Source organism: Papaver somniferum, chromosome 6 (assembly GCF_003573695.1).
Source record: "Papaver somniferum cultivar HN1 chromosome 6, ASM357369v1, whole genome shotgun sequence".
NCBI lineage: Eukaryota > Viridiplantae > Streptophyta > Magnoliopsida > Ranunculales > Papaveraceae > Papaver > Papaver somniferum.
In genome coordinates this window covers 89,622,431-89,672,993 of record NC_039363.1, presented here as the reverse complement: position 1 = coordinate 89,672,993, position 50,563 = coordinate 89,622,431, and the positions used below count along the sequence as shown (strand labels likewise).

At 37.8% G+C, this 50,563-nt stretch overlaps 2 protein-coding genes across 2 annotated transcripts; one reads left to right on the top strand and one right to left on the bottom strand.

The window, feature by feature from the left end:
• Positions 1–20,411: 20,411 nt before the first annotated feature.
• Positions 20,412–21,457, top strand: LOC113285853. The gene is made up of 2 exons (XM_026534593.1): positions 20,412–20,610; positions 20,902–21,457. The coding sequence occupies exon 2, from the start codon at positions 20,903–20,905 to the stop codon at positions 21,284–21,286; it is 384 nt and encodes a 127-aa protein (XP_026390378.1). The 5' UTR covers positions 20,412–20,610; position 20,902; the 3' UTR covers positions 21,287–21,457.
• Positions 21,458–25,048: 3,591 nt separating this feature from the next.
• On the bottom strand, positions 25,049–32,561 carry LOC113288345 (disease resistance protein RPS5-like). Its single transcript, XM_026537361.1, has 3 exons — positions 31,149–32,561; positions 30,546–30,716; positions 25,049–26,943 (listed from the first exon to the last, which is right to left on the bottom strand). The coding sequence occupies exons 1-3, from the start codon at positions 32,083–32,085 to the stop codon at positions 25,406–25,408; spliced, it is 2,646 nt and encodes an 881-aa protein (XP_026393146.1). The 5' UTR covers positions 32,086–32,561; the 3' UTR covers positions 25,049–25,405.
• Positions 32,562–50,563: the final 18,002 nt, after the last annotated feature.

The window sequence follows — 50,563 nt, the reverse complement described above, 5'->3', positions numbered from 1 at the left end:
AAAGCTAGCAAACTCGGTCTTGTTAAAGAAAAATAAAGACTTTACAACCTTGGACCTCACATTCTTAGAGTTTCAAAAATCTCTGTGAAGAATATATTCTGAATTGATAGCTTTTATGTTCTTTACATGTGATATATATAGAGATTTATGTATACAGAATATCTAAAAGATATGTTTCCTAATCTAAACAAACTCTGTCTGGAATACAGGGAAGTTTTAACAACAGCATAAGACTCGGACTGTGAGTTGAAGACTTGTTCTGGTGGTTGTGATGCCACTGCCGTGGCACACAATGTGCACACGTCCAATACCCCCACAAGTTGGAGCTTGGAGGATCGTGAGGCCGAACGCCCAACTTGCTGACAAGATGTCTAAAATGATCCACACCAAGCGGTTTAGTAAAGAGATCGGCTAATTGGGCTGCAGAGATTTTTTCGCGAACAAAATAACAATCGATTTCAATATGTTTAGTCCATTCATGAAATACCGGATTTTCAGAGATGTGAATAGCAGCCTGATTGTCACAATAGACTGGAATTAGCTTCGGAATATTGATACGAAGATCAGTGAATAAATAATGTAACCATTGTAACTCAGAAGTTACCCTGGCTAGAGCTCTATATTCTGCCTCAGCAGAGAAAGGTAAATAGTGGGTTGTTTCTTGGATTTCCAAGAAAGAGGACTAGTACCCAACATGACGAAATAACCTTCCGTAGAGCGACGAGTAATTGGACAACCTACCAATCCGAATCAGTGTAACCAGCAAGAGAAAGTGAGCTAGTGGCAGAAAGAAAAATGCCGTGAGCAATCGTACCCTTTAGGTAACGAACAACGCGGTAAGCAGCATCCAGGTGACCAGAACAAGGATGTTGCAAGAATTGACTTAAATAATTCACAGAATAAGTAATATCAGGACAAGTTACCTGAAGATATAGAAGACGACCAATTAAGCAACGATAAATACTTAGATCAGAGATAGGATCACCTGAGTTTGGTAATAATTTTAGGTGTTGCTCCATAGGAGAGGCCGCAGGTTTAGCACCTAAAAAACCAGAATCCTGAATAATGTCTAGAATATATTTACGTTGTCCAAGAAAAATGCCATTTGGAGAACGAGAAACTTCAATGCCCAGAAAATATTGCAAACGCCCTAGATTTTTGAGTGAAAATTTGGCTTCGAGTTTATGTATGAGCTGCTGGATAGCCAAATGATTATTTCCTGTAATAATGATATCGTCGACATAAACCAAAAGATAAATAGAGATGGCGTCGGACATGACGAACTATATTCAAACAATAACAAGATGATACCAATAACAAGATGATAACATCACCTATATTCAAACAAGTGAAACTCATCAATTGGAAAAACTACCTTCATCTCATTAACAACATGACGAACTTCTTCAAAAACAATGACAAAACTCTGAATATAACCGAATCAAAGCACATATTTCAGTATTACACATACGTACTCATGGATCGAACCCAAAAACAATGACAAAACTCTGTATATAACCGAATCAAAGAAGATATTTCAGTATTACATATACGTACTCATGGATCGAACCCACTTTCCTGTATTAGAAATGATACCAATAACAAGATGATAACATCACCTATATTCAAACAAGTGAAACTCATCAATTGGAAAAACTACCTTCAGCTCATTAACAACATGACGAACTTCTTCAAAAACAATGACAAAACTCTGAATATAACCGAATCAAAGCACATATTTCAGTATTACACATACGTACTCATGGATCGAACCCAAAAACAATGACAAAACTCTGTATATAACCGAATCAAAGCAGATATTTCAGTATTACATATACGTACTCATGGATCGAACCCAAAAATCAATTAAAAAACACGGTGCAACACAAATGCACTCATGGATCGAATCCAAAAACAATGACAAAACTCTGAATATAACCGAATCAAAGCAGATATTTCAGTATTACACATACGTACTCATGGATCGAACCCAAAAAAAATGACAAAACTCTGAATATAACCGAATCAAAGAAGATATTTCAGTATTACATATATGTACTCATGGATCGAACCCAAAAATCAATTAAAAAACGCGGTGCAACACAAACACACTCAGAGATCATACCAAAATCGACGAAAGTAAACTCTTCCAGTTTACTATCAACATCAGATCTAATACCTAAACATTAGATTTTGCTATAAACATGAAAATTTCTCTAATCCGAGAAGAAAAAAACCTAAATTAACATAAGCTTTTGAAGAAGAAAGGAAAAATGAAAACCTAAACTATACCAACAGTAAGGAAGTGAACCTACCGATTAATCTTAGTTTGAGTTCACGAATTGATCAACACCTCAGAAGATCTTCATAGCCGGAGCTCTTCACCGAACCACATATGAGAAAATGAAGAATAGATCGAGAAAATGAAGAAGAAATGGATTTGGTTACTGCTTTTATATACTTGAGGGTGTTTTCGGTATTTAAAAATACGTCCCCATATGTTCCACATGTGTGCAGGACCAGGGCTTAAAAAGTTGGGTCTATTTTTCTGTTTTCTTTTTATTATGGACCTCCGATTAATGGGCTTTAGTGGGTGGACCTGCCACTAAGTAAGAACACTATAATAGGACCTATAGGTAATTCCTACATATCACATTCGTACCAACCCTCATCTGCATACATCACACGCTCAACAGGCTGTGCAGGGGTAAAATACTTGGCTACTATTGGGTATGGCCATAACCATTCATTTGAAGCACAATAACGAGGAACAATTATCTCTTCTTCCATGCGATCGAGGATTTGAAGACGAGCCTTTGATGCAGGTCCTAAGCACTCACATAAAATGTCTAGAGAAACTCCAGCAACATTTAGATCCAATTGAACTGCAGTAATTCCTTCCCACGAGCCTGCAACTTTCAAGTTCATGTCCCCTAAGTGCTCTTCCGAACTTGACAAATCAGTCAAAACCCGGTAAGCATGCACAGTACTTCCAGAGTGAACTTCCCTTACTAGACCCATTGAAACGCCTGCCACCTGTTTCCTTAGCGGGACACCAGCGTCCATTAATGCAATGCTCACTCCACAAACAGAGGCCGTAGAGGCAGAACCATCATGACGTACAACTTGTGAGTTGCAACGAACAACATAAGGGAAAGTATCTTCTTTAGGTAAATCTGCAACAAAAGCATTCTCCATAAAACTGCCATCCTCATCTTCATTACCGTTGTTTCCGCAATTTTTCCAGTCTCCATCAATCCTAAAGGGTCGAGTCTTGTATAAGTATCTGGGGTAACTAATAATCATGTCACAGGATCTTCTGTTAGAAAAGTGCCTATACTTAGCATCCACAAACTCAGCATGAGGTTCAGCTTCATCCGTTTCTGGTATTGTTTGTGTCACGGTGCACGAAACCTGAGTCGCCCCACACAAAAAAAATGACGAACCTTGTAGTCCTGACGAGACTCGACTGTATTTACAATCTACTCGTCTAACTTCGTCAAAGTGCCTCCCATCAAGTCTAATACCATTTTCAACATTCCATCTATGGAAAATCTTTTTCCGCAGTTTGTCCACCATATATGGATGTACCGGCTCTATTTTTTCTATATCATGGCTCTCCTCTACCTCTAGTACTTTATTTGCATCTCCAATAATTTTTTCCAAATATTATGCACCTTTAGTCTTTTCACATGCACCAGAATCAGGAAGGGTTAAGTTGTAAAATGCCCCAATTTGGACTACAAGGTTGTGAAAATGTCCCAGACGTTAGGCAAAAGATCAAAATGCCCCAAAACGGAATCAAAATGCCCCAATCTGTTATGTTTTCCGTCTGACATGGTTAAGTGGTCAAAACAGTAAGCGTGTGGACCCGCACGTGTAAATAAATATCATTTATACCCTTCTGTCAAAATGCCCCACAAGCACGTGACTAGTTAACCATGTGCCACATTTAGTTAGATTGCGACACGTGGCTAGACTAAAATTGGACGGCCATAGATGAAGTGGTTATATTTACTGAAATAGATGTTTCTTTTTCTAAAATGACCAGCATGTCCTGTTAATTAGGATTGCGACACGTGACTATTCTTTTAGTTGGACGGCTGGAGATTTGGTTGTTATATTTACAACAATGGGTTTTTTTTTAAGAGAATGACCACCGTGTCCTACAATCTAGGATTGCAACACGTGTCACATGAGTTCAAATCAACGGCTACAGATTTCGACCGTTTTAAATCCGACCGTTGTAGATTCCGACCGTTGTAATAACAGACACTTTCTTGTCTCGCCTGACTTATATAAATGGGAAATTTTCACAACCTTAAATCACTATATTGGTTTTTTTTCTTCAAAATGTCTGCTAGCTCAAGTGAGAAAATGAAAATGGTAAGAGCAATTTCAAGATTTTTTCAAAGAAGAACATAGCTAAGGGGTGAGTATCTTATCCATCTTACTTTAATTTTTACTTAATTTGCAGGAATGTGAGATGTGCAACGAAAATAATCATAAATCAATTGATTGTCCTTGGATCTACAGTAGGTGTAAATTAGTTCCTTGTAATGGTATTCGAAAACTTTTAAAGGTCAAAGAAGGTGCTAATTCAGGGAAGAAATTCTTCTCTTGCTCTAATCCTATGTGTCCATACTTCGAATGGTTTGATGATGCTATTAAAACCATTACACCTCAATACAAAGGAGGTTGTAAAGCTTGTGTTGGTGATCACAAATTTGCTGATTGTCCTTGGTCATATACTCCTGGTATCAACCCCAAATGCAATTCAACTAAGGTGAGGATGTTAAACATAGCTCAAACATCATGGAATTATGGTATTGGCTACCTAAAATGCAAAAAATGTGAAGATTTCCAATGGGTGTCTGATGCTATCTTTGTGGAAAAACAAAACCAATCTTATAATTCTGAAGATCAAATTTGTGCACAGTTTAAGACAAAGTGAAGGTAAAGTGCAGAATTAGAAGTTAATGTATGTAAACAAAAGCAATGTAACAAAATATTGTCATCATTCATAAAACAGAACTGAGTACTACTATCTCTGATATTATTGATATTTAGAGTTAGGCTTTCTAACCCTTTTTGATGGTGGCTCAGAAATGTTGATTGTTTGGCTAGAAATATTAACAGTACCATGATAAGTCTGGTTAAAACAGACAGATGAAGGTGTAGAAGAAGTAGATGGATGTGTTACCTTCCTTTTGGTTGCAGTGGAGGAGGATGTTGTTGATTTCTTTGATGCAGATGTTGATGCAGTTTTTCCTTTCGACAATGGTGGTACCTCAGCTGCTTTCTTTGATGCAGATGATGTTGCTTTCTTTGATGCAGATGTTGATGCAGTATTTGGTGCAGACAAGGCCTTCCTCATCTTCTTTGTTGGTGCAGCAGTAATACAAAACTCTTCCCCATTAACAGAACACTCCACTCTCACTCCTTTCTTCTTGGGGTTGGATCCAACTGGAGGACCTTGACAGGTTAGAATGTTATGATCAATACCTTTACATACACTGCACTTTGTTACTCTTTTGCGCGGCTTGTTCTTCTCATACCAAGACTTATTTCTTTTGACACAAGGTCTTCCCTTATCTCTCAATCTGTGTGGATGTATAATCTTGATACCAGTCTGCAAAAGAAAATAGGTTAGGGTTAGTATACTTTAAATGCACAGATCTAGAGAATAATGAAAAAAATAATAATACAATAAAGTAAAAGGACAAAAGTAGATAATATTATTAATTGAAAAGATTCTCAAAACAAGAATACTTGAAAACAGACAATGGAAAAAGCTAAAGCATTTGAAAGAAATTTATGGTTATCAAACCTTATTGGGATACTCATCAATGTCTCCCAATGGTGTTATTGACCATGAGTAGGTGGTCCTATAGTAGTCTACTGTGTAGTATTTACTGCAGTACCTGCACACATAATTGATCCAATCACTCATCATACATTTATTGCATAACCACATTCAACTATTTAGGTGTAGTAAATTTACTCACTTGGACCAATCAGGATTCAATTTAAACAATGCAACTACACCATGTATGCAGGGGAACTTCCTCAATTGCCATTGTCGACATGTACAAGATTGTTCTTCCACCCGAACAACAAACACTTTGGTAGTAGCTTTGTTAGTAACATCATACACTTTGCGCTCTATAGAAGGATCACATTCATGGTTACCTATAAGATCACACATCACCTTAATGAGATCTTTCCCAGCAGGAACAAGGTCACCAGCTTGCCAAGTTGCAGCAAGCTTTCTTCTATTTGAAAACATCGCCATCACCAAATGTGTGTACATATAGATCAATTGAGTGAGAGGCTTGTCTCTAAATTTCAGGGCCATGTTATTAAAACTTTCTGAAAAGTTAGAGTAGATGTGCTCACAAGCAACATCATGAGGAAACCATGACCTTGACCAAGACTTGGGCTCTGCATCAATCAGGTATTGATATGCAGCTGAACTTATCTCTGCAATTTCTTGCATGGCCTCCTAGAAAATAGGTGTCTAAGTTAATTCATTTAATGCAATAAGTCTTGACTGAAAGAACGAACGTTCATTATAACCAAACATTTCTTACCTCCCAGTGATGATACTTGTATGCCTTTGCAGCCTGCCAAAGAAGGTGTGTGAGTCTTGGATTTCTGAATCCCTTGGTCAAGAAATTCTTGTATAAATTCCTAGAATGAAAAAAAAAGGGCAAACATTAATCATTTCCAAAAGAAAGGGAAAACATTAATCAATTCCAAAACAAAATCTACCTTAGACAGTATCTATGATTTGCCAAAGGAAACAATCTTTTTACTGATTCAAGAATGCCCTTCATTCTGTCAGAAATAAAGGTTAGTCCAGGCATATCAGGTATCCTTTTTCTCAATTCTTTTAACATCATAAACCAATTTTCTTCAGTTTCACTCATACAAATCATCACACATATAGGAAATACCCCATTCTGGCCATCTATACCAACTGCTGAAAGCATCACACCACCTAGCTTACCATTCAGGTGAGCTCCATCTAAGCCAATAACCAATCTACAACCATGAATAAAACCTTTGATATGTGCATCATAGGCCACAATGACACTCTCAAACCTGTTATCTTGACCCTCTTTGGACCAACTGAAATGACTAATGCTATTTGGGTTCAATGAAGTAGCAGCTATGACCAATTGTGGTGCTTTTGTGTAAGAACTCTCAAATGTTCCATTCCTTTCTGCTAGCACCAATTTCTGTGTACACACAAAAAAAAATAGCATTTCCAACATACCACAAGGTTATCAAATAAACAAACACAAGGGAATCAAAAGAAGCATCAAAATCATACCCTTGCATTATTAGCAACCCATTTTGGTATGTCAGTTTGCAACCAAGGTCTAATGATCTGTTAGCTATATCAGCTGCCTTGTCCACTGGTGAAGCAACATCCATTATCTTCAACAAATACTTGGCTACAAATTTTGCATTGCATTTCCTGCTGCAGTCTTCATTCGGATTCTTACAGGTATGTTCTGTGTTGCATTATCTAAATGTGACTGTTGGATCGTCTTCATCTGGTAACTTTCTTGCATTCACCATCCAAGCACAATTTTGGGTATCCTTGTAAATACAATAAGAATAGTGTCTCTTCTTATCTGCCTTCTTCACCTTAAAATCCCTATGTTTCAACACTGCATATTCCCTTAAATGATCCTTGTAATCTTGCATGTTTCCAAAAGCCATTCCACTACTTATTTCACCAGGTACAACCTCAGGAACATCTTCATTTATCATTTCTAGACGCTGTGGTTCTTTTAAATGCTCACCAAAATCTTTTTGCCACTTAGCTTCTTCCTCTTGAGTGACATCATATCTAGGAACTTCTTCATCTGAAGTAGCATTTACTGGTGCACTCTGCTCTTCATAAAACCCACCTACATTGAGATCTTCATTACAATCATCAGTCTCATTATCAATATCTATACCTCTAGCACACATAGAAACCCAATCTTCATAATTGTACTTTTCTTGTGTTTCTTCATCTTCACTTTCCTCTTCACTTTCCTCTTCACTTTCATCTCCACTTACCTCTTCCTCATTATGTTCCTCAAACAAAAAATCAGGCCTATCATTAGGATGACAGTCATCTGATTGTAGATTAGGTAAATTCACCTGGTCATCATCTTCATTCCCCTGTACTTGGTTGTCTGCAACAGATGCTTGTGTAGCATTAACTTGGGCTTCATGCACTGGGTTTTCTGCAACAGATGCTTGTGTAGAAACAACTGGGTCTTCATGCACAAAATCAAGTCTTGTTGGTCTCATATCACTTAGCCCACTAACACTAGCAGTCTTATTAATTCTTGGACTCCTCCTAACCTCAACCCTTTTACTAACAGTTTTCTTCTTCACTGGACTCATAAAATTAGTCATACCACTTACCCCACTAACACTAGCAGTATCCCTAACAAAACCCCAATGTCTAATTGTAGGAATAATTATAGTGAACCACAGTCTTACCAAATTGTCTTTATCTAGTTTCCCTTTATTCCAAAATGAAATAAACATCTCATCTGATTCACACTTATCATATGGATTCCCATCATCATCATTAAATAAAAACAGTTCTAGTGTAGAATTCATACCCTGTTCATTCACCAACCTGCTCTTTAGCATAGCCATGAAAGCTTCTCCACTGGTACCAGCTTTACAACCAAAACAATAAAGGTCCTTAAACCTCTGTCCTATATCAGAAATCCAGAAACTCCTATCCTCACTACCCATTCTGAAATATTTAACAAAAATGAAACAATAATCAGTTATAACAGTACACACATACACTATCTAAACCAAGTAATACACATATACACTACAACACTTTCAAATAATGAAAAGAGGAAGAGGAAGCAATTTTGTATCCAACACTTTCAAGTTAATACATCTACAGAGAATTGAATAATCTGATATCTAAAACAAACCAAGTAAAGACTTACTGACAAAACCAATGCAAATTGTAAGTCTCTAATCTAGCTTACTTACTAGTATCAAATGCAGCTGAATTTCCAGATTTCATGACAGGTTTCAGATTTAATATGCTTATTGTATTTTATATCCAATTGGTCACACTTAACCAAAATTCACAACTGAAATTCTCACGCACAGAACATGACTAATATATTCCAGCAGATACATTATTGAAGAGAACATGACTGAAATTCTCATGCCATGCCATCACAGTAATCAACAGTTACCAAAAAATACAGAGATACACAGAATTCATAGACAAAAAGAAATTGAAATATCCCCTAAAAATGGAAAACCCCCTTAATAATCTGCTAAAAATTCAATAACCCAAAATTATAATCCCTAATTTCTTTTTATTCAAACCCTAATTAGATTTATTGAAACCCTAAATTTGATTCACTAAAACCCAATTTTGTTTCTCTGAAACCTAATCGCAGTTAACAGTTTCACTAGGTTTCGAAAATCCTAAATCGTAAAACAAAATTAGGTTAAAAGTTACCTATTCTTCACTGGGTTAAGAAACGCGATTCTTATCTTCTCCATCACATCTATCTTCCCGATCTGCAATTTCACTATTCTTCCCCGTCTTCAATGTCTCTCTCTGTCTCTCGATCTCTCTCTGTCTCTCGATCTCTCTCTCACTCTCTGTATCGATCTGGTATTTTGGTTGGGTTCGGTGGCTCAAACACGTCTTTTAGTTGAAGATAAGAATTCAAGAATTCGTACGAACCACACGTGTGGTACAGGTGTCTCAGCCCACGTATCAGCCAGAGTCCACGTGTCCATCACATTCCACGTGTCGCCATATTAGATTGCACGCGTGTGACACGTTTGCAGTGCACACGTGTTATGAATTTATTATCACACATGTGACATCATGTCGGGCGGTATTTCTGTACAAGGGCAAAAAAGACATTTCACAACATAGTTGACCAGTCAGAAGTTATCAAAATGCTCCATTTTGACTATTATAGGTAAAATTAACGGAATGGGGCATTTTGATCTTTTGCCTAACGTCTGGGGCATTTTCACAACCTTGTAGTCTAAATTGGGGCATTTTGCCACTTAACCCAATAATCAGGAAAGAAAACAGCTTCAAATGGTGCTTCTGCCAAGCTATCGAATTTCTGGACAGTGCTATCCTTAACCAGCATTGATAATTTGTAATCTTTCTTACATTTCCCAGCTTGTTTAGCCAATTTAATCTGAGGGTCAATATGTTTGGCAGCTTCTTGATGTGCTAGGTTTAGCGCCGCTGCAAGATCTTCTTCTGACACCTCCTGAGCTTGCACATCTACCATTAGCGCCTTATCTCGAGTACAAGCATAAATCAAGTCGATATCAGAACATGCAAGTTCAACAGATTCTCCTTGTATTCTTCCTACTCGCACAACTCCAATCGGGCCACCCCAAGGAATGTCTGACAACATAAGAGCTGCAGATGTTGCATTTGCAGCTAATACATCTATATCATGATGTTCGCTGCAACATAGTACTCTTGCATTTACTTGCACATTATGGTAGAATCCTGAAGGAAAGAGTGGTCCTATAGGTGTACGAATAATACGAGTACCGTAGCCGCCCCTTCGTGGACCATGAATATCCTGACAAGGATGCTGCTTTCCTTGGTAATCAACTGTTATGCGTGGAGAAGAGTCTAGAATATTACCACAAGGATTAAGAAGAGAAGCAGTAGACAAGATCTTTGATACTTGTTCTCATGCGTTCATTCTTAACGCAGATGGTTGCATATCTCGCATTGTCATTCTGTAACTGTTCTCCTGCAACTGTTAGCCTTTGTAACATCTGTGACTGTTACAATCTTCCAATAACACCTTTTTTTTCTTCTTTTTTTTAGCACCGGCTACCAAAACTCGTAGCACCTTTCCTAACCCTGCCATCGTCACACCACAACATCTCGAGTTCTTCTCCGTCTTAAACATTCACAGAACCGATCATACATAACTCAACTTTATCTTCGCTCCCTGGATTCATCATTACGTAACTCCACCATTGATCACAACGACTATTTTCTTTCCCAGCCATAAAATCAACTACTGGAGCCATTGATCCTTCCTGATCACCAACTACGGTCACCATCCTTGTTGACTTCCATCATGTTTCATCACCAGCTCCAACTCTTTCACTATAATCAACATCGTGATCAACCATGGTTTAATAACCGACGACCATAATATCAAACCACAACAATAACTCCCTGTTTTGCTACTCAAACTTCTGTTAGAAAAAACGCTTTAAAAATACCAATTTTTTACATGGACTATGTTTTGATCCCTAGACCTATTGCCCATTAATTGTTTTTTCATTTGAATAGATAAAACAATAGTCCCACATTGACCAAAATCTAAAGAGTTTTAGACTTAAATACCATAGAATTGGCTATAAGGGCATGGACCTTGGGTCATTAGACTTTTGTGCTTTGAGGGAAGGCCTAGACTAGGGAAAGGTTGCACAGAAGCACGCACGCCGCCGTCCGTCGGGTCGGGCTCAGGCGTGGGTGTGGGTGTGGGTTCATTAGATCCTATCTTTTTGCTGAAATTTTTTGGTACGTGTTTTCCACACAAGTAGAAGAATCTCTTCTTTGTCTGCACGTGTTTTGTCCTGACTTCTTTGTCTGAACGTGCTTGTCTTGGCTTCTTTGTCTGTACGTATTTGGCTTGGCAGCAACACACTGCTCCATGCACTATCTTTAACCCAACATTACCAGTATTTCTGTCATACGCATGGGTTTTCTTTGACTGTCATACGCATGGGTTTTCTTTCTTGTTTGTAACTACACAAACACTATATAAGAGAGTAGTTGAAAGCTCAGAAAATACACACCACAGAGAAACATCTCTTCTACTCTCCCTCTGTTTTTCTGTAAACATCTCTTCTACTGTTTTAAGTTCTGCCAAGCTCTAAGGGTACCCTCATTGTATGCTACATTGAGGGGTACTAACTGTAGTTGTATCCTGGAGGTGACTCGCCAACTGCTGTAGCATCTCAGAGGAGTGGCAGGCGATATTTCCTTTAGGACAGCGTAGTTTACGTGCCTCTACATTTTCTGTGCAGCAACATCAGCAACATTATTTTGAGCTAAGTATCTTCTTCTCAGTTACTTTGTTAGTAATTTACCCAACAATCTAAAGGCAATATCCTCTTTACTATATTTTGTAACAACATGAGAAAAAGTACTGTAGACAAACCCCCAAAGTTTAGTGGCAAAGACTTTAAACGATGGCAGTCCAAAATGTTATTCTTCTTAAAAGACCAAAGGCTAGATGAAGTTTCCTTAGAAAGACCCCCAAGAAGGCTTCATGACCGTGGTTACGAAGATAGACTGGATAGGTGGACTAGGAAGAATTACATGTGCAAAAACCATATTCTTAACTGTCTGGATGACTCCTTGTACGACTTTTATAATGCAAAAGAGAATTTTACTGCTTTTGATTTATGGGAAGCCTTAGAAGAAAAATATCTTGTTGAGGCAGCTGGAAGCAAGAAGTTCGTGGTGGCTAGGTTCCTGGAATATAAGATGACTGATGAAAAGCCTGTTGTAGAACAATTCGTCGAACTCCAGCTACTCATCAACGAAATTCTTGCTGAAGGCATGCATATTGATGAATCTCTACAAGTATCTGCAGTGATTGAAAAGCTACCACCCTCATGGAACGAGTACAAGAGGAGGCTGCGACACAAGAATCGTGAAATCACCATGGTGGAGCTGGGGAAAAAGATCCAGGTGGAGGAACTTCTGTGCTGCAAGGACAAGAGCCTGATGCTGAGCAAAGACATGTCAAACAAAGCTCATGTCCTGGACGATAACACTGCGTCAAAGAAAAAGCACGGAGAATCCAGCAAAAATGGTAAAGGTAACAAACAACGTAACTCCAAAGGTAACCATCTTAAGCCAAAGGGTGGTGTCTCCAAAAACACCATCAAAGGCGACTGCTATAACTGTGGGAAAACTGGTCATATGGCCAAGGACTGTAGGGCACCTAAAAAGACCAAAAATGATCCTAAACAGAAAAATAAGGCAAACGTAGTAGATGATTGTGGATATTTTACTGGCATGGTGTCTGAAGTCAACCTTGTCTCTAATGTGACCAATGTGAGAGACTGGTGGCTTGATTCTGGAGCCACTAGGCATGTCTGTAAGTTCAGAAATGCTTTCTCCTCCTATAACAAAGTAGGAGACGATGAGAAATTGTTTATGGGAAACTCTTCTACCTCTAAAGTGGTAGGAAAAGGCAAGGTTGAATTGAAGCTCACTTCAGAGAAAAACTCTCGCATTGAATGACGTGTATCACGTCCCGGACATATGCAAGAATCTTATCTCAGAAACCATCTTACTTGGGAAAGGTTTTAAATTTGTAGCTGAGTCTAACAAAGTTGTAATCTCTAAAGGTGGTGACTTCGTAGGAAAAGGATATGTCACTGATAACATGATTAAGCTTAGTGTACTTTCTTTGAACTTGAATGATAATGCATCTTCTTCTGCTTATGTTTGTGACTCCTCACATGTTTGGCATGATAGACTAGGACATGTTAATTTCAAATCTATTGAAAGACTTGCTAAATTAGGCTGCATTCCTAAAATGAACTTTGACAGAGGTCATAAATGTGAAATTTGTGTTGAATCTAAATTTGCAAGAAAACCCTTTAACAAAAAGGTTGAACGTAGTACAACTCCCTTAGAACTGATCCACTCAGATTTGGGAGATTTGAAATCAACACCAACTAGAGGTGGGAAAAAATGGTACATCACTTTTATAGATGATCACTCAAGATACTGTCAGGTTTATCTTCTTAGAAGTAAAGATGAAGCCTTAGACGCTTTCAAATTATATAAACTTGAAGTAGAAAACCAAAGAGGTGTTACTATTAAAACTCTTAGGTCGGACCGAGGCGGTGAGTATGTGATACCTATAGGAGAATTCTGCAAACTTAATGGCATCATTCATGAAACTACTGCACCTTCTTCACCTGAGTCGAATGGAGTAGCTGAAAGGAAAAACCGAACACTCATAGATATGGTGAACGCTATGTTAGCTAGTTCAGGGCTACCTTCGAACCTGTGGGGGGAAGCAATTCTCTCTGCTTGCTATATCTTGAACCGAGTTCCATTTAAGAAATCCGACAAAACTCCATATGAGTTATGGAAAGGAAGACAACCGTCCTATGCATACTTTAAAGTGTGGGGGTGTTTGGCCAAGGTGGCCACTCCTCGTTCCCAAGAAAACCAAAATAGGACCTAAAACTGTAGATTGTGTTTTCCTAGGATATCCTGAGCACACTAGTGCTTATAGGTTCATGGTAATTGGTGAGAACACCATAATGGAATCCAGAGATGCAGTGTTTTTCGAAACATTTTCCCTTAGGGTCTGGACCTCATAAAAGGGTCCGCGATGATCTCTCAGATGTTCCTTCGACTAGTCAACCCCCGTCTCTAGATGCTGAAACCGAACCTAGAAGAAGTAAGAGGGTCAGAACCGAGAAAGGTTTCGGTCCAGATTTTGTGACTCTTACGGTAGAGTCTGAACCCCAAACCTATAAGGAAGCTATGACTTCTCCGGAAGCTCCCTTCTGGGAAGAAGCTTCAAATAATGAGTGGGATTCCATTCAACAAAATGAAACTTGGGAGCTTGTAGACTTACCTCCTGGTAGTAAAACCATAGGTTGCAAGTGGGTCTTCAAAAGGAAACTTAGAACAGATGGAACTATAGAAAAACACAAAGCTAGGTTGGTAGCTAAGGGGTACAGACAACAGGAAGGATTAGATTTCTTTGATACCTATTCACCGGTCACTAGAATCACTTCTATCCGGATGCTGATTGCTATTGCTTCTATTTATGATTTGCATATACATCAGATGGATGTTAAAACTGCTTTTTTATATGGTGAATTGAATGAAGAAATTTATATGGACCAACCTGAAGGTTTTGTTGTGAAAGGTTTTGAAGATAAAGTATGCAAACTGAAAAAATCTTTGTATGGTTTAAAACAAGCACCTAAACAGTGGCATGAAAAATTTAATCATGTAATGATATCTAATGGCTTCAAGGTTAATGAATCTGATAAATGTGTTTACATTAAATCTGTGGATGATTCTCATGTTATTGTGTGCCTATATGTTGATGATATGCTCATATTAGGTAGTAACCTTGATAGTATTAATACCACTAAAAGCATGCTTAACGAAAACTTTGACATGAAAGACTTAGGCCCTGCTGATGTAATCTTAGGGATGAAAATCAGAAAGATGTCTGATGGATATAGTCTTAGTCAATCTCATTATGTTGAAACTGTGCTTAAGAGATTTAATCATGAAAATGCTAAACCTGCAACTACTCCTTATGATCCCAATTGCAAATTGAAAAAGAACAAGGGTGAGGGTATTTATCAACTTGAGTATTCTCGTGTTATTGGCAGTCTTATGTATTTAATGAACTGTACAAGACCTGATATTGCCTATACTGTGAGTAGATTAAGCAGGTACACTTGCAACCCTGGGCAGGATCACTGGAATGCTCTCTACAGAGTTCTACGGTACCTGAGAGGAACTTAAAACTATTGCTTAAGTTTTGGGATATCCTGCTGTGCTAGAAGGGTATTGTGATGCTAACTGGATATCAGACTCAGATGAGTGCAAATCCACTAGTGGGTACATCTTCACACTTGGTGGTGCGTCTGTGTCATGGAAGTCTACCAAACAGACATGTATAGCCCGATCCACCATGGAGTCTGAGTTTATAGCCTTGGAGAAAGCTGGAGAGGAAGCTGAATGGATACGAGGTTTCCTGGGTGGAATTCCACTCTGGCCCAAGCCTGTGTCTTCGATCGCAATCCACTGTGACAGTCAAGCTGCTATTGGATGCGCAAAGAATAGTGTATACAACGGAAAGTCTATACATCTTCGAAGAAGACACAAGACAGTGAAACAACTACTCTCTACTGGCATCATCTCTATAGACTTTGTAAGGTCTAAGGAGAATATTGCAGATCCTTTGACGAAAGGGTTATCTAGAGAGGTAGTTAGATCCACATCGAAGGGGATGGGACTCAAGCTCATAGAATAAATCGCCATGAAGGACACTCAACCTTGTGAATGGAGCTCCAAGATCAAGGTTCAACGAGATAACTAATTTTTGGTGATGTCGAGAGAGAGCACTATCTTTGTCCCTCCCTATGGTGTAACCGTATGATAGTGCTGCATGCATGTTTTAGGATGATCTGTCAAGATCTTAATGAGTTCCATGGCTTTGCTTAAAGCGGAGTGTGGCAGGACACTCTTAAAGGACTCACCTATGTGGATGTTGGAAGTGGGGCCGGTTCCTATGAGAATTTGAGCTTTTTCTCTAGAGACATTCATTAAGTCCGGGATTTAGCCCACGGCCAAAACGGGCACAATGGCAAGAGCTTGGCAGCTTTCTTTGAGACATCAAAGTGTGGTTGTTATTTCTGAATTGCACTCACTGTTGACGGTTCAAGACATTGTGTTCACCGTAACAACAAGCAGTTCCGGTAACCTCTCACTAAGTTAAGGTTTAATCTCTGGGACACCTTAGCCTAATATTGATGTATTATGTTTTCTCGTATTTCGTCGATATGTTTTATCTTTCATGTAGGGGATTGTTAGAAAAAACGCTTTAAAAATACCAATTTTTTACATGGACTATGTTTTGATCCCTAGACCTATTGCCCATTAATTGTTTTTTCATTTGAATAGATAAAACAATAGTCCCACATTGATTAAAATCTAAAGAGTTTTAGACTTAAATACCATAGAATTGGCTATAAGGGAATGACCCTTGGGTCATTAGACTTTTGTGCTTTGAGGGAAGGCCTAGACTAGGGCAAGGTTGCCTTTCCCGTACGCGCGGTGCTTCGCACAGAAGCACGCACGCCGCCGCCGTCCGTCCGGTCGGTCGGTCGGGCTCGGGTTCGGGTGTGGGTGTGGGTGTGGGTTCATTAGATCCTATCTTTTTGCTGAAATTTTTTGGTACGTGTTTTCCACACAAGTAGAAGAATCTCTTCTTTGTCTGCACGTGTTTTGTCCTGACTTCTTTGTCTGAACGTGCTTGTCTTGGCTTCTTTGTCTGTACGTGTTTTCTCCTGGCTCCCTTGTCTGTACGTATTTGGCTTGGCAGCAACACACTGCTCCATGCACTATCTTTAACCCAACATTACCAGTATTTCTGTCATACGCATGGGTTTTCTTTGACTGTCATACACATGGGTTTTCTTTCTTGTTTTTAACTACACAAACACTATATAAGAGAGTAGTTGTAAGCTCAGAAAATACACACCACAGAGAAACATCTCTTCTACTCTCCCTCTGTTTTTCTGTAAACATCTCTTCTACTGTTTTAAGTTCTGCCAAGCTCTAAGGGTACCCTCATTGTATGCTACATTGAGGGGTACTAACTGTAGTTGTATCCTGGAGGTGACTCGCCAACTGCTGTAGCATCTCAGAGGAGTGGCAGGCGATATTGCCTTTAGGACAGCGTAGTTTACGTGCCTCTACATTTTCTGTGCAGCAACATCAGCAACATTATTTTGAGCTAAGTATCTTCTTCTCAGTTACTTTGTTAGTAATTTACCCAACAATCTAAAGGCAATATCATCATCACCAAGCTCTTCTATGCAATCAACCGCAACCAATTTTCTTTATTCACTTTCCTCGCAAATCCAAATCTCTTAGAACGCTGTTTCCATCAACTCACAATGACATACTGTTCGCAATATTGGTTTCCAAAGAAACCTAGTTACGCACGTGTACTACTAAGGTGATGAAAAACAATACCTTAAACCCTAGTATCTTCAGCAACACTCCCAACTTTTAAACCTTCTTCAAACCCATGACCAGAAACTAGGGAAAATCAGACTCTCAAACAAACTGACAACGACAACAACACTTGATCTCCAAACAACAGCCAGTATCACTTCTTCATCTTTCTCTTTTTTATAACTCTCGAACCTTGATGAAGACACACCAACACAGCAGCACGTCTTGCACACCTTGAACTTCTTTCGAACTCTCGAACCCTAAAACAGCTCCTTCAAAAAACTTTGCGCAATCTTTTCTTTGAACAATTCTCTAACACAAACAAAAAACTTCTTATCTTCTCCAACTCTTTCTCCTTCTCCTCTCTCTTCCTCTCACCTTGCGCTGATACCAAATGTAGGATCGAGCAAGAGAGAGGAGAACACACGCGGAAGCAAATAAAACGATTACATTAATAATCAGTTTGGTGTACATTAACCCATGGCTTAACAACCTACTTATAGTTTCACAAACTTGATGATCACCCAAAGTACTTACCTAATAAAATCAAACTCTAAGTAAAGCACACTTCTAGAAACACAAAGAAACTCTAAACATAGTAAAACTCTAAAACAGACAACCGACACAACTTGATCTTCTAGTTAACTCGAACTTCCAAATATCACACATCGTGTCAACAGTTCCTGTTGATCCAACTTGACTGCGTCAATTGCAGCAGTTGATCCATTTGGATGATGTTGATCCACGAACCAAATCACCATATCTTGGTTTAACTTCCAAGAAATGGCCAACAACGGGACAAGAGGTTCATCTATTTCTCCATCTCCGAATGGAACTTATTCCATCACCAACATAACCATCGGTTCATCCTTTTCTACTTTTTGGAATCATACTTCTAGTTGTTGGCTTTCTCCCTCTGGGAGCATTGATTTTGGGTTCTACTTTGCCCAATCATGTCCAGAGTCTTCATCAGATTGTCCTTATCAATATGGTCTTGGTATCTACTTTGCCAAATCTCCATCTACAACCTTGGTTTGGACAACTAATCCTTACTATAATAAACCATCTTCAGTTCTCTTAATCAGCGAAGGAAAATTGGTACTGCGAACGTTGCCAGAAAACAAAGAGGAACCTTTAATACCCACCATACAAGAACCATTGTCATATGCAAGGATGCTAGATAATGGGAACTTTGTGTTATATGGTAATTTATCTCAAATTCTTTGGCAAAGTTTTGATCAACCTAATGATACCATTCTTGGCGGCCAAAGTTTAAGATCTGGAGTTAATCTTACCTCTGGTGGAAGCAGATTATCAATTCAGGAGATCAAAGGTGCAGTGGCAATATATACAAAAACTTCAGAGAGTGTAATACCAGATGCGCTTCAAGGTTCACTGAGGAGACCAGTAATCCTATGTTTAAACACTGTTGGTCAGCTTTATCTTGTTGGTTCTGATGGTGTAGTCCTTAAATACCTTTACCGAAACAAGAATCCATAAAAAGAAGAAGAAGAAGAAAGTACCGTGGAGGAGGGTATTCATATGTACAGAGCAACACTGGATTCAAGAGGGCATTTCAGTCTGTACAAGGAAAGAATTGATGGAAATGTTAGTGATCATGAAGAATATTCTGTTCTAGTACAATCATGGCCAGTTGATCATATGAGTTTCCTTGAGAAATGCATAATTGCAGTGCTGGCATTTGCTTGTTTTGTTGCGCTGATAGTGTGCTTTGCTTGTTGCTCGTTCTGTTGCGCTTTGTTGTTTGTTGTGTTTGCTGGTCTGTGCTTATTACTGGCTTTGTTGCACATTATCCTTTAGAACATACATGTATTAAGATTTAGATCGTATGATGGTTAATAATCAGTTTTCAATCTGCAACTTTTAGTTATCCACTTTTAGTTATCACATAATTCCTCACCGAACTTCTATCTGCAACTTCCATTTTCAACTCATTTTGATGGTTAATACTCATTTTTCAATCGAACGAGAAACGCCAAACAAAGAGAGAAGAAGAAGAGGATAATTTTTTTTTTCAAAACTAAAAAATTTCGATTCCCCCTATTTTTGTTTTTGATTTTGATTTTGATTTTGGTTAATAGATTCATTTAGATTAGACATATATGATTAGATTTATATAGTTATTAGGTTAGTTTTAATTTAAATTAAAATAAAGGGTAAATGTGTACTTACCTAATTTTAGGACACCCCTTATAAGTATAGGGAGGTTGGCCTAATAAGACCATGGTCCATCCCAAAAAAACCATGGTCCCTAAAAAATGGTTCTACTGGTAACGTTGGATGGGCCGAATTAGTACGTCCGTTTCTAAACGGAAAAGTCGCGGATAATTCGCAAAGCTCATAAAAGTCACAAACCATGTTCGGAGTTGCAATAAGACGGCCGAATAATGTGGGAACGTTTGGTACGTAATAATTCGCTAGGCTCAGCAGTATACTTTGTTGGAATCAATTCGGCAAAAATGATTTTTGATGTCTTTACTCTTTATACAACTGCATCTGGGCTTTGAGTCCCACGAATTTGACTTTTTTTTGGAAACAGCTTACTATTATGGTGCATACATCTGGGCTTTGAGTCCCACGAATTTGACTAGGTTTGACCGAACCTACTACTTGAACACCGCCAAACAAAACACTAAAATCTACTCACATTCTTTCTTCTTTGTTTCTTCCTTGCGCTCCTCTCCAGATCTCTCTCGCTCCAGCCGCCATAAACCCTAGACCAAAAAAAATCATCAATTTCGACTGCAGAAAACCAAACCAGAATCACCCGAAAGCTGGAAAGTGTAAATTGCTTCTTCCATCCCCTCGTGCAGTTGCGAAATTAGGAAATCAAAATTGTGTTTCCAAATTTGGTTTGATTTCCTGTTTTTTTGGTTATTGAAGCCTATATAAGAGGCCTATAGAATTCCATATCCAATTAGTTATTGTTCTCTAGTTTTTTTTGTGAATCTATTAATTTTGCACAAGTTCTCATTGTTTAATTAGTAGATCTTTGATCCAATCTACTTTAGGGTTTTGAAAATGGCTTCTTCATCTCCATCTCGAACAACTGATCTCTCTGTACCTGTTAACAGTATGGATCCCTCAGAAGTCAAGGACCTGGCTTATTACAAGAAACATATTGATCCGTCGGAACCCAAGGACCATGAATTACAAGCGATGTGGTCCAGATTGATGGTGGCACAAGATCATGCGACTACCGAGGAGGAAAAACTATCAGTCAAGCGCCAGAAAGAAGAGTTGAAGGCTGCCGCTGCCGAGAGGCTGAGAGAGTTGAAACCAAAGGCGGTCTGTACTCCAATACTGCGGGGGCTAACAGTTACTGAGGCGAATAAGATGCAGAAGAAAATCAAGAAACGGTCGGCGCAGGCATCAAAGTGGGTATCAAAGAACGCTGAGAAATGCTTTAAGGCATTCGAAGAGCATATGAAAGAGAAAAAAGAGAAAGAGAATGTATAGGCTACGCTTCTCTCATATTGTGATTATCAGTTTCGTTGAAATCTCTTATCAATATACACTACTATAACTTCTGAATTCGTTTATGTAGTGTATTTTTTTGTCTAATGAATTGCTGGCAATAACTATTCTGTAGCAGTCTTATATATATGATTACTTCTTTTTACCAGTGAACTTGTTGTGTTGGGTTGAGTATTCATTACCTGATTAGATATGTTGAACATAACTGCGGAAGGATTAGAATCACACAACTGGCACACTATAAGGACTCTTTCATAGCCGAAGCATCATTAGACCACCAGAGTGACTGACGATGACCACCTACGACAATCTGATGAGAGATTGTGGTCTCTTCCCATTTTAGCGTAAGCAAAATTTGAAGTCATAACTTTATTCACATATTGGCGAACACCTTCAAAAAATCCTCATTCTCTTTGTTATGAGGCGAAGTTTATAGGTGGATAATCAATCCAATTCCTGGCTGTCTTTACTTTAACCACTCCCTTTGCAAGAGTTTATAATGGTTCACTATAAATTACTAACTAGTGGTAGTAAAAAGGCTCATTGAAACCATATTAATTGCTTACAATTCCTTAATAATATGCTCAAAGGGTTTGATAACGAAGAATTAGAAACTTGAATTCTTTACATCTTCTGCGTCCTTGGCTAGTTGTTGAACCCTCCTCTTTGAATCATACTTCTCCAGTCAGCAACATAACAAGAGGTTCATCTAGTCGTTGGCTCAGATTCTTCACCACATTGTCCTGATAAATATCAAAAACTGAAGACAGATAAAGATACAACATACATACAATAAAACTTTTTTCTTTTTTTTTTTTGATCGTGAAATATGAATTGTTTACAAGCAAACACAAAAAGAAAATTAATACTCTCTCAAGGTTTCACTCGAGAGTAAGGAGTGAAAAATAGCCCAAAAACCCAAGAGACACAACCTTCATATCGAAGCCCAAGAAACCCATTACAAAACGCCCATTAAGATAGAGGGCCCAAGACAGTTAAGAACTTATGTGTTGGGATACCAACACCAATCTAAAATACGGGTGCCTTTAGTAATTAGTTTAGGGTTATTTACTTGTTTCCCAAGATATGTCCCTATAAATATATTAGTTTGTTCTAGGGTTTTAATTATCCAATGACTATATAGAGTTTTGAAGTTTGTCAATCGGTGGCGAATTCCCAATCAAAGGATTTTTATCGTATCAGTTTCGGATCTCAACATTTGGATCAGAGCAGGTACATTTCATCTTCCACTGCAAAGAAAAAAAAACGAACGGGTGTTGTTGATGTTATCTATCGAAAAGCATCAAGCCGACGAAAAATGAACGATTGCTGCTGACGTTATTTATCGAAAAGCATCAAGTCAACGAATCAAAAAAAAAAAACAACAACAAAAAAGAAATCCAAACGATTGTCGCAACAGTCTATCAAGGAAGTAGCATCATCTATCTGGGAGGAGCAAAGTACCACGACAAACAAATCGGTTGGCGTGTGTTAGTGGAAAGGTGAAGTTGCTGGTTATTCTTTGTTGGTTACATACTATACAACAATAACTGACAAGGTGCCACAAAAAAATACAAGGTCTCGTCATTATTTGTTGTAAACATCAAGGTCAACGGCAACCTCCACAATCAAGCACGTTAAAAAAAAAGGCTCCATGATATTTGTCGGCAAGCCATCAAGGTCCACAATCAAACCCAACAAATCATGCTGGCGGTTCTTGTTATGGTTCCGGAGCGAGAGTTGATTTTCCAAGTGCATCGTATAACAAGAGCATGTCTTCTAGGCCATGGTAACGTCGTTCCGTCATACAGTTCAAGCTTGACAAGGTTATGGAAGTCGCCTTGGCGAGGAGTTACAATGCACGAAGAATACAAGATATTTGGGCACTTTTAGGATTTGTTAGTTTAAGATTTTTATTAGCTTTTGGATTTATTTAAAATTAATGTTCTTAGAAACTTGGTTTTTTCTGAATCAAGGGTTATTACTTTAGTCTTAGGATCCAATTTGAGAACAAGTTGTGTTTCAAGGGATTGGGGATACCAATACCAATCTAAAATACGGGTGCCTTTAGTAATTAATTTAGGGTTATTTACTTGTTTCCCAAGATAGGTTCTCTATAAATATATTAGTTTGTTCTAGGATTTTAATTATCCAATGAATATATAGAGTTTTGAAGTTTGTCAATCGGTGGATAATCCCCAATCAAAGGATTTTTATCGTATCAGTCTCAGATTTCAACATTATGCAGAAAATGGGTTTATATAAGATGGTAACTAAGATGAGGTGAGATTGGCAGGGTGTAAATGGGACAACATCTTCAATCCATGGAATTCAAGTGAGACAAAGGGATAAGAGAACTTCAATCATCCATGTCTACGTGACCCTTTAGATAACCTAGAAATGCCAGATCTCTAAACAGCTAAAACTACAGTGATAGCAAACTAGAAAGAACTGATTTTAGTAATTACAATGATAAAATTAAGGCTTCTCTTAAATGTAGCCCACACATTTATTAACCATACCCATTTAAAATAAGTGCTTAAGATGCCCAAACAAACCTTTACAATTATTCGACATAGCCACGAAATTATGTATAATTATTATATATTGCCCATAATAATAAGATAATCATCAAAACCCTAAATCAATATCAACATAAACAAAAAAAGTAAAAAAATTAATTATCTAATCAAATTTATGTAAGATATTTGACATAGTTAATATTTTTTTAAGAATAAACAACACCCGTAGAAAAAAAAATCTTCTAGATTTTTTCTTTTTATAGATTAGGTTTATGGAGTTATAGGAGAACGGTCTTAGGAAAAGAATTAAAACCTTATCGATGAGGTTGTTGTGGAATTTTTTTAAGGGAACATCTAGAATATACACCCCGATCAATTTTGATGTAATCATGATTAAGAAAAATTTATTTTAGAGAAAATAACAAATTAGGATTTATTTTGTTTTGGGGAAAAGATAAGAATTAGGGTTTATATATAATTGTTCAATTTGTGAAAATACTAAAAAACAATTACAATTAAATTTAAGAATGATTAAGGAAAAAATCTAGGGTTTATTTTGATTTTGAGGAAGAAGGATATACGTTTAAATGTTGGCAAGAAAACTAAGACTTGTTTGGTTTTTTTTTTTAACTTTTGACTTTTCATTTTAACTTAAATTTTTTGGGTTATGGTTAATAAAAATGTGGGCTACATTTAAGAGAAGCCAAAATTAAAACTAATCTTAGTAATTATACAAACACTTCGTCGACGTCAACATAGCTTCTCTCATCCTCATCTTACCTCCTCACTTTTGGTATTTCTATGACACTTCAAGAAAGCTCATTGGACTCGTGGATTCTTCAACCATTTCAAACTTGGATTTAAATTCAATCCCTCGTCCTAATTGTTATGTGCGTATTGGTGGTGTTGTGTTTATTAGTGTTTTAATGTAATTCAAATTGTAATATTAATAGGTGTTTGTAGAGTCTTAGCCCTAGAATATATGCATTTCTTAGTGTTTAAATCTAATAGGATTTGTGTACGGTTATCTTTAGGTATCCATTGTGTTCTGCAGTTTCTTATGCAGTTATGTAACGTCTCTCTGTGTATAAATATGCAATTAATGAATGAAGAAGAGGAGAGAATTATTATCAAACAAAAGTGTTAATCTTTTAACAAGGAGATTTAGTGTCCCTTGAATGATACTAGAGGTCCGGCGGACCTCTGATGATACCGAAAACCATATCTAATTGTTCCTTTCATCTTCACTGATTGTCAAATCCATGATCTGTTATGTAAGAACATAACAAGTGTCTCTTTTGTTTTTACAAGAGAGAACAAGATAAACGAGAAGAGAACAGTAGATCAAAAGGAGGTGCTAACACAAAACGACGAAGAGGAAGTATACTTTTAATTATTTGAGAGTAAAAATCACAGTGTGAGTGCAAACGCCCACGACTGGCGTGGTGGCTCCACGACTCTCTGCATTCCAGCTATCCAAACGCCCACAAAGTTTAGCAGTCGGGTGGCCCTGTGATTTGGTGGTTTGGCTGTCCGACAATCCAACTGATCACACTTGCAGGATCAAGTTGTATAAGAATTAGCCCTTGCTAATAACAAAAAAAGGAGTAAGAATAGATTTGGCGGTTTCATCTTCCCACACTAGGCTTTCCCACCATTCCTTTTGTCCTTCAATCTTTCTTAAAGTCCTGGGATCAAACGGCAACTTCTTCAATTTCGGACAATACATCACTGTAATATGCTTTAACACAGGGAATTTCACATTATGATTGCATATCCTTTGTAGATTTCCTAACTCATACAGTTTCATCGTCTGTAGTCTTCGAAAGGTAATATCACAGTCGGTTACCCCTGGAAACCTGTAGGATATTATTTCTTCTAATATATTCTGATAACCCATATCAAGGATCTCAAGATTCTGAGCATATATCAGCCATGATACGTCCTTCAATTCGTGACAACCCATGATTCTTACATGTTTAAGGTTTACAAAGCACGACGACTGTTGAAGCATATCACACACTATGTCTAATTGTGCCACAAGTTGAATATGTAATACCTCCAAGGACGTGCACAAAGTAACTTTATCCTCCGCACAAACACTACTTGTACTTGGGATTCTTAATTCTCTCAACCCACTACATTGTCGAAGATGAAGTATCTTTAAACCAGCCATGTTAGCAAGACTAACCGATGTTGGCGACAGTGGTGAGGATGGTGACAGCGAGATGGAAGATATGCCTCTTTCTATTTCGACCATCAACTTTTTTGTGCACATTTGCAATTTGACAGTAGTTACTAACTTTTTCAGAGCAACATCGCTTTCTATAGTGAGTCCCAGAGACTTCAGATTTTCTAACCTTTCTAATTCATCCAGGCTTGGCCCACCTTTTTTTTCCCAGTTTCTTAGATTCGAAAAATATAAGTCCAACGTCTTCAAACTTACAAGAGAATCAAAAGTACCTGGTTTCAGAGTAGCATTTGAACTAAATGACGTCTTTGCTAAGTTGAGATAGTGTAGTCCAGACAATGAAGAAATACTTGCTGGGAGATTGTCGATTTCCAGATGTTGAGGCATGCTTAAAACTTTAAGCCGGGGCATGTATTGAAAAAATTCATCAGACAGAGTTCGAATCTCACTTCCTCGGAGCAACAAAGTTAAAAGATTTCTGCATTTTGGAGCTCCAGTTAGTTTTGACACAGCTTTGGATCCTGTTAGAGATATCCGCTCAGCGAACTCCCATTTATGGAGGTCTTGTTGTTCTTGAATGGAATCCTTCACATTTATCTCTCCAAGACCTGAGGAGGCTACCCAAATTGCCAACTCACGGATAACATCATGCATTTTTACCCCGTGTTCCACTAGCCCATATTCCTCAATTACACAGCTTTCTAACAAACATGCATTTTTAAGACATTCGACTACATCACGTCCTTCAAGGCGATCGCAAACTTCATTTAAGAAACCTTCTCCTATCCAAACATCTATTAATTCTTCTATCTTAATGGGATAGTCTTCTGGGTATAACGAGCAATATAAGAAACATGACTTCAGTTTTCCATTTCTTAAGTAATCGTAGCTTAATTTCAGTTTACATAATACTTCATCCTCCATATCTGAAAAAAAAAATATTTATCACCACATAGTTTCTGATAAGTACTGGAAGATATCTCAATGTTGCTGTAATTTTTAAGCTGAAGAATCTGACCAAATAAGTTAATAAAGCAATCTTATAAACTAAGTGGAATTATTGATAAAAAAGAATTAAAAAAGTACTCACTCCGTCTCTAATAGATAGGCAGGTTTGTGTATAAATTTACACACAAACCTGCCTATTTTTTAAAGACGGAGGGAGTAATAATTTACTAAATAGAAAACACAATGGTACGTAGAAGGGGACCCGACATTTGGGAACGGCTTCACGCAACAATTTTCTGGTCAATCCAGATCGAAATAAATGCTGTAACTTGTAACTTAGCGCAACAGATATTATTAATAAAATAAGATATATTTTGTTCCATCCTCGAGTTAATCCTAGGAATCACGATTATCAACAAAGATAATTATTTAGATCTTGGTTTCCTGATTATAAATAAAAATCATAATAAAATTTTAGAAAAAACAAATTTTAATGAACTATCTAAAAATAATAACTAGAAGACTCTTAAATAGATTTGGAAAAAACGATCAAGAAAGGATGAAAACAACCCAAAACCTAAATATGTTATTTTTGACAAAATAAAGATTTTGTTAAATAATGTAAGTACTTATGAAAAGAAACTATGTGACACAAACGGCGTCTCAAACGGACTCCTAACGAAAAAATTATTAGAAAAACACCTTTTTTAAGCCCTAAACAATTGATTTTGACTAAATCCTGAAAACCATGCAACAAAGTGTACGTTTTGATCATTGGGATGTTTTCCATCAAAATAAATCTATCTTGAGCTAAACTACGACACTCGGATTTTTAACCTCCAAATAGGCTACATGAAGCTCATCAGTGCATCATAACTCCGAGATCAAAAGAGTAAAGGAAATTAATTCGTAAGTCAAATCAGGGATTATCATTGGGCGTCTTCTTTGACTTCTCCTGTTGGAACTGACCTTGATATTCTTATTGCTTGGAAGGATAACGTCTTTAAACCTTCTTGGTTGTATGTTATTTTCATTTTTATTTTAGCTGGCTTGTATTTAAGCAGAGTCAGATTTTTTGTATTTGCCTTTGGGGTTCCTTTTTAGCTTCTCTTTGTAGAGGCGAAATTTCAGCTTGGTCTCATTTTAAGTGGTCCCAAATTAGTTTGATCCCTAATTAGGAATTTGGGATATGGAGTGAAGTTCGAGACAACAAACATATAAGTATTACATGGATTTGGATAGTTCAGATTCGATCAAAACTGATCAAAGGTTTGTGTTTGAGTAGTAGTTCAAAATGGCATACATTAGCATATAATTCGTTTTTGAGATATAAATTCGGATTAGGAAATCCAACATGCATTAACTACTAAAAATATAGAACTTCAAGTGGGAGTTTCATAATTCGTAGTTTAAATCTGTATATATGTTATATACCTAGTAATAATGACAACAACTTATGGTTTGTGCGGTGGTTTAGGAGCTAGCGAAGGACTTTAATGAGAAAAAAAAAAGATCAATCGGCCGAGTTGGATGCTAACTCAGCTATGAGTTGGACGACTGCGACTGAGTTGGGTTGGTAGACGAATTATTTAGCCGAATAATTCACATACATATAATATGCAGGGAATTGGTTTAAGTTATTACTTCATGGTCGTGGGATTGGTTTTCCACACCCACATATTTCATTTTTGACAAAAAAAAAATGATTAACCGGCCGAGTTGGATGCTAACTCAACCTCAGTTGGGTTGGCGGACGAATTAGCTAGCCGAATAATTCGTGTATCCAAATTATTTGTCATTATTTCGTAAACCCCATATAATACACGTACTAGGGATGGGGTTTAAGTTATCCGAACATATTATTTCAATCCAGTTAGTTCGGAAAATTCTCTAATCATTTTCGAATAATTCGACGAATTAGTAACTACCACCAACAAAAGGTGAGTTCAATTCGGTCTTTATTTTATAAAAAATATTAAATTATCCCAAAAACCGTTGTCTCTCTCTTATTTTATCTCATTTATTCACGTGATATATAGTTGTACTAGATTTTTTTTTCCCTCTTTTTCTCTATTTTCCCTCTACAAGTTTTACTCTTCGGACTGGTCCCGACAAGATCCGCCCAACGAGTACCCATTATACTATGTTTCGAAGCATTAATTTATTTCAAGATAATGATAGTTCATGTGCAAGATGAACACTATTTTAGAGCAGGGTAGTTCATTCTAGCTCTAGCAGTTCATTTTGTAGAATAAACTAGTAATGGTAGTTTATTTTGCGGAGTGAAAACTTTTTTGGTAGTTCATTATTATATTTCATATTTTATAATGAGATTGTGATATGTGCTCAAACTATAGAATGAAAGGATAATGGTAGTTCACATTATAGAAATGGTATTATTTTGTGAAATGAACTCGTAATGGTAGTTAATTATGGTACACATTGTAGAATGAACTCGTAATAGGTGTTCATTATGATAGTTTATATTGTAAAATGAACTCGTAAATGGTAGTTGTTAAAGAACACGTGATATACATTCATATTGTAGAATGAACTTTCAATGATGTTTCATATGACAAAATAAACTCGTAATAACAATTCATTGTACGGTTTCATTTGTAGGATGAACTTGTGTGGTAGTTAACTTGGTATAATGAACTAGATAGCATGGTAGTTTTCTCAAGTAGTTCATTTTATGGAATGAGCTCGTATGGTAGTCCTATGATAACGTGAAAATTAATATCCTCGATACATAGCAATAGTGATACTCGTTGGAAAGGTCTCGCCGAAAGCTTTCCTGAATATATACAATTTACTATTTTTTTGGCTTATAGATCAAAAGATATTTTAATCTTAAGAAAGAATATTTCTCGCGCACTGTAGTAAGATGGATAACGTCATTGAATCTCCACACTTATTCAATTTTAACATTAGTTAATAGTTTCTACTAATTTCTCATCATCACTAAAGAAGATATAGAAGGAGGATCCCTTCACACTGTTATTCTCATACTATCTCACACTTTAGGCATCTGTTTTGTGAATAAAAACCAAATGATATCAGATTTGAAGGTAATATTTTGGGATATGTTCCTCTTGCAAAGCTTTACATGCCTACCGAAAAAGAGTGCATTCCAAGACGTATAACACCACCATCTACTACTTTGAAAATGAACCGTTGAAAATCAACGGATTTTTAACCAATAAAATTAAGATGGGTAGATGGTGAGGTTTAGTATTTGGGAATACGTTCGTTTGTAGTAGGAATGTAAAGCTTCGGAATAGGAATATATCTCCAAAATATTAGTTTCAAATTCGGTATTGTTTGATTTTTATTCACATAAATGATGTATAATGTGTAAGATAGTGTGACAATAAACATGTAAAGGGTCCTCCCTCAAAGATATAAAAAAAAAATATAAGTTTCTCACCTTCACTCAAAAATATAAACCAAAATAAATACTCTAAGTTTCTCACAAAAATAAATAAATAACACACCTGTGAATTGGAGGACCAAGTAGCTAGAGAGAAAACTATGGTCGAGAACAAAACTACTTAGGTGGATTAATGACAAACAATACCTGGAAAACTACTGGCAGATCCGCGTAAAGTACTGAGTGCATACTCCCACTGTCGAAGTTCTTTTTTGCCAGCCATGGCCCGACCAATAGCGAGGAGAGCTAGAGGTAAACCGAGACATTCTTTCGCAATATCTTTAGCAAGATCACGTATAACTGGATCCAGCTCAGTCCCTGTGATTTTCGCACCGAAGAGGAAGCTTAAGAAACATGCCCCTTGACACACGTGCATATGTAAGTAAGAAAAACTTAAATGCTTTTTTTCTTCTTCTATTTCAAAATTCAAATGCATTTTAATTTATGTGATCATATTATGGCCAATATCGAGGAACTAAATGAAGTAAGAAAAACTTAGTTACAAGTGAAAATTATACTATGATTTTATGATTATTGCACTTAAATTCTTTAGGATAAACAAAGAACAGCTTTAGAATATAAATTCACAGATACCGACCATTCACCACAAGAGGTTCATCGTTGTTTTAGGGTTGTAGTGGTAGGGCAGTACCTAATCATATCATTTCTTTGTAGGACCCATAATATTCTTCACAGTTTTCTATGCCTAATTGTTTTCCGTAGGAAACCCTGAAGTGAAACATTTGTTACCTGATTCATCATCTGCCGTGTTGTTGCTGCGGCTGCAAGGCTCGTAGGCTCCTAAAACCGTTTGGTGAAATAAGTTCCAAGCTTCATCCTCGTCTAGACATTTTACTTTAATTGGTCTTGCTCCCATAGACTCGCATACGGATTTAATCCTTGTAGTGAAGACAATCTTTGACCTGTTTTTTACTTCCTTTGTGTTATTTCTAACATATGGAATTCCAATTTCTTGTAAATCTACTCTCTTCCAGATATCATCTAACAATAATACAAATTTCTTGTTGTTTAACACTTTGAATATATCTTTACCTCGCTTATGTATTTGTGTTGCTTCTGGCCATGATAAACTCAGTTTATCCCCAATTTGGTCTTGAATATTTTTCAAGTCCAAATCCTTAGAAACCACCACCCAAATTACTAAATCAAATCCATGGCTAGTCTTAACAAACTCATTGTTTAGCTCTGTCAGAAGAGTGGTTTTTCCTACTCCACCCATTCCATATAAACCGATTATACTTACGTGGTTATTCTCTTCATTAAACATTAACTTCTTAATCTCATTAAGCGTTTGCGTTGGTTTCTCCCCAGAAACTTCAACACTGGGAATTTCTTGACATCTGGGAATGCCATTAGGAAAGATGCTTTGATAACTTGTGATGCCGAAACAGCCACACAGGCCGGAGATAAATGTGAAGCCTTCATTCAGAAATGTAAGGACTGGAGGCCCTGTTTGCGCCAAACAAGCCAACACTGAAAAATACCATGGCATTTCAAGAAAAATCCGGAGAAACGAAGTGTTTATAATGAAATAAGGAGAAGAAAAGGCAGTAGAAGTTATTGCAGATGAATGAACAAACATATTGGTACTTCTATTCGCCCAATCCATTACTTTATAGTAATGTGTGTAACACAAAAAAGAAAAAAGAAAAAGTTGTTGGGTCATTGTAAGAGAGAGAATGTCAATATTGTTTACAGGTCAGCGTTTTCCTGGTTGTTCAGCAACTACTGCGTTTGTGCGTAGGAAAGCAATAAGACTGCTGATGATTTAAATAAGAAAGAGGAGGGATCGCAGTCCTATGTATAAATCATGGTTCGATGATACTCGTTCAGTATTCCTCGCATCTGGATACTGCTTATGTAAATCAAGTACGTTCTTGTAAATTTGCTTTACGATAAGAATAAAAAATCAACAATAAACTAGTTGAATTATCGTTTCTATTCCTCAGATAAAACAGTTCAATGTATATAAACTTAATGTGCATTCTCAGACAAGTTGCGTTTTCCCAAGCCAGTAACCGAGACCACATTTCATTTCAAGTCCAAAGACTATCTTAAATGCCTATATACTTTGCTCAAATGATATGTTTAGTTTTCCTTTCATGCCAGCTACCTTTAGAAGTGGTGAAGACGGTGATCCCCAGAGTCTACTTCACTGCCGCTCATAATGCACAAAAGAAAGAGTCGGAATATGAAAATTAGACCTTGCACTAATCGAAATTAAACATTTAAATAAATATTACAGGCCACGCATAAACAGATTCAACTTTCCAAAAAGCTCGATTATGTTTTTGTTTTTCTTTCCAGATAGACAGATCACAAACAAGCTTTTCCAGGTCCATGAACTTCGAAATAGCTTTTCCAAGTCCTTGAAGTCTAACTCCAGTCTTCATATTTTTTCCTCAAAAGTCTTAACGCTATTCCAATGCCTTAGTGGTTGACAGTTAGATGTGCATTCATTCAAAGAAAAAGAAGATGGATGTGGGAAGCTGCCAAAACCACCAACCATCCACTAGATTAGCCTCTTTGTTGGTATATGTTTTTAAATTAACATGTTGCGTGGGTAACAATTGAAAGCGAGGTTCATTATTATTTATTACTCCCTCCTTTCTAAATTAACAGTCCAAATTGACTTTGTCAAAATATTAAGGAAATTCTATAAAATGTCATGACTAACTCTCGACTCGCTATATTTAATATTATATTATTACCAAAATTAAAATTGATAAAAAGATATTGAATAAATGTTTTTACTTTAAAAAAAGGAATGATGATAAATACAAAGACATTGAATAGATTTTTTTCCTCATATATGGTGATAATATTTAAGATTTGGAATTAAGTTTATATTACAAATGATTTTATGGTTATAAAAAATAAAGGGTATATTTGATAGTTTAAGAGAAAATTATGTCTATAAACAGAGCGGACAAATAAAAAAGGACAGATCAAAGTCGAAATTAAGACAAATAAAAAAAGACCGATGGAGTATATATTTTGATGAATATAACGCTATCTTATAATATGTTGATTCGTTTAAGGATACAGGAATAAAGTCAAGCTGGGCACTACGGATGCGACTAAAAATAGTCATGTGTCCGCGTTAGGCTCACGTACGACACTTAGACACGTATGTATAACCCGCAAATTATTTCAATATAAATATCTATTAAAAATGTTTGAATTTTTATGTATGTACTAGTATAACACACATGTGATGCGCCTATCGTTCCGTTCGTTTCGTTATTTTTTTTTTTCCAATAGTAGTCTTAGTCATTGTTATATTCTTTTACCTTGCAAATGATCCAAAAAATATAAATCTTATTCTTTTACCATATAAATATGTTTAATCGACTTTTTGGATTTAATCATAAATGTCTGAAATTAATATAGTAGTTTTCTTTATTTTCTGGATTTTTATCATAATTACGTCAAATTAATTTAGTAACTTTTTTTAGAAAAACTCGACGCTCATGATTTTAAAAAGATTATATAGACTCGGTGTAATTATACGTAATAATTTTAGGCCGTCCAGTCAAAGATCATGGTCATCTATCCGTTAGACATATCGAATAATGAGGGTCGTCCGTTGATAGACACAATTTTGTGTCTTATTTGTCTCGGTTCTATATATTGATAGTGCTCATTTTTGTACTTATTATGGTGTTTTATGTGTGTGTCGGTATTTTTGGCCAATAAACATTTTTGGAAAAATCGGCTCGAAAAGTTGCACGGGCACCCCGGGGGACAATTGCTAAACGGACCCCAGAATTGGCTAAGGAGCATCCAGTCTATGTATAGCCCAAATTTATATTCAGCACCCACATTTGTCCACAGCACCCAAGTCACCTACTATCGGCACCCCTACTCTGGATAGAGGGCAACCAGCTTCTTCCCCAAAATTCAAATTCATTTTGGGGGGAAAATTTGGCAGAAGTGAACAGATTTAGGGTTTGAGATTCAAGCGAGTTTTAGAGAGATTCAAGCGAGTTTTGGAGAGATTCAAGCGCTGATTTTCATGGGGCTGGACTTCCTAGAGCGTAACAGGATTGGAATGTTCGTTTTGATCGATCGAATTTGGCTAGATAAGCCGGAAAAAGGAAACAGAGGTGTGGAGTTTCACGGGCATCCTGATTCGGTAGTTGGAAGAGATTTGGTCGGATTTTTCTCGCGTTATGGATTAGTATAACCCTGTTTCGTCTAAACATGGAATGTATGGCGACCAGATTCGAGAAAGAAGGAGTTTCCATCGTGTTAGACCAAAACAGAGTCATGGAGAAATATTATCGGGATTTTAGAGTCCATGAAGATTTAAGAAAGAATTTAACGCCCAGGATTGAGTTAACAGGGTCCTGCTGGAATATTGTAGAGGTGGGATTGACCCAGTTGACGCGTACAGAAAAGAAGAAATAGAAAAATCCGTGACTTTCCGTGAAAGAAGAATGAAGATAAACTCGAGTTGTTTAGGGTTTACTTGGGGGTTGTTGGCTATATATAGGTTGGTTGCAAGTCAGAGAGGCGGAAGAACAGTTTGGGGTAGTTTAGAGAACCAGAGGAGACAAAAATCACGAGTTGCAGGAAAGCTGTTCTGCTGGTGCTGCTGAAGAACACGAAGAACATCAACCCACGCCCAACTGTCGCAGAACACTGTCGTTGTTCTACAACACTTCGCTTCTATCGTTACTGTAGCAGTCTTATTCCTTCTGTTTCTCTTGTAACAATCAATCTGCAACACATATAAACGTTGCGATTGAACTGTTTTACTCCCTTTGAGTCTCTTCACCTTTGAAAACACCTTTTGAGCAATGGAAAAATATTTTGAACCTATTTTTGATATGAGGAGCTAAATAATTGCTGAGGCGATAGATGAAGCTATTTTTCCAATAAAGAGTGGTATTTTCTATTTATCTAATTTATTACAATTATTTATATGATTATTTTCCTTATTTGAGAATTGTTTTAATGATTTTTATTCAACAATTGTGATTTCCATTGATGGTATATGCTTGGACTTAGGTTTCTGATATCCCATGCTTTTGATTTACACTTGTTATTTTAAAAATCTACTTGTTGCAACATCTTAGAATCAAATTAAACGAAAAAATTGAATAAATATAAATATTGGATTTAAATCACTTTGAACTTGGAAAATAGTGGAATCTTAGCCTCAGTTGTCTTTTAATATTGATATCAACTTTGTCCGTGTTTTCTATAATTATTAGTGAGTTTTCTATTTTTAGCTTTAGAATTTAAGTCTATATTTTATCCTTCGCAAGTCTGAGAATCGAACCACTTTTACCACTATCTATAAAATACATCAATTTTTGGCGCCGCCGACGCGGATTTTCTTTTAGGGTTTGTAGACTTCGTTTTCTTTTTTCTTTTTTTTTTTTTAGGTTTTTATTATTTTTGTTCTTTTTTACGTTTTTGGGTATTTATCTTCTGTCTACAGGTTTTGGATCATAAAGCGAATTGAGCCAAGGAGTTTGGTGATTTCGTAAAGACTGGAACTTAAAGCATAAAGACTTGGAGTGAAAGCTTAAAGCGAAAAGAACGGAGAAGAAGACAATTTCTTTTTAGATATATTTTTTTTCAGGGTTTGTTTATTTTTCTTTATAAAAAAAAAAGAGAGAGAACTGTATTAGGGTTTGTTATTTTTGTAATTTTTCTTTTCGTTTTTGGACACTTGGACATTGGACTTTGGACATTATTATTTTTTTTAAAACCCTAAGGAAGGGTTGGTTTAAATATAAACTGTGTGCAGAGACGGACGGTGATTACGATATCACCTCGGCCCCTCGGGTTCGTACATGCCATAGGATTCGTGGCCCGAGTCGACTTCAGCGGTTCTTCGCCCGTCAGGTACGGGAGGTAAGTTTTTCGAAACACCCGCGAATCTCCTGTCAGCGGGTTTACTGTATTCCTTCGTTTGCATATATGCTGAGGACTTGAAAACGGCTGCTTTAATTTCCTAGTAAAGGGCAAGGACTGACCATACAAGATAAGGGTTCGGATTTCATCACCGTTCTCTTCTTGCCCGCCTTAGGAAAACGAAACCAAACGCGAACCTAAGCCTAAAATTTTGACTAGAACGAGACCTATAGGGTAACGAGCTTAATAGGAAAGTCGTTCGAAGAATATTGGTTACTCTTTTGAGCATACTTCGAAGTTCTTGAAGGTTTCTGTGAGTTGAATGCGTGACTGCGCCGCCTTGTAACCAGGAGGCCTTGGGTATCAAAGCTCCACTAAGCTTTCCTCGCCTCGATTCAACTTACTTTGACTCGGATTGATTCCAAAGGGGTTTGCTCAGATTGTAACGAGTTCCTTTTCGAAAGAATAGAAGCTGGTCTAGAAACAATCTAAGTGGAGCCATCATGCTTTTTGTTTGCTAGAAATTTAGGTTTGATTTGGTTGAGTCAGCCTTGTTTTGTGTTTGCATAGAATTCCCTACCTTATTCTGTTGCATGCCTGAACGTAAAAGATACGCCCTAGGTAGATTTGTTAAAGAGAAACCTAGTAGTTCTAAGCGTCTTGATTACCTCAATTTAGAAAGTCCGATTCGTGAAGATTCCGTTTTTGAACGTCTGTTTGAGGAAAGAATTCCTGATAGTCCAATAGCGCCAGAAATGGCAACTTTGAAAGCCTTGTTGAATCCTACCAGGACTACTCGTCCCTCGTGTATCAGGTTACCTGAAACTGAAGCAAATTATGAACTTAAGCTGGAACCTTACAGTTGCTCCCAATCTTTTTAGGAAAAGAAAATAAAAACCCATATTTCCATGTTAGGGACTTTAAGGAAATTTGTAGTACCCTGAAAATTAGAAACCTTGATGATGATGCTTTAAAACTCAGGTTATTCCCCTTTTCCTTAAAAGATAAAGCCAAGTCGTGGCTGTATAGTTTGGCTTCCGAATCAATTGAAACCTATGAACAACTTACATCTGCCTTTTTGAACAAGTTTTTCCCTAGGCACAAAACCTCGTCTATTAGGACGCAAATCTGCACGTTTACACAAAAGGAGGGAGAATCTTTGTATAGGTATTTGGAAAGGTTCAATGATTTATTAGCCCAATGTCCTCATCATGGTTTAGAAAAGGTTAGGTTAGTTCAGATCCTTTATGAGGGTTTAGATTATCCCACCACAACTACAGTAGAGTCCATGTGTACAGGTGGGTTTGAAAACCAAACAGTTGATGATGCGATGACATATTTGCATGAAATCGCCGAAAAGACCCAACAATGGGACAGCAATAGGGTACCCCAGAAAAAAATTCTTCTAGGCAGAGGAAACGTTAATAGGGTAGAAGGAAGCTTTGAATCAGATGCCAAAATTGCTGCTATAGCGAAAAGGTTAGAAGCTTTAGAAGTGGGTCACACTAGTGGTAGATTGGAGCCTTTTTGGGAAGGACATAATAATGAAGAGCAAGCCAATGCTCTCTATGATAACACTACGTATGATAACCGTCAGAAGTTTGACCCATATTCAGAAACCTATAATCCTGGTTGGAGAAACCAATGTTCGGAAACTTACCCATATTCAGAAACCTATAATCCTGTTTTGACCCATATTCTAATGCTCCCCCAGGTTTTGGTTACACTAAGAATTCATCAGGCCCAGAAAACAAAACGACTAGCTTAGAGGAATCTATTAAGATGTTACCAAAAACTTAGGATATGTTAGCACAGAGCCAAATTAGTTTTCAACAGGAAACCAAGCAGAACTTTCAAACTAATGTCAGAGCCTTGCTAAGCTAGAACTTCAAGTCGGCCAAATAGCTAAGACCTTAGGTGAGAGAGATAACGGAAGGCTCCCTAGTCAGACTACCCCAAACCCTAGAGGAGTTCATGAAGTAGGTACAAAACCATCGAATCAATTGAATGCTATTAGAACCCTTAGGAGTGGTAGAGTAGTAGACAATCAGGTAACCATGCCGATAGTGAACATACTGTAGTTCACCCCTCAGGATCTCATCCCTCAGGATCACTAACTGAGGGGACTGACAAAATTTCCGATGATGCCAATTCGGTTCCCGAGAGGTCTGATTCTGTGCCTAGAGCCCCATTTCCCCAGCTATTAGCATCAACAAAGAAGGAATCGAACTTTAATGACATATTGGAGGTTTTTAAGCAAGTTACCATAAACCTTCCTTTATTAGATGCAATTAGGCAAATTCCTGCTTATGCCAAGTTCCTCAAGGATATGTGTACACGAAAGCGAAAACTTAGCATCCATAAGAAAGCTTTCTTAGCTAGTCACGTAAGTTCAATCATTCAGAACACCACAACTCCAAAGTACAAAGACCCAGGTTCCCCTACCATTGCTTGTACAATGGGTAAACACCGGGTAGAAAAAGCTTTACTTGACTTAGGAGCCAGTGTGAACTTACTGACGTACCATGTGTACTTACAACTAGGACTTGGTGAAATTAAACCTACTCAGATAACACTGCAGTTAGCTGATAGGTCTGTCAAAATTCCTCGAGGTGTTATCGAGGATGTTCTTATTGAGGTCGACAAGTTTATTTATCCAGTGGATTTCGTGGTCCTAGATACCCAACCTGTCCCTGACCCAGAGAACCCGATACCTGTGATTTTGGGTCGCCCACTCTTAGCTACGTCTAATGCGATCATAAACTGTCGAAATGGTGTGATGAATTTATCCTTTGGTAATATGACTATCGAAATGAACATTTTTTATGTCAGTAAGCTACCTAATGAGCTAGATGACACATGTGTTGAAGAGGTGAATATGATAGAATCCTTAGTTAAGGAGTCATTACCAAACATTTTGTCTGAAGACCCATTAGAGAGTTGTCTATCCCATTTTGGTTTAGATTTTGACGATGATAGTACCATTGAACAAGTGAACGCTCTATTAGATTCTACCCTGTGTTAGACACTGACTGATGGAAATCTAGGTTCGAACCATTTCCAGCTTCTGAGACTACCTCAGTTCCTTCCTTAGAAGAGCCCCCTAAGTTGGACCTCAAACCACTACTAGATAACCTGAAGTATGTGTTCTTAACCCCATCTGAGACTTTACCTGTGATTATTGCTGCCGACTTGGATAGTGATCAGGAAAGTAGGCTAGTAAAAGTACTTCAAGATAATAAGGAAGCTTTAGGGTGGTCTATAGCAGACATTAAGGGTATTAGTCCTACCGTTTGGATGCATCAGATTCATTTAGAGGAAGACTCCAAACCGTCTAGGGAGATGCAACGTCGACTGAACCTTAACATGAAAGAAGTAGTTCGAAAAGAGGTGCTTAAGTTGTTAGATGCGGGTATTATCTACCCAATTTCAGACAGTAAGTGGGTCAGCCCCGTTCAGGTTGTTTCCAAGAAATCAGGTATCACTGTAGTCCAGAATGAGGATAATGAGTTAATCCCAACCCGAGTGACCACGGGATGGCGTGTCTGTATCGACTATAGGAAATTGAACAAGGTCACAAGGAAGGATCACTTTCCCCTTCCTTTTATCGACCAAATGCTAGAGAGATTAGCTGGATATAGTTTCTATTGCTTTTTAGATGGCTTTTCCGGATATAATCAGATCGTTATTGCCCTAGAAGACCAAGAGAAAACCACTTTTACCTGTCCCTTTGGTACATTCGCGTATAGACGCATGCCTTTCTGGCTGTGTAATGCCCCTGCGACTTTTCAGCGTTGTATGATGAGCATATTTTCTGATATGGTAGAACGGTTTTTATGGGTCTTTAAGGATGATTTTTCAGTGTTTGGTTCATCTTTTGATGAGTGCTTGCATCATTTGACATTAGTGTTGACTAGGTGTAAGGAAAAGAATTTAGTGCTTAATTGGAAAAAATGCCATTTCATGGTTAAATCAGGAATTGTTTTAGGGCACATCATTTCTTCGAGGCTGACTGATGCCTTATGGGCTTACCGTACCGCGTTTAAGACACCCATTGGAATGTCACCCTACCGTTTAGTATTTGGAAAGGCATGTCACTTGCCTGTTGAGTTATAGCATAAAGCCTATTGGGATATTAAGCAGTTAAACTTTTCACTTGACAAGGCAGGAGATCACAGGAAGCTCCAGCTCAATGAGTTGGACGAGATTCGTAGAGATGCATACGATAGTGCTGAGGAGTATAAGACAAAATGAAACTTGTGCATGATAAGCATATTTTATGGAAGTCATTTTCTCCAGGTCAAAAAGTTCTTCTGTATGACACTCGTTTGCATCTAATCCCCGGGAAACTGCGCTCTCGGTGGACCGGTCCTTTTGTGGTCCGTACTGTTTTTCCTCATGGCGCTATTGAGATTGAAACATCAGATGGTACTAGTTCTTCAAAGGTTAACGGTCAGAGATTGAAGCCCTTTTTAGAGCCTTTTCCTACAGGTGATGTTAAGGAGGTCCCTCTGGAGGACCCTGTTTACCCTTGATTGACCATCGAGGCGATTTGTATATTGTATAATATTATTTTCAGTTTTTAGTTTCACTTCACCCAGGTACTATCTTTCCGAACTCTCACTTTACTATTCCCTCATGTTACTTATATTTTTGGTGTTGTTCTTTCATTCGAAACATTGAGGACAATGTTAGATTTAAGTTTGGGGGTGGGGTGGAAACTTTTTGTTTTAAATAAACTCCAGAGGCTAGAAATTTATGCATATTAAGGATAGCACTAACCAACCTAAGTGGATGGAAGCATTTTGGTTGTAGAAGTTGAGGAACCAATCTGATTAGATGGAAACATCTAGAAGAGTCTATTCATAAAAGCACAGAGCTCAGGTGTTAGAAATAACATGATAGTTTCACCATATCTCGTTGAGTCCTTTACACTTCTATTTTTATTTTGTTTTTAAACTATGTTACTGTAAGTGATTAGGTGGGGATCACAATTCAAGTTGTTATCAATGCTAGGGTGAATTAGAGTGATTGAGATACCATGAAAAAAAAAGTTTCACAAAAAAAAAAAAAAAAAAAAAAAAAAAGAAATTGAGCCCAGACCATTTGACCAAAAGGAATAAATTCAATAAAGTCGACCACTGGTACCCTTGTATATGCCAGTTGTGTTGACCTAGAGTTAGGTTATCGATTACTGGTTCCCTTGTATATGCCAGTGTGTTGATATTAGTCAGACTAGTATCTCAATCCATTAGGATAGGTTCATTTTGGCAGAGGCCTTCAAACAGATATGGGAAACGTCGTTCACTTAGTAAACATCAAAACCATCTACGTTTTTCTATATACATCTCTTAATCTATCCATGTGATTGGTTTGACTCCGAATATTGATGTCTATAGTGCAACTATCTGAGTAGAGCTCTGTCACTTTATATGAATTTTAGTATGCTTGAGTGCAAACTCGTGTACATCAATTGGAATTTCGCATCAGGGTATTTCTTCCTGTAGTCAATAAGTATGCCAACCAAGGAGATTCTTTAGTGCTTTCCAAGGTTCTGCGTAGATAGCTAGGGTCTGGAGTATAAAGGTTTTGTGGGTATACCTCTGATAAGCCCTCCCGAGACTATAACTCGGCCACTAGGGCCACCTAGGGGTTTAAAGGCTTATTGCATACGCTAAATGCAATCGACGATGCCTGCGTCAGTGAGTTAGGATTTTATTTTTAATTTTATCTTTTCTCAAGGACTAGAAAATAATAGGTTTGGGGGTATTTGATAGACACAATTTTGTGTCTTATTTGTCTCGGTTCTATATATTGATAGTGCTCATTTTTGTACTTATTATGGTGTCTTATGTGTGCGTAGGTATTTTTGGCCAATAAACATTTTTGGAAAAATCGGCTCGAAAAGTTGCGGGGGCACCCCTGGAGGACAGTTGCTAAACGGACCCCAGAATTGGCTAAGGAGCACCCAGGCTATGTATAGCCCAAGTTTATCCTCAACACCCACATTTGTCCACAGCACCCAAGTCACCTACTATCGGCACCCCCTACTCTGGATAGGGGGCAACCAGCTTCTTCCCCAAAATTCAAATTCATTTTGGCGGGAATATTTGGTAGAAGTGAACAGATTTAGGGTTTGAGATTCAAGCGAGTTTTAGAGAGATTCAAGCGCTGATTTTCAAAGAAAATTTAATGAGTATTGAAGATAGGTGGAGAAAATTGTGAAGCTAAAAATTGGTTCTACACCCTTCCCGACGAGTCTATCGGGAACTATGGAACATTGGTAGAAACTTTTCTCGAAACCTATACGCACAATAGCATCGCCATGCCGAGGGTAAACAAACTGTACATTGGCTAGAAGATTCAGTGAGCCATTGAGGTCCCTAACAGATAGGTGGAGAAAATTGTGCACCGTGCCTGTGGATCAACAAATATTTTGATTTGAAAATTCCCTCGGGAAGACGGATCCCATCTTGATAGCAACGTATACGGAGAAATCGCAGACCCTAAGGAAATGAGGAAAATGCAGAAGCAATACATCGCCTGGGAGGAAATACAAGAAGGAGCACAGGATAGAAGCATATAGGAAGCAAGCACGGCAGCAGAGATAGTCCCGAAGAAAATCTCAAAAAGATGCGAGAAAAGATCGGGGTCACAAAGCAAAGGACCAGTAAAAAAGGAGTGGGTAGAAAAAGGGAAAAAGCATCGACATGAGCCTAAGGTGTATACCCCCTAAATGCACCTTTAGAGGAAATATTCAAAGAGGTAGAGAAAAGAAGTGATATTCGATATCCAAAGGCGCGAGGAGTACAGTTTGATGAAACAAAGAACTGTCCCGAATTCTGCCACTATCATCAGTTCCGAGGACACTCGACTAACAATTTTCGGGAGGTCAAGGATGTAGTTCAGCATCTCATTCGGGACGGCTATCTAAGGCAATTTGCTAAACAGCCAGCATCAACACCAGATGCTCTGGTACAATAAGTAAGGATCGGGCGGGGCACTCAATTTCTATGTAATACCATCTCGCACTCAGCTCCCTAAGGCTTGGACATAGGCGCAGGGATTATGTCACGAATTCATAAGCGTGATAGGTTGGGAAATGAGATCTTTAGCGTGGCAAAAACTTTGTCGATGGAGGAGTGGATGAAGCATCCAATCACCTTCTCGGCTAAAGATGTGCCCATGAATGGTCAAGCACACGGGGATCCACTGGTCATCACTCTAATGATCGAGGAATGGGGAGTTGAAAGAATTCTGGTGGACAGCGGGAGCTCCGTAGAAGTCCTCTTCTATGACTCCTTCAAAAGAATGCAGTTATATGATGACATCATCATCCCATCAACCTACAACATCTACTGCTTTAATGGGACAGTAACCATACCAAAGGGAGAAGTCACCCTAAGAGTTTCAGATGGATCCGATTACTTGGATACCCTTACTACCTTTTGTGTATTAGATGTTGTGTCACCATACGAAGCAATTATCGGGAGACCCTGGATCGCTGGCATTAAAGGAGTCGCTTTCGCATATCATCAAAGGTTAAGGTTCCCGACATACAAGGGTGTGGACGAGGTTTGGAAACCCACAAGTTTCCAAACAATGTATTCAAGTGGACATTCAGCAAAACGAAGATAGACGAGCAATATTACGTCGAGAAAAGAACAAAGCCAAAGAACTCAAAGCTAGCCAGGAACTAGAAAAGCTGATATCACAAGCAGTTATGTCTTATGAAGCAGGCGAAGACAAAATCTTATAGCAATCAAAGGTAGCAACACCGATCGCGGAGCCAAATCCAAACTTTACGTCCTTAGAACCTACTTGGGAGGTCAATTTGGGAACGGAAGAAGAGCCGAAGATAGTAAGGATTGGGTCGTTGTTATCAGAGGAAGAGTCAAATCGATTGATAACCCTACTTCGAGAGCATACATATGCATTCGCCTAGAAAATGCATGATATGGAAGGTATTGATCCCGAAGTGTGTTGTCACCATTTAAAGATAGACCCGAAGTTAAAACGTTCCGACAGAAAATGCGCAGAATCGCACTCGAACTCCAAGCGGCGGTAAAAGTGGAATTGAAAATATTACAGTCATCTGGGGTCATCCGAAAGGCACGACATCCATTATGGATTTCGAATATGGTAATAGTACCTAAAAATAATGGAGGAGTCTGAATATGCATCGACTTCAGTGATCTGAACAAGGCATGCCCGAAGGATAGCTTCCCCCTCCCGAATATTAATCAACTAGTGGAGTCGATAATGGGACAAAAAGAGATATCGTTAATGGATGGATATTCGGGATATAACAAGATCCCACTGGCTCCCAAAGACCATGAGAACACATCTTTCTTTACACCCCGAGGACTTTACTGCTATACAAAAATGCCATTTGGGTTAAAGAATGCGGGTGCCACATACCAAAGGTTGGTTGAAGATATGTTTGAGGATAAGATCCATAATACCATTGAAGTATATGTCGACGGCATGCTGGTCAAAAGCAGAGTGGCGGCCAATCGTATTGAAGATCTTCGGGACATCTTCCAAATGAAGAATAGAATGAAGGTTAACCCAGCCAAGTGTACCTTTTGGGCGACCTCGATCGGGAAAGTTTCTAAGATACATAATCACAAACCATGGAATTGAGGCAGATCCCGATAAAGTTAGGGCCATCTTGGAGATGCCATCTCCGGTAACAGTCAAAGACGTGCAAAAGCTGAACGGGTGCTTGGCAGCCCTAGGACGATTTATCTCGCGATCATCCGACAAATTCAAGGATTTCTTCCGAATACTGAGAAGGGGAGAGAAATTTAAATGGAGCGAAAAATGCAAGAAAGCATTCGAGAAATTAAACAACATCTCGCAAGCCTACCCGTACTACAAAGACCCGAACCCGAGGAGGTATTAACCTTATATCTCGGAGCTACCACCTGTACTATTAGTGAAATCTTAGTCAAGAACGTGGGATCAGAAGAAAAACCAGTTTACTTCATTAGCAAGACAATGAACCCGGCGGAGAAAAAATTATACTAAGGTAGAACAGCTAATTATAGCACTAGTGTTCGCAACGCAAAATTTGAGGACATATTTTCAAGCGCATAAGATTCGGGTACTGACCAAATCCTCCATCGAGTCGGTACTAGATAACTATGCTCGATCGGGATGAATATCCAAGTGCAGCGCCCAAATCAAATAATTCGATGTCTTTTACGAAATGCGAACAACGGTCAAAGCACGGGCAGTAGCGGATTTCCTTGTTGAATTTCCCCTAGGTGAGGATGAATATAGGGAATGGAAGAATATAGGGACGACCCGTCCGACCTTCTTGAAATGTGCAGCCTGACACGATGGGAAGTATTCACCGACGGGTCATCAAACAAATATGGATCAGGATTGGGTTTAGTCTTCAGAATACCGAAGGGAGCAAAGATAGTCCACTCTTTTAGACTGGAATTCTAGGCGACCAATAACGTCACCGAGTATGAAGCAGTAATACATTCCTTGCGATTGATAGTGGAGTTAGGATTATAAGAAGTAAGGCTCACCAGAGACTAACAATTGACCATACGACAAATTACCTAGGAGTACTAAACTCACGACCCGATACTTCAGAAATATTTTAGGTTAGCAAGATTATACATCGATCAGATTCCTAACATTAGGTTCAGGCACATTTGCATAAAATATAATCGTCATGCCGATGCTTTGGCACATATCGCATCAATGACTATAAACCCGATTACTGAAGCTGTAAGAATCGGGAGAGTATTGGAGCCTTCAGTACTCGGAGAGGGAGAAGTAGAGGTACAAGCAGTCACCACTATGGCAGACAAATATGAAGAAGGAGATTGTAGAAAACCTATCCATGAATTTCTTGAATCGGGAGTATTACCACAAGGGCGACCTCAGATCAACAAAATCAAAAGTGTTAGAGAATTTCTCGGTCGAACTCGCATGCGTTTCTATCTCAAGCATGTTTGTCAATGTTAGTGATCAAAACTATAATTCTTGATTTCTAGTCTACTATAGCTAAAGTCTCGGACTAAGATAGAAAGTGCAGTTGAGCTCAAGAACTACATGGAAATCATCATACAAGACGAAGGACTACTCAAGGGACTGGTGGATCTTCATCGACTAAAAGGTATGTGGAGACTTGAACTTATCTATCACTCAAAAGTCTATTTATCTCTTATCTTGAAACAAAAGTCGTTTTGCTATATAGACTTAGATTATACACATTTGGTATTTCGAACCGAGTTTAACTCGCCTATCTATTTCTCGAAATATATGTTGGTAAAGCTTTCTCTTTAGCCAAGTTCATGTTTACTTAGTGACGAAAGTCATGATATCTTTCGATCACTTTGAAAATTGCTCTGACGAAAAATGGTTTATGAATAACAATTATATAATGTCCTCTAAGAATGTTTCAATGATTAAAATGAGAGTTTAGACTATATAACCATTTGGAGGATATAAGCATTGTTGTGGAAACACATATATGTATAAGTCCTTATTGCTTGAACCGAAGTTTGCGAACTTTGTTGATCAAGTGAACCGGAGTAGTGCGTGAGCTAAGTCCGCGAACTGGCGAAGTTCCAAGAATTTCTGCTGCAGTTTTTGAACTCCATCCGGGAACTTAAGTCTGTGAACCCAGTCTGCGAACTTGAGTAGGTTATGTCTAAAAACGATGTTTAGTGAACTTATCTTTATAAACTAAGGAATGCAAGTGCAAACCGTGGCTATATAGTTCATGAACCGATTCATGTGAATCAAATCGTTTTTGCTTCAATTGTGTCTTGTGTAGTACATAAGATTTCCTTACAATTGAACAACTCTCTAACTTGTTCATTTGAGTCATTGAACTAGTTATGGTCAAGAAGAATATGGTTGATATGAAAGTGATCCCATGGCTAACCATTTGGTTAACTATTGTTGAACCAACTAATGTACAAGTTTGGGTACAGTTACACAAGCCCAGGAACGTGCATTTCATTTGTGTATAACAAGCTATGTTTTCGATCTAACGGTTGATAAATATTAGCTTGAATCTAATCAGGTTTTCATATAACGGTGAATATTGAATGTTTTTTTACTAAGCTAACATTGATTGCAAACCCTGATTTGAAATACTATATAAGGGAGAACTCTAGCAACTGGGAAGCCTAATCCCTACACATTCTGTGTGATACTAGTTGTGCTAAGATAGAGTCGATTATCCTTTAACCTCTTTCTCAAACCGAGTTAACGACTTAAAGACTTCATTGGGATTGTGAAGCCAGACCGATACTAATTTTCTTGTAGTTGTGTGATCTGATCTTGATGTTTCTATCGTTCGAGTATAATTGTAATAATTGGCTTGAGATTTATATCTCCGATAGGCAAGATAAAAAGTAATCACAAACATCTTCGTCTCATCGTTTGTGATTCCACAATATCTTTTTTCGCTGCGTCGATTAAGACTATTGTGAGGTGATTGATAATACTAGGTTGTTCTTCGGAAATATAAGTATGGATTATCAATTGGTTCCTGTTCACCTTGATTTATCAAAAGACGGAACAAAAATCATAGGTATATTCGTGGGAGACGGATTTATCTATTATCATAGACTTTTATGTGTGATACAGATTTGTTTATTAAAGTCTCCGACTTTGGGTCGTAACAACTCTTAGTTGTGGGTGAGATCAGCTAAGGGAATCAAGTACGTAGTATCCTGCTGGGATCAGAGACGTAGGAGCATAATTGTACCTTGGATCAGTGTGAGATTGATTGGGGTTCAACTACAGTCCAGACCGAAGTTAGTTTGAAGTAAGATAGTGTCTGTAGCGGCTTAATACATATGTATGTTCAATATGGATTAGGTCTCGGGGTTTTTCTGCATTTGCGGTTTCCTCATTAACAAAATTCTGGTGTCTGTGTTATTTCTATTCCACGTTATATTTGTTTATATAATTGAAATAATACAGGTTGTGAGTTGTTCAATCAATTAGAATATCCGACCTCTTGGTTGTTTATTTAAATTTGATTAGTTAGAATGAATGAGTCAAAACTTTGTAAACCAAATTCAAAGATATGTGATTTTATTTTGAAACTAGTCGGATATACATCCAATGAATCAAGTATAAAATGATATACATCCAACGAATCAAATATAAAATGATAGCTAACGTGAATAGTTAGGAAGCAAATATATAAATGAACAAAAAAAAAATTGAAGAAAAAAAAACAATCCAACAACCGAGTGTAAGACCAAGTCACACAGACAAGTAATTAGTCCACATCTTTTCAAACTACACCACCATATGAATCTGCAACATCCTATTGGTGTGACACTTGTCAGCCAAGACAAAACAAATAAAGTCAGTGTGTCTAGGCAGGAAACCAAATGTTGTCAAAATGCTTTTTTTTTACGGATGGAGTCTAGACTAGACAAGGGATACCTTTCTGAGGGGCTGGGGGTTGAATGATTGTGTTTTGACAAGACCATTAAGAAGATTCAGAGCTTCATTTTTGAGTCCCTGACTAACCACATTTGCATGCTAAATCAGTTTTATAAGAAAGAAAGATAGGTTGGCATCACGGCCACAAATAGTCATGCTGAATTTGTTAACTCATATAAGCCAGACGAGGTAGTAGCACCGCCGGTTGCTTGGCTAAAAAAATAACAATACCCAACAATCTTGAAACTAGACTTATCCTGTTACCTGAGTTTCATTGCGGATCATATCATTTTGAATTGTAACTGTTTGAACTCTTCAAAGCTTCTACAGAAAGAGCATATATATATATATATAAAAGCACATGGTGCAACACGCTATAACAAAGCATGCCAAAATACGTTTAAAACATAATACTTAAGTGATAACACGTGTATAATACTTAAATATGTTGAAAATATTTATTTTGAAAAATGTGAAATATATGTGTCAGGCAAAGCACAACACGCACCAGAACACGGCACGCCGTAATTTCTGGCACGACACAACACGTAGCATGGTGGGCTCGTCTCTTAGTGGGCTGTGCCTGCAGGCTTTACACCTCTGGTGTCGAAGACTTACTTGAGGACAGCTATCGTCCATTAAATATGATTTTTGAGTGGGACACAATACTCCAATAACCGTTGGATCTAGAATTAGACTAGGGAACCAAAAAATATTTGGGGGTAACCGGAATTTTTGAGTAGGATCGAATTTTTTCGCCGTGTCTCCCGAACCGGAATCGTAATAATGGAATCCAGATGCGTGTCCGAACATTAGTCAGACATGAAAAATGAGGAAAGCATTTCTATAAACTCAACGACTTCTAATATAACTCAAATTCTATTCCGCGACAGACTTTGCAAAGTATGGAAACACTTCCTAGTCCCGCTGCAATTATTATTACTGATCTTGTCGAAGCCTATATAAGTAGGAAGCTAAACATTGGCATGAGACACACTATTCTAGCTAGCTTTTCTCTTCTCTCTACATTAATTCAATGGCTGATCGTAAAACCCATTATCAGCCTAATTCTCCTGCTCCTCCTCCAACTTGTAATACCATCCCAGCTGAAGATGAAGTGCTCTCTTCAATACACAGATTACCAGTTGATGAACAGAAACTATATGCTACATCAAATTCTATGTTAAGATCTTCAAGCCAACACAGTACTCATAGTTTCTCTAATCTTATGAATAATGGTTTGGGTTCTTCTCCTGCTCCTTCTCCAGATTATAATGCCCTCCCAACTGAAGATGAACTGCTGTCTTCTATTCAAAGATTATCATTTGAAGAACAGAATCTATATGATGATATGCATTCTGCAAACTATATATTAAGGTCTCCAAGCCATCTGAGTACTCATAGTTTCACCAATGGAACTATGAACTCTAATCTTATGAATAATGGTTGGAGTTACGAACATTCTAATATGATCAGTCAAGGTTATGCTGAGAATTCTTTTGTTAATTCGCCACATCACCGTTTCTTCTCTTTGAAGGTGCAAGGACGTTGGAACGATGATCGGATTATGAAAATTGTTAATGAGGACCCAAGTCTTATTTATGAACTGAATTCAGATGATATATACATGTTAGGCAGCCATAAGTTAGGTTGCAACTACTTGATGAAAACTATATCTTATCAAGGTGAAGCACCGCGACTGACCAGGCTACTATGCAGCTCGGTAGATTTGTTCAAAGCAGTCGTATATGTTATCGCCAGCCAAGTTAATACGAAATCCGGGTCTCGCGCAATGGAAAGTCTAATGATCAAACTGCTCATGGGAAATCCTAGGT

Excerpts from the sequence above, each read along its gene's own strand:
- LOC113285853 (XM_026534593.1), top strand. The coding sequence starts at position 20,903 with ATGGATCCCTCAGAAGTCAAGGACCTGGCTTATTACAAGAAACATATT.
- LOC113288345 (XM_026537361.1), bottom strand. The coding sequence starts at position 32,085 with ATGACCCAACAACTTTTTCTTTTTTCTTTTTTGTGTTACACACATTAC. Across the intron at positions 30,717-31,148 it reads CACGGCAGATGATGAATCAG|GGACTGAGCTGGATCCAGTT; the intron begins GTAACAAATGTT and ends CGAAAATCACAG. Across the intron at positions 26,944-30,545 it reads ATCTGCCAGTAGTTTTCCAG|ATATGGAGGATGAAGTATTA; the intron begins GTATTGTTTGTC and ends TTTTTTTTTCAG.